The sequence below is a fragment of the Spermophilus citellus genome (genome assembly GCF_964194105.1).
Source record: "Spermophilus citellus genome assembly, chromosome: 15".
Classification (NCBI taxonomy): Eukaryota; Metazoa; Chordata; class Mammalia; order Rodentia; family Sciuridae; genus Spermophilus; species Spermophilus citellus.
In genome coordinates this window covers 56,896,938-56,957,885 of record NC_138195.1, presented here as the reverse complement: position 1 = coordinate 56,957,885, position 60,948 = coordinate 56,896,938, and the positions used below count along the sequence as shown (strand labels likewise).

Genomic DNA, 60,948 nt, shown 5'->3' with positions numbered 1-60,948 from the left:
GGAGGATGTTGTGAGACTACTGCCAAGGGAGTTGTCTTTAGAAGTATTTGAAACATTTTCAGAGCAGTATACAATGAAGGAGAGGGAAGGGAATGTAGTTTTTATATCAAGGTATGATGGTGATTATTAACATTTGATTCTTTCACAACATAAATCTCACAAATGAACTCCAAGGAAGCCAAATATTGTCACCCCAACATCATAGATTCTGCTTTTCACTCAAAACTTTAATATGAAGAACTAAGAATACAAGCAGTTAATAAATATTTACCTTGTAAAAAGGTAAATATAAAGCAGATATACAGGTCAATGTAAAACAGATAAAGAAGACATCACAATCTCCCCTCTTTATTTCCTCCAAACCTTAAATTAAATGTTTAAATCCAAGGGTTCTCATACAGAAAATGTGTTTTCCTCCTGAGATAGCTGGATGTGGGACAGAATGTTTGGAATGTAGCTTTCCTCATTCATTTGATTAATTGTACCATCCACTTATAATATGTGTTCTGTATAGAAAAGCACACCAGCACCAGGTGTATACCAGACCTTTATTACCATGAGGACAGACATGAGGGATGGGTGCTGGATGGCAATTTCGTGGAAAGAGTCATAATTATTCTGGAAAAGTCTCAAATAGCAATCTCTTTTGACCTGAAGTGAGGTTCCCTTTATTTTTTATCTTCCTAGAAACTGTTAAATATATTCTTGTCAAAATTCCCACACAGTCAGAATTCAATGAAAGCAATAGATCACTAGGATATTATATGTCATCACAATTTTATTACAAGGATTTGACTTTACACACTTTTTGAAAGGTCGTCACCTACTTTCTAGAGGCTGTTATCTTCATCTCTGATACTGAAGCTTGTATTCCTCAGGGCAGGTCGGGACGGGAAAGGAAGGGAAGGGAAGAGGAGAGAGGATGGATGTACATCAGAGGAGAACAAGGACATGCTGGATCCTGGGGGTGACTTGGAATGTACACAGAGGGCCTGGACCCTATGATACCATACCACGGCCTAGAACTTTGAGTACGTGGTGTCCTGGAAACACTGGTGCACTTCTTCATGGAGCTAAGCATACACCTGACCCATGAGCATTAAGCTGAAGTCAGATTCAAGAAAGGATGGAGAACATGTGCAGGCCTGGTTGGTGTTCCATGCCAACAAGGTGACCCATAAATGACCAAGTGTACCAACTGCCGGGTGTCCTGCACAGACCTTCTAAGTGCCAGAGAACTATGGCTATTATTTTGTTCCTGCTCTCCAAATGCCTTGCAAATTGTCTCTGGTGGCCCATCCTGGCTGAAGATGAACAGGGAAGGGGTGCCGGGAACATACGGATGCACGGCTAAGTTGACACATTACAAAGCTGTCACACCACTCACAGGCTGATGCATTAGATTCCTGGTCTGCAGTCTTGCTTTTCATCCTGTCAGCTAACCATAACTGATGATTTCAGGATCCACTCTCCAGGATCCTCATTTTTTTGATTTCCTGTTATCAATGAACTTCTTGTCCACTCCACTTCATCCATGATTCTCACGGTCATTCTTGACCTTTCTTCCCCTCTGAACTGTCCATCTGCATAGTCTCTAATTAAAGCATCTTTCTCTCAACTGCTCCTCCCCATCCAGCCTGAGTTCTTACAAACCACACTGTGATCTTTGACCTCAGTAAGACTGTTAGTCAGTTGGCTCCTTTGCTTTCACCTAAAGCATCGCCCTCTTTTTCTTTGTTATCTCTGGACCATCATGGCCCTAAACCTCCTTACATTTCTGTCTTTTTCTCAGTGTCATCAATGAAACCCTCAGTGGATGGATACAACTAGCTTCCCTCTCAGGGCCTCCTCTGGGCACATGTGCTGCTAGAGCAAGTTAAACAACAGGTCTAAGATTGCTGATCTCATTGAGTCTTCACTGCTGTCCCAACTCCACCCCCTCTGTCTCCAGTCTGGATAGATAGACATAGCAACATGTATTCTATAATGTTATCAATTTATATAGGTAAATAGTAGATAGATACATTAAAGTATAGATTCACATACAGTTCTTAGAAATCATACAGAAGTCTTTCCTGTACTTTGACCAGTTTCCTCCAATGGTGGTATTTTGCGGAATGATAGCATAACATCACAAGTATATTAACAGTGATGTAATTCAGATTTTAAAATTTACTTCTCCTCGTGTGTGTGGAGGGCTGGGCATCCCCCAGTACTGTCAAGATGCTAAACAGTTCTAACACCACACAGACATCACCAGGAGCCTTCCGGTTGTCCTTTCGTATCACCCCCTCCTTCTTCCTGCTCCCAGTCCTCATCCTTAACTCTTGACAACTAGTAATCTGTCCTGCATCTCTAAAATTTTGTCATTTGAAAGATGTTATGGAAGTGGGGTCAAATATTATGTAACTCTTTGTGACAGGGATTTTGCACTTGGCAGAATACTCTGAAGATTTATCCAGGTAGTATCAATAGTTCATTCTTCTATTTTTAAAATTACATTACTGAACAGTATTCTTTGGATGCATGTGCCACAGTTTTTTAAACCATTATCCTATTGAAAGATAGTTGTAGGGATTCCACCTTGAGACTAATTTAAGAAAAGTCACCTGTGAATATTTGTGTATAGGTTTGTGTATGTGTTTGTGTGTGTGTGCGCGCGTGCATATGAACAGTTCTCTGAGATAAATGCTTAGGATGTAGTTTCTGCTGGTTGCAGGTTCAGTATTTTTTTTAGTTGTCAATGGATCTTTATTTTATTTATTTATATGTGGTGAATCAAACTCAGTGCCTCACACATGCTTAGCAATTACTCTGCCACTGAGCCACAAACCCAGTATATTTTTAATGACTTGGAGGTCTCACTATGTTGCCCAGGCTAGTCTTGAACTCACAATCTTCTCACCTCAGCCTCCTGAGTAGCTGAGATAACAAGCATTTGCCACCATGACTGGCACATATTCATTTTTTAAAGGAATTTCCAGGCTGTTTTCCAGAGTGGCAGTACCATTTACATATACTGCTTATAGGTAAATACAGTTGACATTCCCACTAGCAATGTGTGAGTGATGAAGTTTATTTGCATCTTCACCAGCATTTAGTGTTGTCTTTTTTTTTTAAAGAGAGAGTGATAGAGGGAGAGAGAGAGAGAGAGAATTTTTTTTTTAAGAGAGAGTGAGAGAGGAGAGAGAGTGAGAGAGAATTTTTAATATTTATTTTTTAGTTTTCGGCTGACACAACATCTTTGTATGTGGTGCTGAGGATCGAACCCGGGCCGCACGCATGCCAGACGAGCGCGCTACCGCTTGAGCCACATCCCCAGCCCTTAGTGTTGTCTCTATTTTTAATTTTAGTCATTTTAGTAGCTATGTGGGACTATCTCTTTATTGTTTTCATTAGCATTTTGTTTTTTAAAAAATGTTTGCATTTGTAGATGAACAGCATGCCTTAATTTTGTTTGTTTATATGTGGTGCTAAGGATTGAACCCAGTGCCGCATGCATTGATAGGCAGTGCTCTGTCACTGAGCTATAGCCCCAGCCTCTAATTAGCATTTTCTTAATGGTTAATGAAGTCAAACATCTTTTCATGTGCTTATTTGCCATCTGTGTATTCTATTCAATAAAATGTGTTCCCTTATTTGCCCACTTTCTAGTTGCATGTGTTTTTGTTTGTTGGCTTCCATTCTGGATCTTTTCCTTTCATCTCTTAACAAGCTTTTTTTTTTTACAGAGCAACAGATCTTAACCTGATGAAGTTCAATTTCTTAGGTTTTCCTTTTATTTTGCTATCAAGTCCAAAAACACTTTGTATGGCCTTGTATCCATTGATTTTCTCCTAAGTTTTTTTTAAAGATTTTATAGTTTTACATTTTATATTTATATCCACAATCCATTTTGAGTTTATTTTTCTCTAACATGAGACAGGTCAAGATTCATTTTTATTTGTTTGTTTATTTATTGTGCTTATGGGAATTCATACATCATTTGTTCAAAAGACTATCCTTCTTCCACTGAGTTTTCTCTACACATTTGTCCAAAAATTCAGTGGAATAAATCCTTCTAATTTATTTTTTCTTTCTTTTTTTTAATTTAAAAAGATATTCTAGCTCCTTTGCCTTTTTGTATAAATTTGAGAATAATCTAAAATTTCTAGGACTTTAACAGCCATTGTGTTACACTTGTATATCAATTTGGGGGAAATTGACATCTCTGCCATGTTGGCTCTTCTGATCCATGAACCCAATGTGTCTCCTATTTCTTTAGCGTTCTCCCAGCAGCATTGAATACTGTTCAGCATACAAGTCCTGTATGTGTTTTGTTTTCAAATTTATACCTAAGTATTTATTTTTCTGAGAAATTATAAATGGCGTTGCATTTCAACTTTATTTCCACATGCCGGTTGCTTATAGAAGTGCAATTGCTTGTATGTATCATGCATTGATACTGAGCTGTCGTTATTTATACAAGTTTATTTCAGATTACTTGAGATTTGCTATGTAAACAACCATGTCAGCTGCACACAGAGTCAGTGTATTCCTTCCTTCTCCATCTGTATGACTTTCATTTACTTTTCTTACCTTAATTGTACAAGTTAGAATTTCTAGGACGTCCAGTAAGATGGGTGAGAGACGAAATCGTTTCTCCCTCCTGAGCTTAGAAGGAAACCATTCAACTGGCAACTGAATGATTTTTCTTACTGCCAGGAAGAGGTAGAAGCCCAGACTCCCCACCTGATGACAGTCTTAGGTGGGCTCCTTACTGGCTGTTGAGGAGTGTCTCAGGTTCCTGCCATCTCAGCAGGGTCTTGGGTGTCTTGCTACCACCTTGCAAGAGTAGGAATCTAGGATCCTTCCACACTCGATGATGCTGCTATGGGTGGGGATGGGAATCACAGTCTTTTTCGTGATGTTTGGCTGGGGTGGGGGAAGTTGTTCTCCTGCTTTTCTGGACTTTCTTTTTTTTCTATTCATTTAACTAAAGATTTGAGGCTTTTTCTTGGGGATGCTCTTTCTTTCTTTCTTTCTTTCTTTCTTTCTTTCTTTCTTTCTTTGTTTAACATCAAGTGTCTTTATGTGGCTACTGGATTATTTGATTTCAAATTTGGGATGTATAAGGCAGAAAGAAATCCCGAGGAATTTACCACTACGTCATTCCTCCTTGCCACTACGTCATTCCTCCATCCTGAGGTCTCCAGGCAATTCCCCTTCTCTCATCTTTCCCTCTTCCTATGTTTTATAAGATAAAACATGTAGAGATTTTAGTTGTGCTCAGCAGGAGGAATGGAGAAACGTACACCTATTCCATTTTCTTGAAAGCAGTTCTCTCATTGTGGTTTTGGCTTGTACTTCCCTAATGCCTAAGAATGTTGAACACCTTTTCATGTTCTCCTATGCCACTCTTCAGTGGAACCCAACTATTATTTAAATTCTTCTCAACTTTCTGATGATCGTATGTCCTCCCTTATTAACTACAGATTTCTTCCTTCTCTACAAAAATTGAAGTCATCACATGGAAATTCCCACCAATTTCTGCCGCCAATTCCATAAACTCATCCCAAACAGCCCCCTTCTACCTGTCCTCCTGCACGGGTCCTATCTCTTTCTCAGAGCTCTGCACAACTAATTATTGCTTATCTTTTTCACTAATTACTCCTTCTCAGTCAATTTTTTGCATTAACATTTAAACTTGTTCAATTGTTTCCTTGCTAAACAAAAGCACACAAAACTCCCACTCTCCTTCATCTTACCTTATTTCTTTCTTCTATCTCTTCTAAAATTCTTAAAATAATCATCTTTTTTTCCAGTCTGCCTTCTTTTCTCTTCCTCTCACTCAAACAGCTCTTGCTCAGATCAACAGTTACCAAATGCAGTGGACATGTGGACATTTTTTTAGTCCTTGCCTTTATCTGACCATTCTTTCCTTCTGGAAATCCCCTCCTCCCACACTCCTGAGCACCCTGACTCCAGGTTTTCCTCCTACTATTTTGGATCCCCATTCTGTCTCCTCTGCAGATACTTCCTCTCTTAACAGGCTGTTAAATATATTGGAGTTATTCAAGATTTGGTCCAGTCTCCTTTCTGTTCAGTTATAATCACTCTAAAAAGTCTCACACAGAACCACAGCTTTGGTTATCAACCTTAGAGCAAAGACTTAAGCATCTATATTCTATACAGACTTCATTGAGTTCCAAATTTGTATATTCAATTGCTTTCTCTACTTCCCCGTTCGCCGTCACCATGGCACATCAAACACAGCAAAAACAGGCTGAACGCGTGATCTTTCCCCATAAATCTAGTCATCTTCCAGTATTCTTTTTTCCTTTTCCACTGACACTATCACAGTCCAAGTGATCAACATCTACCACCTGGATGTCCATCAGTAGTTTTTAACTGGTCTCTCTGCATCCACTCTTTCCACTAAAGACTGTTCTTTATGCCAGAATGCTGAAGCATATGGTGGATTATACTAGCCTTTGCTTATACTCCTTCAGTGCCTTTCAATTGCACAAGGCCCCAAATCCTTTATGAGGCATATAAGGGATTATATGGTCAGATCTCTTCTTCCTGTCCAGCCTCCTCCCATATCCCTCCTTTCTTTTCATTTATGGCTGGATGTGGTAGCACATACCTGTAATCCCAGTAACTTGAGAGATCCAGGCAGGAGGATTTGAGGCCAGCCCCAGCAACTCAAGGAAACTCTGTCTAAAAATAAAAAAAAATAATAAAAAGGGCTGAGTATGTAACTTGGTGGCAGAGCGTCCCTGGGTTCAATTTCCAGTGATCGTCAATTAGTGCCTCTCTCATCAAAGACCTAGGAATTAGACCGGAAACCCTGCATCTGTAGAAGAAAATGTAGGCCCAACACTCGTATGGATCAGCTCATGAACTGACTTCCTTAACAAGACTCCTAAGATGCAAGAGGTAAAATAAAAAAATCAGTAAATGGGATGGCATCAAATTAAAAAGCTTCTTCACAGGAAAGAAACAAAATATATCAATTAGAAAGGTGTGATTTTCTTCAACCTCAGCAATACTAAGGAGCAGAGAACTGGAGGAAAGGCTACCTCCTACTCTAAAGATGAACATGCCCTGCTCCAGGACCTGGAGTTAGAGTTAGGATACCATTCTGTCCATAACTCTCATTTCCAAATCTATCCTTCATCCAAGGTGCTCCTACTACTACTGCTTGTCTGATGATTCTGTCCTCTGTCTCCTATTCAGATCAATGAGCAACCTAATGGGCCCTGGTATTAGGCCATGAATTCCTTATCAGCATTGCTTCTATGGCACAATCACACTGAAGCATACTGCTTGGTGAATGCAAGACACAAGTCACATGATAATGTCCCTCTACACCCTGACACTCAGCCCCTAGAATTTCCTCTTCTCCTGCCTCCCCATAGGTCAATGGTAGTGTTCCCCACCTTTCTATTATTTAGTTGGTTTATGGTTTTGTCAAAATAACCATTTCATTGATATTTTCTATTTTTGTATTCAATGTTAAATTGTCTATTTCTTTTTTCAATTCTGTCAGTGTTTGCTGCATCGGCTTTGGGGTTGTGTTGTTAGGTGTATGTATGTTTACAATGAGTATATCTTCTTGATGGATTGATGCTCTTATCACTACATGATTCTCTTTGTGTCTGGTAAGACTTTTTAAATTATTATTTGTTCTTTTTAGATATATACATAACAGTGGAGTGTATTTTGACATATTATGCATACATGGACTATAACTTCCCACTCTTGTGGTTATGCGTGATGTAGATTTACACAGGTCATGTATTCATATATAAACATAGGAAAGTTAAATCCAATTTATTCTACTATTTATTTTTGCCACCAAGTCTAGTTTATCTGATATTAGTATAGCCATTCCAATTCTTTTTTGGTTACTGTTTTTATGATACATCTTTTCCCATATTTTTAAACTTCAACCCTCAACTTAAAATATGTCTCTTTTAGATATATATGGTTGTATCATGTTTTAAAGTCCATTCTAGAAATCTCTGCTTTATATTGAGAGTATGTGATTCATTTACATTTAATATAATTACTGTTAATATAGGATTCACGCCTTCTATTTTGCTAAAGTGTTCTCTATATGTTCTGTGTCTTTTTTGTTTCTCTATTCCCCCATTACTGATTTTCTTTTATACAAAGTATATACTTTCTGATGTACCATTTTAATTTCCTTATCATTTCTTTTACTATGCTTTTTCTTTGGGGTTGCCCTAGCCATTACAATTGACATCTAATTTATAACAAGTACTTCAGATAATACCAACTTAATTTTAACACTTTACAAAATCTTTGTCTTTTTAGATCTCCAATTACCCCTTCCCTATCCACACTTTTGTGGTATTATCGCTGTACAAATTGCACACTTAGGATACCCACCAATGTAGGTTTATTATGGCTTTATCAGTTGCTTTTGAAATCAACTAGAGTAAAAAGTTACATAGAAAATATACATGGAACACTGTCTTTTATATTTATCTATGTAGTTTCCTTTGCTTGTTTTTATGGACTGAATTATATATCTCCCCTGCTCCCCAAATTCATATATTAAAACTGTAATCCCCAATATAATTATATTTGGAGAATATTATGAATTCTATCACATAATTAAGGTTAAGTGATGTCATAACTCTGAAGTCTTAGTCTGATAGAATTGGTGGCCTTATGAGAAGATTTGGGGGGGGGGGCGGATGTTATTCTTTGTTTCTGTTAGGTGAGGACACAGCAAGAAAGCAACCATTTGTAGGCTAAAAAGAGAGTTTTAACCCAAAACCACTCTAACTATGTTGGCACCCTGAAATGTCTACATTCCAGAACTGTAAAAAAAACATTAATTTCCATTGTTTAAGCACCCACTATGTGATAGTTTGTTTGCAGCCCAAGTTAGATACAAACTTAGATACCCAAGTTTGTTCCTGGAGATTCTAGTTAATACACAGATGACCCTTCATTTCTGCCTTGGAGAACTCCTTTAATATTTCTTGTAGAGAACTGGCAATGACTTCTCTGGTATTTTTGTTATTTGTTTTGCTGTTGTTGTTAACTTCTTTCTAATTTTGGAATGTCTTAATTTCTCTTTTGGTTTTGAAGGATAATTTATCTTTTTATCTTTCATCATGTTGAATATGTTATTTCATTGATTCCTGCTTCCATGACTTTTGTTGAAAAATTAACTATTAATCTAACTGAGGATACTATTTATGTGATGAGTTGCTTCTTTAAAGAGTCTCTCTTTTTCTTTATCTTTTAACAGGTTGATTGTGATTTAATCTCTCAGATTTTCCTACTTGAAGTTCATTGGGGTTTTTGGATGTGCAGATTAATTTTTTATCAAAGTTGTCAAAATTTTGACCATCATTTATTCAAATATTCTTTATTCCCTTCCTCTCTCTTCTCTCTTTTTGGAAGCCTCATTATGTTCATGTTGGTATCCTCAATGGTGTATCAGATCAAAATCTTTCTTCTTTCTGTTCATTACACCAAAATTATCCGATGACCTATCTTCAGGTTCCTTTATCCATCCTGTTCAAGTATTCCATTGAGCTACAGCTTTCATTTCTGCTATTGCATTTTTTAACTTTACAATTTCTATTTTTAAAAAAATAATTTCTCTTTATTGATATTCTTTTTTTTAAGAGAGAGTGAGAGAGGAGAGAGACAGAGAGAGAGAGAGAGAGAATTTTTAATATTTACTTTTTAGTTCTCGGCGGACACAACATCTTTGTTGGTATGTGGTGCTGAGGATCGAACCCGGGCCGCAAGCATGCCAGGCGAGCGCGCTACCGCTTGAGCCACATCCCCAGCCCTTTATTGATATTCTATACTTGTTTAGTCATTAGTCCTCTAGTTTTCTTTAGTTATTTGGATGATTTCCTTTAGTTATTTGAATATTATTAAATGACTGATTTAAAGTCTCTGTTTAGTACCTTTAGTTATTTGAATATTATTAAATGACTGATTTAAAGTCTCTGTTTAGCAAACCAATGTGTGAGGCTGTTATTATCTCCTCCTCCTTCTCTTCTTCTCCTCCTCCTCTTTATTCTCCTCCTCATTATTACTATTATTATTATTATTTTGGACTGTGGATTGAACCCAGGAGGCACTTTACCATTGAGCTACATCCACAGGTTTTTTTTTTAATACAAGCTATCACTAAATTGCTGAGACTAGCCTTGAACTTGTGATTCAGCCTCCCAAGTAGGATTATAGTTGTCTGAAGCTTCTTAAAGCACAGTTTCTGTTGACTATGCTTTTCTTATGTATGAGACATATTTTTTTCTTTCTTCTTTGCACATATCATAGTTTTTTATTTAAAATGAGATTCAGCAATTGTCTCTTTTCTTTTTTCCTTTATTCTATCTATCTATCTATCTATCTATCTACCTATCTACCTATCTATCTATCTATCACTGGGCATTGAACCCACAGCTTCATGCATGTTCGGCAAGTACTCTATCACTAACTATATCACAAGCTGTTTTTATTTTTATTTTTGACACAGAGTCTCTCTAAGTTGCTCAGACTAGCCTAGAACTAGATCCTCCTGCCTTAGCCTTCCAAGTATCTGGGATTACAAGCATGCATAACCATGCCTGACAGCAATTTTCTTGAATAAATACTTCCCAGATAGTTGCAGAATTTTGACAGGGTTATGAAAACATTTATTTTTGTTTATTTTTTGCCAACATTATCATGATTTTGTGGAACAGAAGATTTTCAGAGGTTCTTACTCCAAATCATCTCTGCTGACACCACATGGTAGTTTGAACTAACTTCCACCATAGCACTTGTCACAAGTGGCAATGCATGACCTACATTATTCCCCTACTAGGCTATGAGCTCCTCTAGGGTAGGGACTGCATCTTGTTTACTCCTTATCCACCCCTCTAGTACAAAGAACTGTGCTTGAAAAACAGCAAGATGCTGTTGGAAGAAGGAATAATTGAACCTTCAAAGAAGGTAATCATTGAGCAGTTTGTGTGTGGTGGAGAATCCTAGAAAAGCTATTCTTGCATTTCTATCTAGATTGTTCTGGGCACTTCTATTCTGTTGTGTCACTTATAATAGGGTGCCTTGAGGCAGTTTTCATAATCATTTGGAGCCTCGGATTTTTTATATATGCAATGCAGATAATAAAACTGAAGATCATAATATTGTGATCCTAGTATTTCTCAGAGGATCAGATGTGTTGACACATGTAAAACCCATAACAAAGTGTCAGCCACTGCTGCTTTATAATTATGAGTGTTTCATCTTCTTGATTTTCCTAACTTCAGGGAATCCTTTAGTCACTTTCTGTTTAACTTGAGCAAGGGTTTGGAAATGCACCTGCCAATAACAACTGGTGAGCAATGGTTTCTGTAGCTTACTAATGAGTGGGAGATTCCATGAAGGCCTTTTGTAAAACTCAGGCGGACTGAACATCCGAGGTTTTCCATCCCTGGGGCTCATGCTTAGATAGTTCTATGAACAGAAAACACCTGCTCTCTAGTGATACTGGCCACGTGTAAAGAGAGGGGTTGGAAGGTGATTTTCCCATGGTAATTGGGGCATTAGAACTAAGGGAAAGGGTGCAATCCCAAGATTTATCTAGAGAGAAGCAACCCACAGATTTATAAAGCAAAGCAGAGGGGATCTGAGACCTTCTGGGATGGGAATTCTGGGGAGAGAGGCTTATCTCCATGTCCTACTTTAAACATTTAATAGGGAAAATTCTGCTGGGATCTCTCTAATTTATACCTTTTGGTATGGTTTTTCTCAAAGAAAATTCTTCAGGATTTTTTTTTAAGTTTAAAAGCAACTTATCTAATTCAATTCATAATTAGATAAATGAAAATGCAGCCCAGAAAATTTTGCTGATGTACCCACAGTCACACAGAAAGGGAATAGCAAAGCTAGGGCTCACTCCACAGTAGGTGTCTGTTGTGACTGGGAGTCCAGGGTTCTCTCCACCTCATCTGCCACCTCCCTGCTAAGCCACCTCCCATAGCACCTGAAAAAAAAAAATCACTGATTTGAATCATAGGATATCCTCACTTTGTAGATATGTTGTTTCCAAGAATAGACTTATCTGCCATATGCAGGATAAAGAGGGTATATTTCCAACTCAGGCTCTGGGGTGAACCGAGGCACCACTTAACCTGTGCATGTCTGTTTTTCCATCTGAAAAATGAGACCCTGAATCCACTTTCTCCTTGCCTCCTTTGGTTTTTCTGGGGATGACTACAACAAAGGGTGTGAAGAAATTTTCATTGTAATTTTCCTCAGTTCACATGTCCATTAAGATCCTTGTCAATTGCTGATGTTCATGGACTTATTTGGTTTAGATAACCACAGCCCTAACTCTCTGGTCAGAGGTTTATCCTCATTCTGATTCTTGAACTGACAAAAAAAAAAAAAAAAAAAAGATTGTGCTGGAGTCACAGGAAGTTTGTCACTCGCTTCCACTCCTAGAGGATAGACATCATGTGATGTGGACGTCTCCACCTAGGATAACTCTCTTCATCTCCTGCCAATGTTTCCAAATACTCACTGGATTCAGAAATCTAAGAGGCATCTATAATAACTCCTACCAAAGACTGGCTTGTCTTCCTCATCTTAGCATATGGTAATTCCAAAAACCTAGATGCCATTCTTATGGTCTTCCATGCCTTCAAACCTCATGCAGTTTACAGGTAGAAATTGTATTATTCTCAATATCCATATTGCCCTCTTCCACTATTAAGCACCTATGCCATTTGGTGGTTAAGATTGACCATGTCTCTACCTTCATTTGCCCATGCAAATTACAGTCTTCAGGTTGCCTGGTTCAAATTGCTCCTGAAACCTTTCTGACATTTGCACATGTAGGCTTCTTATAGAGACTATATGCAGGGGTATGGAAAACAAGAATCTGAACATGATTCTTAAAAGCTTTGTCATCCACAATACTCTTCCAATGAGTGTAATTCAGTAAAATTGATGAGATTAGGAAGCTTTCATCTTTGTCTCTGTGTGATTGTTCCAGTAACTTCCATTTAAGCTAATGAATCCATCAGCAACTGGGGATTAATGAGGGTACGGAGACAACAATCAGATCCACTTTCCGGGCATCAGGAATTTGTCTAGACATCATCCAATAAAGTCCAAGCTCAAGATTTTTGTGTTATGACAAAATGGGAATGATGCTTGTTCTCCTTTAATTAAGAAATTAAACTCACAGTCATATCTATACCTTGTTCTTGAAGTTATCTGGTAGTCATTAACAAAGTCAGCATTAGGATAAACTGGTACCTAGAAGGTGGAAGAGACAAGGGCCAGGAGCTAGAATCATAGAAAAGAAGCCTAGAGTCCTGATCGAACCTCACCTGAAGCCTGGATTCCACCATACTTCTCATTTGAGTGAGTCTGTTTATTTCCTTTATTTAAAAAGACAATTAAAACATTGGTTTTTTGTGAACTAAAAAAAAGAAGCATACAAAATGACAAATTATTTAAACCATTAGCTAGTCATGTAATGTTTCCAAAATCATATAATTAAATCTGTTAGCATCTCACCATTCCCATCACTGCCAGCTAGTCCAAGGCAGCTGTGTATCTGGTCTGGACTATGGTACAGCCCCCATTTTACCTTCTTACCTCTGCTGTTGGGCCCTTTAATGTCCCTCCACACAGCAGCCCATTGATAGTTAAAAACAGAAACCAGTTCTGGGTACTTTCCTGGCGGAACTTTTCTAAGTCTTTTGCTTGCTCTTAAAATGAACCCAGTTTCCCTTCTCTGTTCTCCCTGTCCCTGCTCTGGCCCTGGTGGTTAGACATGGCACCTGTGTCTCCTGTGGCTTCCTTTATTCTCTCTTCCCCAGCCTCATGCCTCCTTACGTTCCCTGAGCAGCAAAGGTCTTTTCCCCTTGCTGTTCCTGCTGACTGGAACACTGTCCCTCTCACCCTTCACCCAACTACTTTATTTCAGCCTTTAAGTCACAGCTCAAAGTCACCTTCTCAAGGAAATCTTTCCTGACCCCTCTCCCAGTTACTCTTTGTCCTCTGCAGTGCTTATCTCAATTTGTTAGGACATTTCTTATGCATTGACTTGTTTATTGTCAGTATGTAAGCCCAGAGGCCCTTGGCTGTCCTGTTTAAACTGTGTCCCTAACTTAGAGCTAGGCTTAACAAATACTTGTTGCACAATGTTGTTGGACACCTGTAGCAAGGTGCTCCCAGAGCAACACCCAGTGATGGGACGAGGCTTGACGTGGAGATCTGCTGGTCTGAGTCCAGTGATAAAGCTGGAAACCTGGGTGTGAGTCATCTGGGAGGTGAGTCAGGTGCTGGGGAGTGCAGGACAGCAGCTAGCAGTTGCTTTGGCCAAACAGACCATGACTTCAGCAGCATCAGCTTCACTGGGGAGCTTTTACAACTGCAGACTCTTGGTTCCTGCCCCAGACCCAAGCAACCAGAGTCTGCATTGAGCAAGAACTCCCAAGCAGTTTTGGTTTGTGAAGTGCTGCTCTTTACGCCCTCGGACATGTACGGCCAGCACTGTTATCTGAAAATCCCTGGGCCAGGAGTCAGGAGCCATGCTTTCACATTTACTGTATGACCTTGAGCAGTACTTTTATTCTCTTTCTGTTTTAATCCCTCTATTACAAGACCTGGACCTATTATTTTGTAAATGATGTCATGGTGATAAAGTAGGATGCCTTGGGCTGAGGCTCTCCTGCTGGTCTGTGGCCTTTGGAATTGGGACAAAGCCAGAGGACAAATGAGGGTGATTGAAGAAGAAATTAATGTGTGTGTGGGTGTGGGTGTGTGTATGTATGTATATACATACATAGCCTCAGAGATGACTCAGAGTAAATCTCAGCTAACTTACCTTAATGAAATGGAAGTGTTTGTAATACCCCCCAAATGGAATGGTTTTCGATTCTAGCTGTTCCCCAGGAGTTTAAAAAATTCCTACACCCAGTCAGTCCTCCATACCTGCTATAACAGAATCTCTGTGGGAGGGACCTGGACACTTGTCATCTACATCTTTGTGCTGCTCAAGTTTTAAGGACCACACAAACTACCTGGGGAGGGGGATCCTTAAAATGCAAATTCAGATTCAGGTCTAGAAGAGTCCTCTTTTTTTGTGTGAGTGGAACAAACTCAGAGATAAGAAATTTGCTCAAAAACACATTTGCTAAAGAATAAGTTATTCAATGACACTTTTGAAATCAAGTAAGGAATGTTAGGAAGATGTAACTTAGGACCATTGCTGTAAATATAAGTAAAGGTTCTCCCACCTTCTAATAGTACCACAGACTGGGAATCATACTTTTAACACAAGTGCCTTTGGAAGATATTCCAGATCCAAAAGATTTCACTGATCTAACAGGATTTTCACTGAAGACAGACCAGGGTGATGGGACATTGCCTGGGGGATGGTGGAGGATGAGGAATCCTATCAGATAGTGAGGGAGGGGACAGGGGTTATGCGGAACTAACTTGGTAGCATTTTGTAAAATGTTTACAAGGAAGTACACTGAGGGGCCTAGGAAAAGGTCCAGGAGCCCGACTACAGTTTGGCAAATCAGAAACTTGTCATATAGAGTAAGTGGCAAATCTTGGACTCATGCCCAGGTTTTTCCCGGCACCAGAACCTAAGTGCTTCCCAAGCTGCCTCCTCTTACCAAGAAGGGCAAGGGAGTTGCGGGTGTTCAACAGCTGCAGAGGGAAGGGCAGCTGAGCCCAGGCTGCTGCTGGGGAACACAATGGAGGCCATTGTCAGAGAGCTGGATGAACAGAGGGGAGAACAGGTGTGTGGTGTTGGAGTCAGGGAGCAGCTTCAGAGGGGAGCAGCCAGGTTCTCACAATGAAGGGGAGAGGGAAGATTTAGGAATTGTGTCTTTGGCCTTCACTCAGGGCATTTCCAGCACTCGTTGCCTTAGAAATGTTGCTCACCATCACTAAGTGCCATTTATTGTACTTCTGCCCAAGGCACAGACTGCTTCTCCTGGCACAGTACCTGAAATGACCTCCAGCCCCACAAACCATAGTTTAAAGTATGGTTCCCACATGTAACCTCAGCATAGGGCATAATCATTCCTAGTTTCCTGATAATTAATCCAAGGTCAGAGAAATGCAGGGAGTGTGCCCACGTCTCACATTTAAAAAACTCTGACCCAGATCTCCCAAACAAATCCTGGGGTGTGTGGGGAGGCTTTGGAGGTTTGCACTGGCTCGACTTTCAATGGCTGTTTCATAGACAGAGAAAAGGGCACTCGATAGGTACCTGTCTGGGACCCTTCTGGAAACTGGGCTTGCAATGTTGTTTCTTTCAAGGAGAGATGCAGAATTCTGTCTTCGCTTGAGGTAGAAAAAGCTAGACGTGAGGCTTCCTCACTAAGAGCAGACAAGATCCCGCAGGAATCAACAGCCCCACCCGCGGCGCCAGCCAGCAGCTCTGCCAGCAGGCTCTTCTGAGTGCTGGGAGTTTCTCTTGTAGGCACCTCCAGGGCTGGTGACTCAGGATGAATCTATCCTTGAGAGGGCACTGCCACCTTGTGGTATCCATTAAGCACTGCACTTCCTTGACCTGCCAGGGGAGTATACATAGGTCTCAGATCTTTGCTTTCCTCCTCTCCAATTCTTCTAATTTGACAGGACAGATAGTAACAATATTTACTCTGATTGGGAACATCAGAAGCGAGGCACTTGTGGTGAGAAGGAGAGCAAGCTTGTATTTGAGCAAAATCTCATCACTTTTGTGACAACCAAAATATATAAATAAATTAGGTCAATCTTCTTGCTGTTGAATTTATTTATATATGTGGAAAATTTTCAGAATCTCTTTTACCTTTAAGAAGGAATATAGATATGGTTTAGACAGTATCTGATATTTATTTTTTTGCTACCCAATTAGATGTATAGCCCCTTTCCTCCTAGGGAAAAATGTCCCAGCAAGAAGATGAGGTGTCTTGGGGGATATTAGTCTACTGTATTTATATTTCTTTGATAAAACACTTAAATACATTCTAGAATCAACTACTTAGAACATGAGAAAGTCTTAGGAGTCTAATTTCACACCTTTTAAGTGGGAGTTTGTACAACCCTGCTGGTCTGGGGTGAACCCCCTGGAATACCAGTGCCACTTGTGCAGAACAAGTGGCACTGGTGTTCCAGGGGTTGAAGGGCACCCGCCATGCTCTTGCCTCTCCCCCCCCCCCCGCCCATGGTCAACTGTTTTAAACAATGAGCTTTAACAGAACGTTGCATTAATTTCCTAGCATTGCTATAAGAAAATACAATAGACGGGGGGAGGGGCGGTTAAACAACAAAAAAGTATTTTTTCCACAATCTTAGAGGATGAAAGGGTGAGGTGAAGGGGCTGCTGACAAGGTTGGTGTCAAGGAGGCTCCCTCCTGGGGTTTCATTCCGCAGCCTTTTCACTGTCTACTTATGAGGTCTTTGGGAAAGAGGGAGGAAGAGAGTTCCCTTCTGTGTCTCTTAAGGACACTTTCCTATAAGATCAGGGCTCCACCCTTTGACCCCCTTTAACTTTACTCGTTAGAAACCTCAAACCAGCATACAGCTACACTGGGGATCAGGGCTTCCACTGGTGAATTCTGGGGGCATATAAATATTCTAGTCATAACAAACCCTTGTTCAAAAAAGACAATTTTGATATTTTAGAACCTTTTGTCCTTGTCGGAGCCCACTGAGACTGGGGAGACAGGATGGGTCAAAGAGGGTCCTCAGCTCCCAAAGCCACCCAGCCAGGGGACAGCAGGGCCAGAGCTTGGTTACAACAGGAGAGTGCATGTATGTGGCCTTTTTTTTTTTTTTTTTTTTTTGGTGGGAAAAAGAATTTAGGAAAAAAATTGTTCTTAGAAATAATGGTGGTATTGAAGCCAGCCTCAGCAAAAGCAATAAGCAACTCAGTGAGACCCTATCTTTAAATAAAATACAAAAAAAAAAAAGAAAGAAAAGAAAAGAAATAATGGTGGTATTTACGTTCTCAGGTCAAATCCCAGAATTATTATTATTGTTGTTATTTGTGGTGCTGCGGATTGAATCCAGGGGTGCTCTACAACTAAACTATATTTCCAGCCCTTTTAAAATTTTTTTATCTTGAGACTGGGTCTCACTAAGTTGCCCAAACTAACCTTGACCTCAGATTTCTCAGCTGACTTCTCCCACTCCCCAAATAGCTGGGATTACAGGTGTGCACAACTGAGCCCTGATCAAAATCTCAATTTTTTTTTTGCACTGTGGATTGAATCCAGGGGTGCTTTACCTCTGAGCTACGTCTCCAGCTCTTTTTATTTATTTTAAGACAAGTTCTCACTAAATTGCCAAGGCTGGCCTCAAACTTGGGATCCTCCTGCTTCAGCCTCCTGACTCTCCAGCATTGCAGGCATGTGCCACTATGCCCAGTCAAACCCCAGAAAATTTTAAAAATCCAGAATGGGCCTGAAATGGGCTATGCATTTAAAGTCGGGACAATTCTATTGCGAACCAAGTACACAGTGAAGCTCAGTGTTCATGTTTCATTTATCTGGAAAGAAGGGGAAAAGTTTAGTTTTGAGGTAAAGACTTGCAGAGATTCTGAAAGAAACTTTGGATTATCTTGAAGGCCCTTATTATTATGCCTGATTTCACTTCTTTGGACACAATTGCACCATAATTAATATTTTTTACTTCCTACTCATTTAGCACTTTTTTTTTTTTAATTTGCAGATGCCATGACAAGGTAGAGAGGTGATGGATGTTTTCCTGAGGTAACTGGCAAGGATCTTCACAGGGTCTCATCCTATCGCCCACTGTGTCAGGCTAACAGCAGCTGTTCACTAAATAGGTATTGGATGAATCCATGAACAAGAGCTAAGTGACAGAGACAGGGATAATGGGGTCACATGGATGCTGGTTTACAAATGAGGAAGTGATTGCTGACGGTGGCATTTGCTGGAGCCTGGCTTGCCTGGTTCGGGTAACCCACCTCTTCCTGTGGCCTATTCCAAAAGCATTCTGGAGGTCTGTGGATAAGCACTTTCTTTCCGTAGAGCAGGATGGGCTGAGCCAATGGGCCTGGAGTGTGGTGAGGCCTCAGGGGGCGAGTCTGGAACGGCTCCTCAGGGCTCTGTGATGATGCCCGGAGCCCTCAGGTTCTGATGATGAGGCTCCAGCACAGCCTCTGTTGCTTTCATCCTTCCTGACTTCTCGGGGCTCAGGTCTCTGTCCTCTTCCTTGTTCTCCTTTCCATGATGTGGCCGCAGCTCTCCTGGGGTGCAGGGACTTGGGGCAAACACAGTGGTGCCAGTGGCTGATAGTGTGTGTTGGGGGGACCATGCTGGTATGCTCCCTCCAAACCCAATGTGTCTGTGTATAGGGACAGGACACCCTGATAGCAGGTGGCATTAAGGAGACACATGAGTGAAAGGAGGAAAGAGACTTAGGGGTTCCCAAGAAAGGATCCTTAATTGCTTCACAGGAGCCTGAGAGGGAGACAAGAAAGCAAAGGAAATGGTGGTGGGCTTTCTTCAAATCAGATGCAGGCAAGTGGCCAGGAAACACTCCACAGAGGGAGTAATGCATTTTTTTTCTGTATGCTTTTCTGATTGTTGAAGTGATTTATGTTCATTAAAAAAAAAAAAAAAAAAAAAAAACAATAACAGAGTCTGAGGGCTGTGAATCTGCCCTGGGGGTTGGTAGAATACAGTGGGCCTGAGGAGGTTCTAGGTCTTTGGAGGCTGTGGCCTAATATCTATCAGGTCCTGGCCAAGTGCCAGCCATGGGCAGGAGGCTTTGATTCTGTCCAAGCTCAGCATCTGTGCCAAGGGCCTGCAGGGAGGTGGACATCCGGTGGGACTCAGCCACTTCCTTTGTCCCACTTGCCTCAGAGGGAGCTGAGTTCTGCAGGCACAGCAGGGTGGGGTGCTAGAGGTGGCAGGAAGGAGGGCACAGGAGAGGCCCTACATGCAGTGCCTGGTCCACGGAGAACTCAAGATCCCCCAAAATGCTTTGGGACCAGCTCTAGAGGTATCAAGCTTCCCTAAAGTCATTTCATGCCCGAGGTTTGGAGTTGTGGGCAGACTCAGGGCTTTGAAAGTAAAAAGCTTCAGTAGGGCTTTGGTCATCTCCATGGGCTGCTGCTAAGCCCTTCCCATCTCCTCCAACCCAGGCCAGGGTACAGAGAGGCCTCAGCCCACCCTTCCTCTTCCAGCAAGCCCCCAGGGGGGCATGGCTTGAGTTGAAAGTGTCCCTGGCTTCAGCCTGGCCAACCTGCCTTCCTCCCCACTTCTTCTCTGAGCACAGGTGAGGATTTTGACCTGTTTGGCTCTCTTCCCTTCTCTTGGGGACCCAGGCCTGGCCTTTGAAAAACGCTGACACTGTCTACTTTAGCTGTGTCTTCAGCATCCTCTTGTCTACACTCCTTCTCTGGAAAGGGTCATCTCACCGTCTTCTCTCATCCATACTGTGGAGGTTAGTGTCTCCAGAGGTGGAATGAATGGCAGGTCCCCAACAAAGACTGATGGGCTGTGGGAGGTGGGTCAACATCTCAGGCCCTGGACCCCATCACTTTCCTGGGAATCTGTTCAGCCAGTGTAAGTTCAACTCTGGTTTAGATACTGGGAGTTTCCTTTCCTGCCATCATTCCAGAGCCTAGGACAAAAATGCTTTGGGGATCCTGGAGTGTGCTAGGGACATTTTGTCTCCATAGCACCTGGAACAGGGCATGGTGGAAGAATCAGTGCTTTGGAGAGGCTGCCACTTCTCCCCTCCCCACCTGTTTTTGCAAAATAAAAGGATGATCCCCTGTTTTGTGAAAACTTCCTTTCCGTTATGGATATGTGGTTTAATTTGCTGAATGTGCAAAGCTGAGAGGCGATCTTGGTCCACAGGGACCCCGAATGCTGTTCACATGACCACTCCCATCCCATCCCTGGACACTTATCTATTTGTCCTCTCCTTTTGATGGGATGGGGCTTTCTTCTTGCTTCCATGGGGCCTGGACCACCTGCCCTTCCACCCTTAGGCTCCTCATATGGCCCTTCATCGCCCTGCTAATCATCACCATCTTCCTCTAGAGCAATGGGTCCACCCAGGACTGGGCTCTTGCCACACCTTTCCCCTGAAGTGCTAACTCTGTGGGAGATGCATCCAGAGCATACATCCAGAGATAAATGGGGACCCCTGTATTAGTGTCACAACCCACAGACACCTGCGCTCTACAGACAACGCATGAGCTGCCACTAACTGGAGAGTCTGTGTACTGGGCAAAGGGAAGAACCACCCTGAGCTCTGAACCCTGTCATTATGGAGGAAGGCAAACTCGTGAGGCCTCATCTTCTGACATCTGGAGCTTTACATAAATTATTCAGATTTTAAAATATTGGCAACTAATCCCCATTTTTAAGTAGTATGCAGGCCAAGCCCCATAGATCCGGGAGCTGGCTCTGACTGATGTGTGCTGGTGGCTAACTCCCAGGGAGTACTTGACATGCAGATAATTTTCTGGCTCTATCTGTGCAGACAGGTCACCATTACTGTCATCTCATTTCACCAGCTGAGACACAGATGCAGGGACAGGGTAAGTCACTGGTGGCACATCAGGATTTAAGAAGTGGTGTTGAAATGCTGGAAGCCTGAGTCCAGCTCCCATAAGCAAACCTCAGGGGTTTTCTCCTTTTCATGTAAGACTCAGAGTCCCAAAGGGCCTGGTCAAAGCTTATACCAATAGCTGTGTTTTAATGGGCATTTTCTATGAGCGAGGTGAATACATGTTATGTTGTTCAAGCTTCATACAACCCTGCACGGCCATATTTATATCTTTATGCTAGGGATCAGGTAACTCATGGGACAGAGAGTGACTTTCTCAAGGTCTCTTAGCCTTGGTGTGGGGGATATGATGACCATCTTTCCATGCAGCTTGGGGTCTCTGTATCCCGGTGTTCAACCTAGGGTCAGGCTCAATGGGGCCATTGGGGTTGGTAGATGAGTGTCTGGGGCTTGGCTTCTGAGGCTGATGGACAGGATTCTGGGACAGGCTTTTGGCAGGGTCTCGGTCCAGGGTGTCAGGAATGGGCCTGGGTCTCAGCAGTCCCTCGAGAGATTCACTGGGCTCTGTCTTGCTTGCTCCTCTGTGGTGACAGGCACTGCCATATTCCCCCGGAGAACATCTCGCCACGCAGGGCATAGTTGATGGCATTGATTGTGGGCATCATTTTGGCAATGAGGGCAGGCACCTGTTGTCACAGAAAAATCCAGGAAAGATGCTTTGAAGCCTCTGCTTCTCCCCCTGGTCCAACTTAGATGCTCTAGTCCCCCCCCCCCGCCCCCCGTCCCCCCGCAACTGCTAATCATTTGTCTTTGGTTTGATTCTGCAGTCTTGGAGCTCTCCCTGACTAGCTGGCAGATGATGCATGATTCATAGAACCCCATAGGAATACACTTCCACTCAAAACCTGAGTGTCACCTTCTGACTATCTGTCCCTATCATCTCAGTCTCCTGTGGCCCAGGAGATGTGCATTACAAACACTCAAAGGAAGTGGCAAAGAGAGAGACTGATACAGAGACCAGAAAGCCAATAGGAGATATGGGTGACACAAAGAAACAAAAAAAACAATGGAGTGGGTTCTAGCTTTGGGTCTTGGAAGTGACCTTACCATTCGAAGTTTGGGGGAGAGGGAGCTCACATCCATGATGGCTGCAAATATATACAGGAGGGCATAGGGGCCCCAGCCGAGCAGCAGCAGCCTGACTGGCAGAGTGGTGTTCACCTGGGAAAAATTGTCACAGGAGGTGTCATTTCACTTAGGGTGGCCACAACTCTGGGTAGGCAGGGAGACCAGGTCTGTACTCAGGGGCTCTGAGCAGCCTGGACCAGGTTTCAGGAAGAAGCTAAGCCTGAAGAGGAACTTGGGACCTGATGGGCCTCTCTGCCATTTAAGGCTGGGTGACCCTAAGCCTGTTGTTTAAGCTTACTTAACCTCAGTTGCCTTGTCTGTAAAATGTGCTAATAATACTTCACTTGCCTAGAGGCAGGCACTGGGGGTCAGGGAAAGATAATAAGTTTCCTTCTAGGTCTCTGCTCTTTAAGAGGAATCCTGGGACTGTGGATGTAGCTCAGTAGTATATTGCTTGCCTAGCATGCCTGAAGCCCTTGGTTCAATTCACAGCACTGTGGTGGGAGGAATCCTGGACTCTTAGGACTATGTGCATAAGGGTCCCAGGCTGAGCTGCCTTCAAACTTTAAGACCAGAACCAGCTTGCCATCAGCAGCTGTAGCCACTTGGTAGTACTGACCTGTCTGTATCAAAGATTTCACAGTATGAGAAACAACCAGAGAACAGGGCTGGTCTGGAAAGTGGGTGATGTTTAAGGACCACCTGGTGGCCACAAAGGGATTATAATATGATACCACCTATGGCCACAAGGGGGCGCACAAATCAAGATCAAATTTCAGGATGTATTTGCCCTGTCATTGCTACCTGGCATATATTCAGATGCTAAAAATTTGATGCAAAATATCGCTGCCTGTTTTCTCATTGACGTGTGTTTTTAACAGAGAAGACAATTTAAATTGGAAGAGGACACATTTTCTTCAATGTTAGATTTTGAAAATATGTTGACCAGGAGACATTTCTTTATCTCTTGAATTGTCCCTCATTCTGCAGGGGGTGGGGAGGACGGGTGATTAGGACTGATGGATTCTTCTGGGGAGAAGTTGAGGCTGAAGGAGAAATTGGAACTTCCGTGGGAGACCATGTCATCTACAGGAACCACTTAGCTTAGGCTGAGGTCCCTGGGCTCATGCATGGCGACTATAGCTGATGCTACCAGAGCTGGGAATTTAAAGTCAGTGGGGAAAATGACAAAGTCACAATGATAGTCTTATCTCTTGGCTGATAAAAACTTCAAGAAATTTGGTGACTTTGCATATTCAGACAGGTTGGGGAGAGCAGAATGGAGTACAGCCTGGGAGGGAGAGGACACCAGTCCAGAAGTGAGCTGCGAGCCAGGGATTTGGATTCTGGTCCCAGTGCAACCCCCATCCTCCTCCTGTGAGCTCAGAGGTATGTGAATGTCCAGCTAAAATCAATTTTTAGAATCCCTTTCTAATTCACAGGAAAAATAATGAAGTAGCAGATTAAGTGTCTTAATAAAATCGAGTATTTCTTTTAAGACTATAATTGAGCAATTGGGTGGCAGAGCCTAAAACCTGGGTCTGGATCTATCTCTGCTCTTTCTAGGTGTGTGGCTTTGGGTGAGTTGCTTAGCTAACCTCCCTCTGCCTCTAACCTCAATCCAGTCGGTGACACAGGGAGAATAAAGCCTTCCTTTCTCAGAGAGTGATCACAAAGATGAGCTGACAATGCATATAAAATAGTGCTAATACTTTTTTAAAAAACCTTGGCTGCTTGTTATGACTCATTTGCTAAATTGTCCAGGTAACAAACTACGAAAAATGAACATTAATGCAGGCATTCAGAAATGGCCAGAAGGGTTTATATTGAAGCATCATTTTTCTTGGACAAATGTACTTGCAGGTGTGACTTTATGTTGTGGGTAACAGCCTGTGACTGTGATTAAATTAAACATCTCAAAGCAATTTAAAAGTAACATTTAAAGAGTCTGCAATTTTGTGCTAAGCCTCAAATCCTCTGGAAGAATTGAATGTAACAGCATGGATGGCATCCTGCAGGGAGAGCTGGGCTTTCAGTGGAAGAGGGTCTGAGTAAATACGAGCCATTCTGGTCTTTGCTCCCCAGGCCTTGGCAAGGGGAGGGTGGTTTGGGGCCTTAACAGTTTATTGTTATACAAACTGAATTTTCTCCTGATCATTGCAAACACAGGAAACCCTGGAAACAACCACCATGTCATGCATATCCCTGAGTATCCCTGAAAAGAACTGAGGGATTTCTGGGCTGGGTCCTTACCTGGAGATGGCCACTCCTTGCCAATTTCTGCTCCATGAGCCGGTAAGATGTGAGGGTGATGAAGAGAGGCACGAAAAAATTGAAAAAGGCCATGGTGAAGAGGAAACTGATGAAGTTTCTACAGGTGGAAGGGTGGAGGAATGGAAGTCAGCCACCAGGAATGGTTAGCCACCTCTGGACCAGAGAGTCAGAGGTGGGGAACCGCTCCCATCAGATAAATGCTCAGGTGCCATCACTGCTGGTCCCAGCTGAACTCTCCTCAGAAACCAGGGAGCTGAGATGAGGAAGAAGCCTCCTTCAAGTTCAACTGCTCAGCCCCACTCACCTGGCTATTCCCCAAGCATGAAGAATGGGACACTTTAGCTTGGGAGATGCCAGTGGACCACGAGGAAGGAACATTCAAGGGGTGTTCTAGGTATAGGGATTTGAAAGGAGCCCGTGAATGACAAAGAGACTGGACACTGTGTCACTGAGGAGATCAGAGAAGCCTGGGGTCTCAGGTAGTGGTCAGAGGGAGGTGGAAGGGATGACCAGGAACAGGTGGGACTCACTCATTTTTCATTTCATGAAGGGAAGACCATCCCAGGAACACTTTGGAGATGGCCACTAAGGAGGGGTGGGAGGAAGGGCTGCCAGAAGCAGTGGACCCCAGCTGAAGAATACCCTACAGGTTTGGCACTCAGCTCCTCAGGTAGATTTCACCTGGGAAGGCTGTCATCAGGTGCAGACACTTTGTGTGTAAAACATCTCTTGGAAAGCAGGGAATTCAACACAGCTTTGGTGGTAACAAAAAGGGAGAGTGGAGCCGTGTGACCAACTCCCCGAGGTAGCCTCTAAAGGTAGCCACATGGATGGGACAGTACTAGAAAACAGCATCTGTGGCTCTGGTCCATGATGGTGGGGAGCATTCAGTTTCTCTCTCTCTCTCTCTCTCCTCCCTCCCCCCCCCCTCTCTCTCTCTCTCTCTCTCTCCCCTAGCTCACAGAACACTCAGGGAATTCCTAGAATTGATCTCCATGTAGGGGGGTCCTTCCCACTACAAAAACCTCAACATTCTTTGGATCTACTGAAGTAAGGTCATGGATCCCTCTAGAAATCTATGAAGTCTGAGCCAGGAAAACTGTGCTGAAAATGGCCAAGGGGTGGCAGGGCTTCACCACTGTTCTGATGGATAGAAGCCGATGATGCACTGTATGATGCCCCCTCTCGGGCTCCACTCTGGGCCCCAGTTTGTATAACATTCCCATCCCTTGGTCAGTCTTCAGGATGGGCTTCCCTCAGTCCCAATGTCAGCCTGTATAAGCGGACATCATGACTACAGAGTTGAGATTTTTCTGATAAATATTGGCATTTCCCAATTTGGATTTTTCAGCTGGGACAACCTTGTCACAGGAACTCAAAGCCAACATTCCCATGGAAGGAAGCCTGGAAGCTGCTCCTCCTGCCTCACCTGTCCCCTCTGGAGTAGTCCAGGGTGCAGCATGTTCCCAGGGGCTCATAGTCATAGTGGCCCCATCCCAGGAGGGGGAGTGCTGCCCAGAAGGTAGAAGACAGCCACACAAAGAGCACCAGGGGGATGGCCGTGTTCCATGCCAGCTGGCTGCCTGTGTGAGACAGGAGGAAGAGGGGTCGTGAGGAGGAGACGTCTTGACCAAGAGAAAAACAATGGACTTCGTGGTCACACAGAACCTTGCTAACTCTCAGTTCTGATTCTAAATAGCTGGTGCCTCCGGCAAGTTGAGGGTGGGACTGGGGATATAGCTCAGTTTTCTTTTCCCCACATGCACAAGACCCAGGGTTCAATTCCCAGTATCATAAAAAAGAAAATAAATTTTGCTGGACTCGGTGGTGCACACCTGTAATCCCAGTGGATCGTGAGTTCAAAACCAGCCTCAGCAAAAGCAAGGTTCTAGCAACTCAGTGAGACCCCATGTCTAAATAAAATACAAAATAGGGCTGGGGATGTGGCTCAGTGGTCGAGTGCCCCTGAGTTCAATCCCCAGTACCTCCCCCTCAAAAAAGGCTTCTCTGAACCTCAGTTTTCTCCTCCACAATGGGAATGATAATTCCTCTGAGGATCCTTAAGAAGAACAAGAGAGACATTGGATGGTGAAGGTCTCCCCGTAGACAATTGGTACCATCTTCTTCAGAGAACAGAGAGAAGCAGGGAGTAGGGAAGGAACAGAGGTGTTTCTCAGAGCCAAGGTTAGGAATGAACCATGGGCAGTGGTTCAGGTGGGAGCAGTGGACGGGAGACGTGGAAGTCTGGATTCTCCACCGTCCTCAGCTCTTGCTCAGAACCAGATGGTCTCTGCTTCTAGGAAACTCTCTGAGAACTTTTGACTCAGAGCCTGGGGTTCCATCTCAGGGCCATTAGCAGAGGCCAGGTCCCAACAGCATCTGTGGCTCTGGTCCAGCCCCACTGAACAGACAGCCTGCTGTTCCCTCCACATAGGCTCCATTCCTTTCCCTGGACCTGGCTCAGACTGCCTTTCCTGAGCCCCTCCTCTGTTGGGGGTTTATTGGTCATGCTTCTTTGTAGACAAGAATCCAGATGGGGTTTGGTAGGGGAGAAGAGCCTATCTGAAACCTCCCACAGCCAACACGTTGCTTTTACAGATATGGCCCCAGATGGAGTTGGCTTGGATGTACTCCCTGGCTATGGACTGAATGTTTGTCTCCCCCACTCCCACTTCATGTGCTGAAGCCCTAGTTCCCGGTGTGATGGCACTGAAGGTAGGGAGGGCCTTTGGGAAGTAATGAGTCATGAGGGTGGAGTCCCAATGGAAAGATTGGTGTTCTTATAAGAAGGGACATGATTGCAGAATCACATCGGTTACACATCCACATTTTTACATAATACCATAATAGTAACTGTTGTATTCTGAATAACCAATAAAAAATATTAAATCTACAAAAAAAAAAAAAAAAAGAAGAAGGGACATGAGGGAGATGATCTTGCTTTTCTCCCTGTGACTATGTAGCAAGAAGGCGACTCTCTACAAACCCAGAAGGGGGACCTTGCCAGAGCCTGGCCATGCTGGCACCCCGATCTCGAACTTCCAGGCTCCAGAACTCTGAGAAATAAATCTCTGTTATTAGAGCCACCCATTCTGGTAAGTTTTGTTGTAGCAGCCCAGGCTGACGAAGACGCCCTCCACCCCAAGTGGGGGCACAATCGTCAATGTCCATCTTGACCCACGTGTGGCAACAAGATCTTCAGCATCAGAAACAGAGGCTCCATGACATGGTGCAGGTGAGTTTCAGACCTCCTCCCTCCTCCACTCCCATCTTCACCCTGCTGTATCAAACCCTCCATGTCAGAAAGGGCTCTGAATTGAGGTCTGGTATAGGAATGAGGCAGAGAAGCCTGTTCCAGTCTGAGAAGGAAGTGTGTATGTGTGTGCCTGAGAGAAGGGTGGGGTGAGGGTAAGGAATGGTTCAAGGGACTTTTGGGGAAAGTGCTGGGGTGTAAGTAGTGGGAGAGGTGCCTCATGGCCATGCAGGCAGGAGAGGTTAACTTACTGCCATGGAAAACCATAAGGACAAAGGCAGTGTTTTGATCTGGAGAGAGACATGTGATAGGGGACACCCACGAGGGTCAGTGATATTGCTGCCAGGTGTGTGTCTGCCACAAGGGGAAGATCTGAAAATTCCAAAGGGGCCATGCTCAGGGACCAAGGCTGTACTGGCTGTGGACCCCACAGGGGCCTCCATTCTGGGCAGATCCATAGCTCAGGACTTGGAGCTAGGCTAACAAAGAAAGCAGGTTCCTATGGATGCATCTGGTCCACAGTCAATTCTAGCTCTTGTCTACTATTGTGTGACACTTAGCAAGCTGCTTAACTTCTCTGTGCCTCTGTTTCTTAGGCTGCAAGCTGGAAGGTTAGCTGATGCACAGCTTCTCAAAGCACGTTTTTATACCTCTGGCAGTGAAAGCTTTTTATTCTAATGTTTGTTAAAACTATAAGAACATTAAACTTGTGATTTCACAGATATTGTTTAGAAAAGACTAAGTGGTTTTTTAAAGGTTTAAGAGTAGGGTTTGTTGGTGCACATTTGTAATCCCAGCTACTCAGGAGGTAGAGGAAGGAGGACTACAAGTGGGAGGCCAGCTTGGGCAATTTAGTGAGACCCTGTCCATCAAAAAAAAAAAATTAAAAGAGCTAGGTGTTAAAGTGTCCCTGGGTCAATCCTTTGTGAGAAAGAAAGAAAGGGAGGAAGGAAGAAAGGAAGGAAGGAAGAAAGAAAGAAGTAAATCAATTAAGAGTTAGGTGAAATGTTTGTTTGAAAAAAATCAGATAAAATCAGAACAGGTGAACAGGTAGCACACTGTGATGGCTAATTATGGTGATGGCATTTGACAATGCAACTTGGGAAATATAGAACTGCAACTAGTCTTCATGAAACTTTGGCATGGCAGAGGCCCTGTGTAAGAGTGAGTTTCTAGGTCACATGCCGAGCTACACACACACACACACACACACACACACACACACATCCATACACAGGTGCACACTCATGCACTGCTTCTCTCTCTTCATCTCCTTCTACCTCTAACACTGCCCAACTGCAAGGACGTTTTGTGTATCCATGATCTCATCTGATTTTCAAAATAAAACTGTGAGATTAGTTATTAAAATTATCTTGTAGAGGAGAAGACTAAGGCTCAGAGAGGATCCCTGACTTGCCTTAGGCTGCAGCAAAGGCAGAGGCAATCTTTCCAACTCATGCCTCAAAACAGGTCTGTTGCACACTCTCTCACCCTCCCTCCTTCGCTGAAATGCTTGTTCACATCTTATGCACGGTACACCTCCACCCACCCACACTCCCTGCGCTGGGAAACACATCACTAAGTTCCTGGGCGAATTTAGTTCTATTCACCCCTCCCTGCCTCTTATCCTCCCGCACTGCAGATAGTCCGTTGACATACGGGTGCAGTAGTGGTGGTAGCGCCCCCAGGCGATGGCTGCGCTGCCGCAGATGCTGGACAACGCTGTCACAAAGCCCTGGAAGCCGTGAGCCTGGCAGCCATCGGAGCCATAGGGCCAGCGCCTGTGGGAGACACACGACACAAGTTACTCCACCCCTCCATCTCTCCTACCCCCATGCCTGCCCGGCTTGGAAGATTCCTGAATGTTAGTCCTACTCCTCCAAAGAGGGCCTTATTATCTTTGTTTATTCTGGGAAGGTACTGGGGTCTTTGAGCTTAAGAATCCCGGTGGAAGAGGTGGAGCTCTATGCAAACTGTGGCTTTTCCTGCACCGCGATTAGACCAAAGGATCTTTCTGTGTGATCACACGCCTCCACCATAGGAGAACTCAAGCCACTTTTTTCTATAAGCGGGGAACTGAGGCATGGGAGGAAAAGATACTGAGCCACGATCCACAGTGAAGGCAAAGCCAGAGCTTAGATCTCGGGCCTCCCTATCCTCTGCCCCATGGATAAGCAAAGGAAGAAACATCAGTGCTTTGTGGGAGGAGAGATCGTTACCAATTCAGACCCCACAGACTGGTCAATCCTGAGTATTCATACCCGGGTGGGTTCAGCCTCCCTTCATAGTGCCCCAAACCTGACAGAATGTTCCCTTTGCTTAAGAAAACAATCTTACAAACACATCTTTTGAAATTATGCGGGACCCAGGTTTGCCCATGTGGATGTATTGGACACTAGTCAAAATCCTGTTTGCTTTCACAAACAATTATTTAGGGCTTCCTAGGTGGCAAGCATTGTTTAAAGTTGGTTGAAAATAATTAAAGTCAACACTTCTAACCACCCATATGAATTAGGGAATAATATACAATTTACAGAAATAGCCCAGAAAAGGAAATGATAGAACCAGGATTCAAACCTAGGCTACCTGGCTACAGGGCTCGTGCTCTTAATCCTGAGAGTCTGTTATCCCTTTGGTTGAGTTTGAATAACCCCTGTGTTCCAGAAATCAGCTGTGGCTCTGCAGGGATAATCTGGAATTTGGATTTAGCCCAGTTCACCCTGCCCACCCTCTGCCCTTGGGTTAGTTTTTTATAGGTAAGAAAAAAAAAGGTTCTGGTCTGGCTACCCAGTACCCCTAAGTCAGGCCCCAAGCACGGCCCCAGAGCCAGTGGAGTGCAGAGGGGCCTGGTACCGGAGGAGGCTGGATATGGCTGCAATGAGGGCATTCAGGCTGATTCCACTGTCCGCCACGGCCAAACTCAGCAGCAGCAGGTGGTTGGGAGTCCGCAGCTCCGGGGTCTTGCAGAAAGAGAAGATGGTCAGGCCATTGAGGCTGAGACCAGAGAGAGCTGAAAGGAAGGGCAGGGGCTGGCATCTGGGCTAGAGAGGCCCACCTTGGGTCAGAACCAGGGTCCAGAGGTGGATGGACCTTCAGCAACTTTCTCCCTTCATGCTCAGCAGTTCTCTCGGTGCAGTTCATCAAATGCTCCTGAGGCAGACTGTCCCTCAAACACTGAAAGCCATTAAGTCTCACGCCCTCCCCTCTGCCAACACAGCCCCATGGGAAGACAGACAAAGAAGATGGCCCAGTACAGCATGGTTCCTGCTAGAACCTTCACAACCTCCGACAAGCACTGAGCACCTAGGAGGTGCCAGGCACCCTGATAAGCATGTCATTCAGACTTCCCTTGCGTACTCTCCTATCCATTTACGGTTAAGAAATAGCCTCAGAGATGCTAGCTATCATGCCCTAAGTACACAGTTAGCTAGGACTCCAGTTGGAGTCTTTCGGATTCCAAAATGCCTCCCCCAAGGTCGGTGGAGCAACATCAAGGAGAATCTTGGAGAGGAGGAACCGACGTTAGAGCCGGGAGCTGCACCCAGAACATTAGTCAGTGAGGTGAACTTGAGGTGTTTTCTGAGAGCAGAGAGACCTGGCCTTGAATGGCATCTAGGTTACTTACTTGCCGTCCCTTGAAATTTCTAAACCTCACCTTCTTCCCCTGTCAACATTGAGGAACGAGAAAGATCCTGACTTGAAAACTGTGGGAGCATTTACCCAAAGGATGGTGCATGAAAGAACATTCCAGAATGAGGGAACAGCACATGCAAAGACATAAAGGGTAAAGTTTCCCAGCATGTTTGAGGTCATAGAGGAAGTCTAGAATGTAACATTCCTAGAAAAAGGGGAAATGAAATGGGGCCACCAGACAACAGTGTTCAGAGCCTCTAGGACCAGTTTTATGTCACTTCCTCTCCACTGTCGTTTCTCACTGGGTGAGCAAATGTGCTGCTTACCTCTCTGGATGTGCTTTGAACATGGACTGTATACCCTGTCAGCCTAGTTCTAGTGTGAACCCAATCTCTAGCTCTGGCCCCACGAGTATTTTAAAGATTCTGAGTGAAGGTAGGCTTCTGAAGGACCCAGGTGGTCCCTATGTGGGACATACCTAGGGCTGTGGGAGGAGACTTGGTAGAAGGAATGGTGGGCAGGAGGGGACAGAAGTTAATGAACTCCCTCGTGCCTTCCCTGGGTTTCTGTCTAGACAAACATTTCATACTTGTGATCCCATTTAACCTTCACAACCACCCATTTGGAATGTCAAGTCACTGAGAGTCAGAGAGCTGAAGTGACTTGGTATCAGTCACATAGGCAGCAGGTGGCAGAGCTATCTGTCTCCAGAGTCTTCTTGGAGGCTAATCTTTCATGGGATTCTTAGCAGGATTTCCAGGGACTGGATTAAATTTTCTCCTGCCTGGAGGGACATAAAGTCTGAAGGTTGGTTCTTGGTCATTTCTGGGTAGCTATACACTCCTGACACTGCTGCAAAGTCTGTCCCTTCTTGATCCCTACCTGGCTTTTTACTCTTGACTCCTCACTGGTGCTCTGCATCCTACAGGGAAGCCACCAGGAGACCTTGTAGGTCTAGACACATAGGAATAAGCAATCAGAATGACATGATAACTCAGTTAGGTTAGGGGAACTCTTCTTGCCAGCACCATAGCTGTGATTGGGTTTTGAGATCCTGCTGGGCCCCTGCTCCACCCCAGGTCCTGCCTGGCTCACCTTCCACCAGCAGCACCGTCCCCACAGCCAGCACCTCCAGTTCCCCGAAGCCTGCGGGCAGGGCTGCAGTCTCTGCCATCCTTGCTCTTTTTCTGGCTCCCCAAAGCCATGCCCCTCCCTTTTAAAGGACCGTTCCCCGTGCTGGCACATGCAGGTTATTATGCTAGACCTTGAACTCCTTCTTTCTGCCTCCCCCGTCTAATTCGTCTAATTCATCCTCTTGGCCCAAGTAAAAGAAAACCATTCACCAGCTGGACAGTGCAGCCTTTGTGAAGCCAGAATGGGGCCCTGTCTCATTCATTTCAGCCCCACTGGGCAGGATTAAGGTCTGGGAATCCAAATGGTGTGTGGCTGAGAGCTGAATTGGAAAGGAGTTACATAATCAAGGGAGGGGTGGAAGGAGGGATTGGAGCCGCAGCTGTTCCTGAGAATCGGATAGGAGCCAGGCTTTTCTGTGTTCATCATTGCTGACAATCTGAGTGCCTGTGTGTTTGTATGTGTGCATGCATGCGTGTATGTCCACAGGATCACGTGCCTGTAGAAAGATTGAGGTTTGAAAGTCACCTGCTGTCATAGAAAGAACCTCTTTTGGGACTAGAGCCTGGGTTCTGGCTCTGAATCTTCCACTAGTTGCATTCCCTGAAGTGGGACCAATAGTGTCATCTCAGTTTCCTCCTTTGCAACATAAGCATCTTTTGTCCATGGCCTGTCCTAATTCCTTAGTAAAAGAGCACATCATAGATGCAGATTTCAGGGTTGCATTTCTTGTCATACAGTCTTTGAGCTACAAAAGCACAAAAAAAACCTAGCAGGTCTCTGGTTTGGAATGATGAGCTGCTGTCTTCTTGTAAGTGCCCCCATGGCTCACTGAGAGATTGGGCTTCTAACAAATGAGGTTCTTAGTACAAGTTATGTAATAGCTCATGGTGACATTTACATCAGGAAACATTGATCTAGTGCAACCTAACTCATTTTCAGATAATAGTAATACAGCTAATGTTTATTGAGGTCAGCCACCATAGTAAAGAATCTTCTGATGATTCCTTAAAAAAGAAAAAAACTCTCCATGAATTAGATACTATTATCTTTTCCATTTCAGATGAGGGAACTGAAGCCAACAGCAGTTAATAATCAGCTGGAGGTCATGCTGTGATTTGAGGATGAAACTGGTACAAAAGCCAGATCTCCTATTCATGTAGTTCAGGGACTTTTCATTGATATCATCTGATTTCCTTTGGCCACACAACTCATCTTGTTCTGAGAATGTCCATTTCCTAGACTTTTCCTTTCATGAGTCCCCACTGATGTCTGAGCCTTATCACCCCTCAAGGCTGAGCCCGAGGTCACATCCTCTAGAGTCTTCCCTGCTCTGTCTAAACTTCTTGCTATTTAACCCTTATGTCCCTCTTCTTTCTATATCTGCAAGATCTCAAGTAACTTCATGAGAGAAAATAAAGAAGCATGAGGCTGGGGATAATGGATAGAGTTCTGCCAAATAAGAGACGGAAGGAAGGCATCCCAGACACAAAAAGGGAAGGACGGAGAAGAAACAGTAGGCGGGGCTGGTCTTTTGGTCTGGGGAGGACCCAGGTAGGGCATGCTGACCAAAGAGCAAAAAAACCCTCATGTTTGGAGTCAAACATGAGGAATGAGTGAATGAATCACCAATGTATCTACTACTTGGAATCACCCATGGCTTGGTCCCCATTGGCATCTTAAATAGATTTGTTAAGATGAAGTTAGGGGAAGGGAAAACAGATAAAATAGAATGTGCATTCTCCAAAAACTCTGTGAGATGCTGTTCTGGGCCCCTCCTGAGAGTATGGTGCTTTGAGTAGAGGGGAGAGATCTTTCCTCTTATCTCTTGCCTTTGGCATTGGTGGTTATGTCCAGAAGAGCCCAGCTAAGCTGACAATGTTCTGAGCATCCATTGGGCTCTCATGGGAAGCAGCTATTTGCCCAACAGTCTGCCATAGTTCCTGAGGCCATGGAAGACATCTGAGGTCTTCCTAAAATATTGGTCTTTCCAGCTCCTTCTTGAACAGGTGCCAGAAAAACTTAATATTTACTACTTGTGAGAGAACTTTTGTAACCCAGGAACTTTTGTTACCTGGGAAACTTGGATTGTTGAATTTGGGTGGATTAACTTGACTTACTTTTGTCTGTTGTGAACACAGAAACCAAGAGAGATGATGTATCTCACCCAAAGTCATGGCCTTTAAATGGAAGAGTTAGGATTTGAACCTGGAGAGCCTTGTCCCTGAGCTCCAGCTCTTTCTAATGCCTCATCACCTCCAGGGAGGCCAGAGTTCTCTGTCCATCTTCCCTGAGCTCATGTACCTCAGGGAGGTCTGTGTTACCCACAGCCTGGTTGGCATAGGGAACTTTACAGGTGACCAACCTCGTAGTTGCTTGCTTCTGGCAGCTGCTCACCTGCCTTGCCTTGCTGTGCCCCCACCTGTCTGGGCCTAGGGCCGGTGCTATAGAAAGGATTCTCCTTCCCCACCCTCAGGTCTGAGCGATTCAGGAAGCAGTAAGCTGCTGAGAGCTCTGGCTGGGGCCCCCTCCCTAATCCCCAGACTGTCTGTGTTTATCCGATGGCCTGGGGTTGGGAGGAGAGGATGAGCAAGTGGGAAGCTGCTGGGCTGGCTGGCCCCTGGCCGGCCTCCTCAGAGAGGAGCCAGGAGTCATGTGGGTGGCAGTGGGCATGCTCTGGATCCTGGCCCTTGGGGGGTCCCACCAGGCCCGGGGCTCTTGTCCCTCTCAGTGCACCTGTGGCCTCCACATCCTGGGTGATGGCAGCAAGGCCAGGTATGGCACCAGGGGTACGGGATGGTGGCTCGCCCTCATAACTTTACCAGTTAGACTGGGTGGGGAGGGGTTGGATACCAGCAGCTGTCCCCTTGCTTGACAGTCCCACACATCCCTACCTGAGGCCCCTGGATAATCATGGGTATGCAGGATGCGGGGTTTTCAAATCATGACTAGGTGAGACCCCCATGTCCCTGGCCCCTGAAACCCAGGAGTCCTATGGGGGTGGTCTGCAATGTATTTTCTTCCAGTAAGTAGGGGGTTTGCTCTGTCCACAGGTACTCAGTATGCTTACAAGTGGGGGTGGGGTAGGGACAAGTGTGCTGGTTTCAGAAACTCCCTCCTGAGCCTTCCTTTAGGCTCCTGGTGGAGCCTGAAGGAGCTCTTTAAAGGCCCAGGGAGTTTCCTCCTTACCTCTTTTTTTTCCTCTCCTGCTACCTCCCATCCCATCTTTCTGTCTGTATCTCCAAGCCCCATCTTTCCAAGCCTCTTCTATTCTTGTGCCTAATCTCCCTGGAATAACCAGTCACATCCAAGTGCTTCTTGTCACTCTACCCATGAAGGGACCACCTGCCTCTTCATGCTCTTCCCACTTTGGGTCTCCTCTGGCAGTCCCTAAGAGATCAGGCTTGACCCCTTTCTATGGAGAGTCAGAAGTATTGTGAGTGTCCATTCCATTGCAAGCTTGCTCCCTCCATCTCTCGCTTCTGGCAGCTGCTCAGCCTGCATCAGCCTCCTCCTTGACTTTCCCCATCCTCCCTCTGGTCCCTTAGAATACCCCCATTCTCTCCGTCTCCTTTCCATGGCACCTTCCCAAGTCTACTCTGGTTTGTGGACCCTTGCTTTTCCTCTAGAGCTTGTTTTTAAAAAAATTTTTTTAGTTGTAGATGGGCACAATATCTTTATTTATTTACTTATTTGTTTTTATGTGGTGCTGAGGATCAAACCCAGGGTCTCGCACCTGCGAGGCAAGTGCTCTACCGCTGAGCTACAGCCCCAGCCCTGAGCTCATTTTTGTCTTCTCTCCAGCAGTCTTTATACCATCTTCTCTCCAATTTCCTCGGCTTATCCATTAATGACCTGTGCATTTTCTAACTTAAGGATTTCAGCGTCTGGCTTATGGCCTTTGTGATCAACTTTATAACCTTATGGAATTCCATCCTCCTTTTCCCCCTTGTCTTAGATGGGCACTAGGGAGCCACTGGTGGTGATCAGAGAACAATGTTACTACAGTTATCCTTTCAGGCAATGGGCATCATGTTGCCTGGGGTTGAGGGGTGGCAGAGAATGGAGAGGCACCCCCCCCCAAAAAAAGGACATCCTGTATGATCTGAGGAATAGGAAAATTTCCACTTTCTGTATAAGTGTCTGATGCTGTAACTCACATGGAAGGTAAGCTTCCTTTCACTAAAGAAGACTTAGACCTAAGCAGGCTGGGAAATAGCCCATGGCCAAGGACAGTGTGATCAGAGTGACAAGAAGTCTCCTTTATCACTCACAGGGAGCACAGGCCTCAAAGTCCCAGAGCTTCAGTGATGGGATTGGTCCCAGAACCTAGGACTTCTGATTTTATTTCCAGAACTCTTCTTGTCTGGGTTTCTGCCATGAATAAGATGAGAACTACAGACAACAGAGTTAGACTTTGGATGGAAACTAAAATTACAAGAGCAATTTCTAGGGGTCCTAATGTCAACCAGTGGTCATGCTCTCCTGAAGCCAGAGCTCTTACAGTTGGTTCTACCTGCCTGACAGTAGTAGGATTGATGTGTGCCCATGCATTTATATGGAAGGTCTTATGAGAGGAATGAGGCCATAAAGGGCTGCAGAGGCCCCCAGAGATCCTCAATGCCCAGAGGCACAGAGGGCACTTAGACCAAGGCTCCTTCAGCCCCATAGATGCCTTCTTCAGACCCACCTCTACCAGGGTCTCTCAGAGAGCCCTCCCCTGGCAACCTGCCCTGACCCACACTCTTGAATTGTGAGCAAAGTATATGTCCCTGCAGATATGGGGGTTTCTAGGATGCCCCATCTGGGTACCTGGACAGATGTGTCTCATGCTTTTTGTGCCCAGGTTGTCCCATCAAAAGTTGTGCTGTTGGCTTGTGTTGGGCTCTTATTGGGGTCCTTTAAGGCCTCCTTTCACCATTTTCTCCCCCATTCAGGACATGTTTTCCTATCCATCCTTTTCCTCCCACTTACATCCAGACCTTCCTCCTTGCTATCACCTCAACCTGTATTATTACCTGAAAATATTATGGCCTTCAATGCTCTCTTTCCCTTAAATAGACTATAAGCTGCAGAGGACAGGGACTTTGACTTTGATTCTCTTCTGAATGGCCGGCCCATCACTTAGTAGGGGTTCCAATTTTTCTTTGAGGAATATGAGTGGGTGGAAATACCTTCTGTGATGCCATTTACAAGAGAAAACAAGCCAAGTTGGGCCATTTTTTTAGTATCATGCATATGTTAAGATGGTAGACACTTAGGAAGGCCTGATTTGGGCAATGCATGATGGCAATCATTAAAAGAGAATAACTTCTTTTATCAAAGCAAAACATGACACCTTTCTCATAGTGCTTGCAGAGCAGCGCTTGGGATGAAACTGGCTCTATACAAGGATTGGGTCCCTGATGCCCAGCCTCCACATTTTACTGTCTTTTTGAGAATCGCTCCCTTTTCATCTTACCTTATGTGAGTGTGCTACTCTCATTGATGGTATAAAACACAATCCCTGCATTGTAGGTTACTTGAGGTCAGGGATTGCTTCCTGTTCTCTCTTTATCTTCAGCTTTAGATTCAAACTAAGAAGGCCTAGGAAGTCACTGTTGGCGCAGGAGTATTGAAAGTTGTAAGACTGCCCTGCTCTACCTGCAGTGCTCAGATGCAGATACAGTAATCAATATCATGAGTACAGGGTGATAGGCAGCATGCTGAATTTGTGTGTTATCTCACTTAACACTATAACTGCACTATGAGGTAGACTTTACTTTGGGGAAAGGGGGGGGGTGTTATTTGATGTACTTAAGGATACACAGCCAGCAAGCAGAGAGCCCAAATGTGAATCCACTGGTGGGGCTGCCACATCCCAGCTCTCAGACTAAATTTTGATCATCTCATGGCCCCTGAAGCACTTCCAGTTTTTGATACCGTTGGCATATATTTTTTTAAAAAAATATGTAAGCCCACACCAAAAAGCCAAAACAGTTATAAAAATTGAGGTCTAACTTAACAGATGAACACATTTAACATATATATATATATATATATATATATATATATATATATATATATATGCAATGATCACGGGATTTATTAATGCTGTTCTTTCTTGGTGCAAGGTGGGTGCTGTGGGCTGTAACAGGACATAGTTAAGTAGGAAGTCTTTCAGGCCAGTGAAGACCAAATGGCTCTCCTGGGACCCTTATGAAAGGCTCTGCTCTCCAATCAAGAGCACCTCAAAGGGAAAATGTGAGGCTGCTTGTTCTAGGATCCCTTCTCCAGAGCCTGACCTAGTTTGGACCCTGAAATTGGTGCCCTGTGTTAACAAGCAGATCCGGAGGCTAAGGGAAGGGAGTTATCTCTGAATTGACAGGACCCTTGCTCAAATATCCCCCACTTTTGTGACCAGGGCCGTGGTGTGCAGTGATCCGGACATGACCCTGCCCCCAGCGTCTATTCCTCCGGACACCTGCAGACTGCGCGTGGAGAGGACCGCCATACGCAGAGTTCCTGGAGAGGCCTTCAGGGCATTGGGCCGCCTGGAGCAGCTGTGGTTGCCCTACAACGCCCTCGCGGAGCTCAGTGTCCTCATGCTGAGGGGACTGCGACGCCTGCGCGAACTGCGGCTCCCAGGGAACCGCCTGGCCGCCTTCCCCTGGGCCGCGCTCAGGGACGCCCCCCAGCTGCGGCTGCTGGACTTGCAGGCCAACCGCCTCTCGGTCTTGCCGCCCGAGGCCGCGCGCTTCCTGGGAAATCTGACCTTCCTGGACCTCTCTAGCAATCAGCTGATGAGGCTCCCGCAGGAGCTGCTGCTCACCTGGGCTCAACTGAAGTCTGGGCCCTTTCTTCCTGGTCACCACGCCAGGCTTGTCCTAGGTAAGAGATGGCACCACCCTGCTGAGCCTGGGGGTCTTGGGCAAGATACCAGACTTCTGTGAATCTGGATTCTCTGTCTGAAAATATAAATTGTATCTACCTTCTACGTTCAAGTGAAGATGGATTAAGATATACAAGAGTCCCAGGCTTAGGAGCTCAAGCTCCAGGCTAGACTACAGCAGTTCAAATTCCATTGTTATAAATAAGGAAACCTAGATGTATGGAATCTCCCAGTTCATATACCCAGCTTGTGGCCTCCTGAGACTTAGTTTCCCAGCGCAAGGGGCTAGGTTGAATGGGTTGACACAATATACTGGCTAGTTCCTCAGTATGCTCTATTCCTTCCCTTTTCTGTCTAAGACACCTGCCTGATTCCCAGGAGAAGAGGTATGGCATAACTGGAAAATTGATTCGGATTATCTAACTCATATGTGAATATATGTAAATATTAAAAACATAACAGAAAAGGCTAGAGACCCATTTGTCCCAGCTTCTTGTTCTGATCTCCTTTGCCTTTCCCAGATAGCTGCTATTATCATGTTTATTTGTTTATTTGCAAGTTCCTTTTTACAATTCATTTGCATATGCATACAAATATATACAAACATGCCAAAATAAAAGTTATGTGAGTGCTTTATAACAGTTTTTATTATATATACTAATGAATACTATTTTTTTTTCATCCAACAATCTCTCTTGGAGATCTTTTGGTATTATTACAAATGGAATAAATTCATTTTTGAAAGCTACTGCATATATTCTATAATATAGGGGTTTTTTGGAGGAGGGGTACTGGGGATTGAACTCAGGGACACTCAACCACTGAGCCACATCCCCAGCCCTATCTTGTATTTTATGTAGAGACAGGGTCTCACTGAGTTGCTTAGTGCCTCACTGTTGCTGAAGTTGGCTTTGAACTTCTGGGATTATAGGCATGTGCCACCGTGCCCGGATTGTAATATAATTTTGCTATAGTTTATGTGGCCATTTCCCATTCAGTGGACCTTTAGATTGTTTCCATATTTTGTTAACACCTACTATGCCACTGAGAATGTTCTGGGCAGTGCATTCTGATATGTGTGTACAGCTGTTTCTGAGGATAGGTGCTCAGAATTAGAATTCCTAGGTCATGCAGTATGCCCATTAAACATTTTGGAGTCAATCTGATAACTTGTGAAGTGGCCAGTACTGTTCTCACTCCTCACCAGTAGTGCTTGAGACCACCCATTCACATGGTCATTTAGTAAATATATTTGAGTTCTTTCCAATTCTAGATGCGGGGATATAGCAGTGAATCACAGAGACAGAAAATGTAATCCTTCATGGAATTAACAGTTAAAATGGCCAAAATATTAAACTTTTGCCAATCTGATAGGTGAAAGTTTCACTGTTGTTTAACTTTGTCTTTTATATTAATTCCTTGGGACCCTTTTGTAACAGGCGAAAACCAGATTAACTCATTATGAGTGCTAGAACAGTGATGGACCTTGAATTACTAGTGTATCAAAAAACACACTTAAGCAGTGACACAAGGCAGCAGCCACTGTGGGAGGGAGAGGGGGAAGGGGGAGAAAAAAGTGACATCTTCAGCTAGTGCTCATAGGTACCTGAAAGTCATGGACGCGCAATCAGGTCTGATTTGACATGTTCCTTTCCAAATATATAAACTGTAGGGATGCAATTGTATGATATATTAGGATTATTAAACTCACTATCAAATCTAATATCAATCTTTGGGGGAGTGAAAACGATATTATATTAAATGCCTTCATCTTGTATTTCAGAAATGCAGGCATATAAAAAGGAATTGTGCCTTAGAATTGAAGACACATGGTACCCCTTTTTGACCAAGTGGGTGCAAAGACTTGCTTTCAGTTCTTTCAAAATGTTCAACAAGGAGTAAAGAGGAATGGGGACATCTCATAGGGTTTGATTTTAAGCCTTCTTACCCCACGTTTTACTTCTTCTGAGCCTACCTCAAAGAGACCCATTGTTCAGAGCAGCCATTCTTATTGCTGGGTTGATGCTGAAAGTGCCACTCACACTGAAAAGACTAGGATCAAAGGTCAGGAGTCAGTGAGTAGTTTTAGGAATGATTTGAGGATACTGTAATTATTGAAACATTTCTTCCTTGCCAGTGACTTGAAAAGATTAGTGTAAGAATGACAGCAATAGTTGGCAATTTTGTCAGTGTGCTGTATGGCCTACTTAGCGCTTGATGATATATCTTTATTTATGTTTATACCAACCTTAAAGGGAAATAATGCTATCATTTAAGATGAAAAAACAGGTGTATACAGCTAGCAAGGTATACAGGTATACCGCTAGCAAGGCTAAGAGCTGGAAGTCAGTTCTGTTGACTCTGACCTGAGGACCTGCTTCATCCTCTCTGAAGGGAAAGGGAGCTGGGCCTGGGCACCTGAGTATCTAGGGCTCACCTCTTGCCTTCTCTCTCACTGCTACAGGGCTGCAGGACAACCCTTGGGTTTGTGACTGCCAACTCTATGACCTGGTCCATCTCCTGGATGGTTGGATCCCAAACTTGGTCTTCATCGAGGCCAAACTGAGGTGTGACACCCCACGTAATCTGGCTGGAGTGGCCTTTAGCCAGCTGGAGTTGAGGAAGTGCCAGGGCCCAGAGCTCCGTCCAGGGGTGACCAGCATCAAGTCCCCTTTGGGAAGTGCGGTATTGCTGCGTTGTGGAGCCACTGGGGTCCCTGGACCTGAGATGAGCTGGAGGAGAGCCAACGGGCACCCACTCAATGGCACAGGTATGTGAGCTGTGGGGATTCTTGTGCTGAGCACCTGAACTGGGGTGAGTGGATCAACATCCAAACAGGGAGTGGGCAGGGTCAGGGGAAAGTAATCTAAGCTAGGTTGGGCCCCCATATCTCCAATGGAGTTAGATAAGATCTTCCCAGAAACAGTATGGGGACATTGGATTTAATGATGACAACAGCTCTTGAAATGTCCTGTTATATATCCTACCAGCTACTGTTATAGAGACTTAAGGATTTTATTGGGAGGAATAAAAGGCTGGATTTTTGGTAGAACTTAGTGTATTAAATACTTATAGTAAGTTTTACAGTTGAAATATTAAACCAGGAATAATGATATGGATTGCTATCTATTGAGCTCCTCATGTGGGGTTATCACTGTGCTAAGTGAATTATGCCCATAATGTTGTTGAATTTTAAAGAGCAACTGATATCCTTATTTTTCATACAAGTGCATGCAGGCTCTGAGAAGCTAAATGCTTGGCTTACATCACACAGCCCTATAAGAAGGAGCTGGGATTCCAATATAGTCAAGGTGACTTCACAGTGTATACTATTTTGGCTAGGCTGAATAAGCAGAAATGACTCATCTTTGTCATGGTGGTAGCAAGGATGGGGGCCAATGGTGGGAGTCACAGCCATCCACAGAACAGAGAGGGGATTAAGGAGAAATGACTTCTTAGCAGCTAATCAGAAAATCTTGCAACCCTCCCCCAGCTTTCTTCTATGTCTCCCTCAACTAGATTGGTAAGCATTGCTCTAGAAGAGTGGGTTTGAATTAAACTTACAAACAAAATGGTACAACAGGTTCCACAATGTAAAACAGAAAGGTGAAGATGATCCAACTGAAGCAGCCATGGAGGTGAACAGGGTGGCAGGGCACTTCCAGATGGCTCTCTGACTCATGATTACTCCCTGACTGCCACTCTGCAACGTACTTGCCTACATACTTGCATCACCTCTGCAAAAACTTCACAGAGCATCTCAGATTTGAACATCTCAGATTTAGAAGGCAGTTTATTCTTAGGCTCTGCTTCAACCTGGAGTTCTAGGGACTCACCCAGATTTGAGCCTAGGTAATCCTGATCTTGGTTCATCTCAGCCAAGGTTATACAGCTACAAGGCAAGGAACTGGGCCTTGAGTGACCCAGTGAGCTGGCCTTTGAATAACTTGAAAGTTGAATGCCTGCCAGCAATTTCTCAGGATGACAGGATATTTAGTACAGCATGTGTAGCCCAGGGGCTGTGGAACTTGGCTCTGGGAGGAAGTTAGGGGCAGAGGGGCCCATTCATTTTTCTCAAATGTGCTTCTTCTTCCCCCAGTGCACCAGGAAGTCTCCAGTGATGGTGTAAGCTGGACTCTGTTGGACTTGCCTGCAGTGTCTAACCTGGACTCTGGAGATTACATCTGCCAGGCCAAGAACTTCCTGGGAGCCTCTGAGACTCTTATCTCCCTTATTGTCACAGAACCCCAGACATCCACAGAACACACTGGGATCCCAGGGGCGCTATGGCCAAGGACAGGGGAAGGGGCGGAAGCTGCTGCTTACAACAACAAGCTGGTGGCCCGGCAGGTCTCGCATATTCCTGAGCCTGCTGTCCTGGCCATTGGGACCTCTATGCCCAGCCTGAAGGAGAAGCTGGCCCTCCAGCACTTCCAGATGGGTGCCCCAGGAGAGCTCTGGGAAGGGCAGGTTGAACCCCAGGAGGCACGGATGGTGAAGTCTCTCAAAGTGGTGGGGGACAGTTACCACAGAGTGTCCTTGGTATGGAAGGCCCCCCAGGCTGGGAACACAACTGCCTTCAGTGTCCTTTACACCGTCTTTGGGCAGCATGACATGCGTAGATTGATTGTGCCGCCGGGGAAGACCAGTGTCACCATTGACGGACTGGCACCCAAGACCAAGTACGTGGCATGTGTCTGTGTGCGGGGCCTGGTGCCCCGGAAGGAGCAATGCCTCATCTTCTCCACCGACCAGATGGTGGACGCCGAGGGCACCCAGCGGCTCATCAACGTGGTGGTGATCAGCGTGGCTGCCATCATCGCCCTGCCACCCACGCTGTTCGTCTGCTGTGGTGCTCTTCATAGGCGCTGCCGCAAGTGCCGCACCCGGGGCACCACCGAGGCCACGGGAGCCTATGTCAACCTGGAGAGGCTGGGCCACAGCGACGATGGCTCCGAAGAGCTCTCTCGGCACAGCCTTAGTGAGGCAGACAGGCTCCTTTCCGGCCGGTCCAGCCTAGACTCTCAGGCTTTGGGGACCAGCGGGGGCAGAAGGATGAATGAGTACTTCTGCTGAGGGCAGCTCCCCCACTCACACCTGCCTATCTGCTTTCCCTCTTCAACTCTTACACACTCACTCTGAAGCCTGACTGCATGCCCAGTCACTCTTACAGCTTGGGTACCTGCTCACTCATATATTTATGTCAACAACAGCCATGGCAGTTAATTCTTATTAAGCATTTACTGTGTGCCAGGAAGTGTTCTAAATACTCTGTAAGAATTAACTCACTTAAATGTTCTAACAACCGTTTATAGCAGGTACCACCCTCCTCTCCATTTTCCTGGAGAAGAATTAGGGAAGTTAAGTATTTTGTCTGTATCCACCAGTTTGGGGTATATAACAAATAAAACAAAAACTCAGTGGTGTATGGTTAAAAAAAAAAACACTTATTTTTACATTCATGGTCTGTATATTGATGGGCATTCTGCTCTGTGTCCCTGATATGGGGCCTGGACTGGAGAGTAATAGTGGCTACCTGGGACAGGCTATTCCCATGGTAAGGTCAGATGACATCAGAGGAATGAGCAAAGTCATGTGATACCTCTTAAGTTCTTAGTTCAGGATTGGCATACTGCCACTTATGCCCATATTCTATCTGCCAAAGAAGTCTCATGGCCAAACCCAACTTTAACAGGGTAAGTAAGGACACTTCTCCCACAGAGGTGATAGTGGACCAGGAAATATTTGCTGAACAGCGATTTAATTTTCTATATTGCCCACGATTACACAACCAGGCTGTGGAAGCTATGGAATTGGACACAGCATTTGGTCTCCACTGGCAACAATCCCTACCAATCTTCTATTCCACATTTTGGTTACATTTATGGTAACTCATAGGTACTCACACATACAGTCACCTGTATGGCTAATGTACACACACACACACACACACACACACACACACAAACCCACATCACTCATCCACACTGTGCTCTAGGCAAAAATTCAGTGAATTCTAACATTTATTCCCTGGGTGTCATTTTTGCCTAGAGACAATCATTTGATTTTCAACAGATTGTAGAGGTTTGGATGATTCCTAAGAGACCACTGCTTATTTGCTCTCAGCATGTCAGGATGGAGAGATCAAAGAGACCCTCTGTGGCAGAGGGCACTTCACACCCAATACTGTCTGGCACTCAGCACTTGCCCCCAGGTCACAACACTTGTGATTCTTACTAAATCTTACTGGGGCTTCTCAAAGTGTCTGGGAGATTTCCTTCCTTCCTGGTCCTTCAGCAGGCTATTCCAGAGATCTTATTTGGTTTTGCCTGAAGGTGGGAAACCACTCAGATACTGACTCTGTGCATAGGACAATGTGAGTATGCCCAGGAGAAGGCTTAATTTGTTCCCTGTCTACAGAGTTGGACTCTAGTGAGGGGAGCATCCATGGTGCCTGTTGTCAAGTCTTTGGGGTAACAACTGGGGAAATTTGTAGACAGTAAATGGTCCAAGGAAATTATTTTGTTAGTATCATGCAAGAGACCCCACATAATGTGAACACTCACTAGATAAAAACCAGAGTAATACAATGATTCCTAAAGTCATTTTCCCCTCATATTTGCAAAGACCTTATTACACATTTCGCTCAGTTTTCTTGCATTTGATGCTCACAACAATAGTGGTTGAATTCTTTGATTTTACAGATGAGAAACCTGAGAATTAAAGAGATGAGGGACTTATAGAGAGGAGTGATAGATTCTCTTTTGGACTCCAGGTCTTTGACAACCTCTTGACCGAGCTGAGGGTCTTTATTCAGTACTGATCTCTGGAATGTAATCCACAGCAGGTTCACTATAAAAAAGGAATTTTTCTGGAACCACTGAAACCTGGGATCTGAACCATGAGAACAACTAGGCATATAAGCTTGGAGTTTCCATACTTGGGTATTTTTTTTTTGCCATCATTTGCAGTGCGTTTTATTATAACTTGTGAGCTACAGGCATTGGTATGAGAAATTATTTGATTGGACAATGTCCACATTGGGGTCTGCAAGGCTTTTCTGTGAAGTGAACCAGACAGTAAATATTATAGGCTGTGTTACTCAGCCCTGCTGATGGAATGCAAAAGCAGTTACAGACAATAAGTTGGTTAGTGGGCATTGTTGTGTTCCAATAAGTTTATTTATAAAAACAAGTGTCAAACTTGATTTGGCCCACAGGCCGTTGTTTGCCAACCCCTCATCTAGATTTTTATTAGTAGTTTTACTGTGTCTTTGGAGACTCAAGACTCATTCTGACTGCTTGATACATGAGCATGACAGACACCCCACAAATTAGAATAAAAGTGCAACAGATGAGGAAGCACCAGGCGAAATGATTAAGATATTGTCTTTAAGTGTCTGTCTAAATCAATCAATATTGAACAATTATTGGCCTAAAGACAACTAATATCTACCCAGTTTTATTGGAAGAAAAAAATCAGAAACTGAAAGCAAGATTTGTTCATATACCTAATTAAGAGAGGAAAGGTTTGGATTTTCCAGTGATTAATTAATGCCAGTCTTCATGGTCTGCATGGTCATGGTCTCCAAGATGGTTAGCCTCCCAGTGCTCAGCTGTCAGTCTTCATTTATATGTTCTGTCTTTTCTCATTTGCTCTTGTAGGAAAGAATCATTCTTAATTGTGCTCATGAATGTTTAAGTCACTCAAAAAGGAAAACAACAAATTCCCATGGTAAAAAAATAAATGGTGTCTGGTTTATATATTAATCTTTTAGTATATGAGTCTGGTTGCTATGAGTCAGTCCTTGAAAACTGAACGAACTCTGAATGTCTTGGAAAAAAGTTTCTGGTCTGCCAATGTTAAAGACCAGTCTGAACTATAGTGGTCCTACAGCATGCTGCCCCTGGAAAATGAGTTCAGAGGTTGGTTGGAATCATGGCATCTCCATCATGTCTTTTCCTGACTATAACATGGCTATATTCCCTTTGATTAGGCAGAGGGTGTGTCAAATGTCACTTACCTGCAGTTGTCTAAGTTGTAGGACACAAAAATCCAGAAATTGTGTTTTGGAAATTAGTTATGTGCTACCAAAACTAGGTCATCAACCAGGTGGGGTGGCTCACACCTGTAATCTCAGAGACTTGGTAGGCTGGGGCAGGAAGATAGCAAGTTGAAAGCCAACCTCAGCAACTTAGCAAGTCTCTAAACAACTTAGTGAGACCTTGTCTCAAAATAAAAAAAATAAATAAAGAGCTGGGATTGTGGTTCAGTGGTTAGGAGCCTCTGAGTTCAATCTCCAGTACAAAAACAAAAAACAAAACAAAAAAAAAACAAAACAATAACAACAAAAAGCTAGGCTATCAATTAAGGGACTCAGTGAGAAATTCTTTCAAAGGATTAGAGCTAGAAATTTTGATTTTAACCATGGTATAATCTAGTAAAGACAAACATTGATTTAAAAGTACTCAAGCACATTTTATTTAGTTGTAAGTAGGTGTAGGCAGGATAGGTTAGGTATCTACTGTGGAAATAATTCCTCCATTTCAGTGTCTTTCACATCATAATTCACTTTTGCTCTTACAGAGTCTACTGGAGTGAGTGGGAAATGTGAGAAATGTGAATGGAGGGAGGGTTCTTCTTCACTCACTCACACAAGGATCCAGGTGGAGGGAGGCGCCACCATCTGGAATGTCCATGGAAAAAGTGACACAAGGGGATCATGGGACTTCTCAAACATCATTTACTCTAACATTTCATTAGCCAGAATATGAGTCACATGTCTCATGTATTTCAAGGGGCCTTGGAAATGTGGTCTTCTGTTCACCACAGACATATCACAGAGTGTGGGTGGTCAAAGGAAACATCTAAACATACTGGAAGCAGATGGAGGGGGCAGGAAGCAGCTTAAGCTAGAAAAAAACGGGAACATAGCATGTCTGCTCTCTGATAGATTGTTCAATTCTCTGTCTGGGCTGTTTCAGAGTTTGGCTAATACTGAGGAATGAGCGGCATCTTCCAATTGAACAGATAGGATACTCTCTTACCAAGATTCTATTAAGACAAGCCAGTGAGATGCCTCCCAGGAGTCATTTATATCTAATAGTTTCATAAGCAGAGTAAGTCCTCTTCCACGACTGTGTCTCCACCAAGAACTCTTAAGAACCAAGTTTCTAAAATCAACATGCAGGAGGGGAGATGTAGTAGAAATATTCTCATACTTCCTTCTCTTTGTTGACAGGGTCTCTTGAGTCTAGGGGTTACATTTAGCCACATGTTATTTTAAGCCAAATGACATTACCCAAGGTAGTTTAATTGTCCTAGCCCCCTGCCTTAACTCCCAACATAGCAATTCTCTATTCCAAATAAGGAAACAAGAGGCTGAGGGGATCAGGAAAGGAGAAGGGGCAGAGGAAAGTGGCCTACGTGATTACAGAGATGGCACATGCCAGCTGGTGTTCTTTCTTCACAGTCTAGCAGCAAATCACTTCTGGTAAGTTGGGTGGAGCTGGATTTATTTGACAATTTTTTTTTTATTTGACAATGACAATGCTGTCCACAAGCATGGAGTGGACAGAAAAATTGTAGATAAAGAAGAAGATTGTTTCAGTTTTTATATTTTGGAGTAAGAGGAATGAAAGGAATTCACTGATGATTATGCATACCTGTAGGTTGAATCACACATAGGAAGCAAGCTTAATGAGGTTTTGGCATTCTTGGCAGAGGACTCTAGAATGAGAATGGCCTATAGGAAGTGTTCCCCCCATCAGGCTAACCTGGCCAGGCTCTGATCCCTCACTGCCACCAGTCACTGGATGTAGGCTGCCTTCGAACAGATCTGAACTCACACAAGCACTTTTTTTGCATCTGGGAATAAGCTCATCTCTTGAAAGGAGATCTAGGCATCTCCATGTTCACCACAAACTTTGTACCCACAGCACCCTCCTTGTTTTGGATTTTCATTTTGAGAGGAACTCCAGAGATCTACCCAGATTTCACAGTTAAACTGAATGGGAACTCCTGCAAATATATCTGTCATGAGTGGAAAGCCTGGAGTGTAATCAGCTTAGTTGTGACCCATTTCCCTCCTACTGGTTAGCTTCTAAGCGGATTTTTTCCACTGAAGCCTTTTGTAGGGTATAATGTGTATCATAAGTCTTACAGGAACTCACAAAATTTCAGTGTTCATCTGGAAGTACCCCCAATTAATACAGATGTAGGTATTTCTGCTCTTCAGAAATCTATTGTTATAGGAAGTGAATTATTGGACACCTATTATATGTGGGGGCCTTTATTTACATAATCTTAAAGTTTCCTTGGAACACTATGAGGTGCTTATTAATATTCTCACTCTGAAAATGAAAAATTGAGATTCAAAAAATCTCAAGACAGATGCATAAGCAAGAAAGAAGACTTCATGGGGGCAGGGTCTATAAGAGTTTGGCTTGCCACAGCATTCCTTGTAGTGTGTGGCTTAGAGAATATGATAAAGAAATATTTGGTAAATGAACATAGAGTGGCAGAGCAAGTCCCAAGTCATATAAGTCTCATTTTAAAATGTAGCTCTTTCACTTTTAATGTGAAATACATAGCATTCAGGAGAAGTCCAGAAAAAAGAAAAAATGCTTTGTTTTTATAAGAAAATATAATATTTTTGAATATGGTGGCATGTGCCTGTACTTCCAGCTACTTGAGAAACTGAGGCAGGAGGATCATGAGTTTGAGCCCAGCCTTGGAAACTTAGTGAGATCCTGTCTTAAAACAAAACAAAACAAAAACCTCACCACACCACCAACAACAATAAAATACCATCTTGTGTTTGAAACAACATCATGATGCTTCTCTGACTCTGGTCTGCCTATGGTCAAGCTGCAGATGCAGTAGTCTTAATGCATTGGAAGCATGTCTAACTACACCACCAACGTATGGGGGAGAGAACAAATGATTGGAATCATCAAAGAACTACTTTATTTCTTGTCTGCTTTCACTTGGAGAAAATGGTTGAAAATGCTGGGATTCAGGAGCCAATTGTGAATAGTGAACTATGAAATGGACCCTGGCCATGAATGAATCCTGATGCTCAGAATAGCATTACCTGCTGGTTTCTCAGACTTTTTTGAAAGAAGCTGAAGGAAGGTAGAACCAGGATGTAATTGGATATCTGGCTTAAGTTTCCAGAACCAGAAACCAGAAAAATGGTGAATTTTCATGCCTTAGTCAAGAGCATAACTCCCTCTGCATGGACTCTGCCTGAGCCTATGATCTGGGCCATAACAGACTTCAGAGCATCCAGGGGCTTTGCTGTTGCTGTGCTGACCTACATCACCATGGATTACCAGTAATAGGATTTGCCACTCGGAAACTGGGACTACGCTTATTCAAAACACACAGCAGTTTCTTACAGAGAAATATGGCTTTGGTTTTCCACTACTTTCTGCTGATTCTGGTCTTTCAGGATACACACGCAGTTCAGCCTTTCTGTCTGCAAGGATGCACCTGCTCAGAGGAGAGTTTTGGCAGGTGCGCTGTCCTGGCAGGATGCCAGAGGGTTATAGGGGATGGACTTTTGTTGGGAATGATATGGAGTGGATACATGCCCAGAATTGGCAGGAAATCAGCAAAATTCCTATGAGATTCACCTTAGTTAGTGTTGGACTTTGTGAGCTGAGTATTTTTACGAATATAGATCTCTATTATTTTAAGTGAATAACATATTTTCATATAATTCACATGTACAATGCAAGGATACACCTGACATCCCTTCCAACTTTCCTGATGTTCATTTTAAAGCTTTTCTGGTTTCTTGTACAGGACTCTGCAATGCATGTCTATCTCTTTGGGAAATATTCCAGAGAACCTTCCTGAAGAGCTCAAGCAAGTAAGAATTGAACACTCACCCATATTTGAACTTTCCCGAGGGCCTTTCGTCAACATGAGCACCTTGGAATACCTTTGGCTCAACTTTAACAATATCACTGTGATCCACTTAGGAGCCCTGGAGCATCTGCCAGAACTGAGAGAGTTGAGACTGCAGGGGAACAAACTCCGTTCAGTACCATGGACAGCGTTCCGTGCCACCCCTTTCCTGAGGGTCTTGGATCTCAAAGGCAACAGGATTGATATACTCCCTGAGCTGGCTCTTCAGTTCCTAGCCAACCTGACCTACCTTGACCTATCCTCCAATAGGCTTACAGTCGTATCCAAAAATGTCTTCTTGAACTGGCCGTCCTACCAGAAATGCCAGCAGCTTCACTGTGGGGCTAAGATTCTCTCCAGCATGGTGCTGGCACTGGACAACAACCCCTGGGTATGTGACTGTCGTCTAAGAGGACTTGTCCAGTTTGTCAAGTCCAATAGCCTTCCAGTCATCCTGGTGAATTCCTACTTGATATGCCAGGACCCTGTCTACAAGGCAGGGCAGCTACTTCATGAGATTAAGCTCAGTGTTTGCATGAAGCCACAGGTCTCAACCCCTAGTGCCAATATTACTGTTCAGGTAGGACAGAATGTGACTCTGCAATGCTTGGCACAGGCCAGCCCCTCACCAACCATCTCATGGAATTATCCCCTGAGCATTTGGAGAAAATTTAATGGTAAGCTACATGGGGTATCTAGGGAGAATGGAAAGGTCTGTAGCAATCCTACATCAATAAAAGAGGTTCTAAAATGTGTTAGTCATGAAGGATGGGTATAGGTAAAATTGGAATAGATCTGAATTACACTCACCAAAATAGAAAAGATTCCAAGACAGTGCTTCATTACCACCATTATTTTATTTCACTTTACTTTTGCAGAGCTGGGGATCAGAGCCAAGGCCTGTACGCTAGGAAACATTGTAGCATTGAGGTACACCCCAGTCTATTGGCAGTGTTTTAAATGGTTGCATACAGATCTCTCCAGGACATACAGGCATATGGACATAAATAAACATGTTATTGCTGATTTATCATATTGTATACATGTTTGAGAATTGTATATGAATAAATACATTTTTAAGAGCCCTCTAGATGGAAAACAGTATACTGCAAATTTTACAATCCTAGAATTTTCAACTAGAATTGATTTTATTACTTATTTACTAAACTTGCCTGAAAGGAATCATTTGAGATGCTTGTTTGGAATGAGATTTTTCAATCCCCATGCCCTGGAGATATGAGTTCAGTGAGTCCAGGACAGAATATATATTTCAGCAATTGATCTTTCACCCCCTTACCTCTCAGTTAATTGGAAAAGCTGGAAATTCCTAGATACTAACTTAATTTTCACTTCTTACTACTGTGTTGGTCAGATTTTATAGCTTAAAATTATAATACTGGGGTATAGGGAGATAAAGTGAATTCCATGGCCCCCAGAACTGGGATTTGAACCTGTCTTTCTTTATTGAAGCTCTAAGCTCTGTTTTCACACTTCAGGTGGAATTCTCTGTAGGGTTGTCCATGCCACAAAGCCAGACATGGCTTCCTCAAGGGTATCTTGAAGGTAAAAGGAAATTTGTTGATTTTTGCATATTTTTAGGTCTAGGTCTAGAAGACTACTTGAAGTATCAAGGTAAAACTTGGGAAATGCAGTTAGTCACCCAGACAGTTGTCATAACATGGTTATATTCTCTAGATGATTTAAAAAATTAACTGAGTTTTTCAGTTTTCCTTATCATTTTGGTCACATCCTGTTAGTTGATGGTTAAATGCTAATGGAGGAGAAATACAGGATTTATCATTCAGACTTTTTGAAAACCAGTGAAATGCATTCAGAACTTATCTTTTGTTATTCTGTAAATCACTCTTGGCACTATGCTCTGCCTAGTCTTCTAGAAATAACAACAGCTAAGACTTATTGAACCCTTATCTTCAAACTTGTGGTGTGCATGCTATTATCATCCCATTTTATTGACAAGTAAGTTGAAGCCAAGAGAATTTAAGCACCTTGCCCAGGACCATACAATTAGCAAGGAATAGGGACCCAGAAATTTAACTCCAAACTCTGAGGCACTGCACATTTGGGAGGTAAGAAAGCATTTCTTGGAGCTCACAGTATTGGTCAGTCACACAATTACAAGAAATCTCCTGAAAGCTGTTAAGCTCAGCAAGACTACTGTGGTTATTGGGGGCAGTTACTGATGTTGAAAGTGTGTGGGCTTCATAGATAGAACTGGGTTTCAATTTAATTGCTGCTTCTGAACAGCAGCAATCGCTCTCACTATGGGTAAGTTGGTAGATTGATCCAGTCCTCAACATTCTATATGTAAGATTAGGTACCTACAGGGTTTCTGAGAAGTGAACATCTGGCACCAGGTACACACTTAATAAATGATTAGCATCATCTTTTAACAACAACAACAACAAAAAAAAAAAACCAGCATTGCTAGAACTTTCCAACTATTTATCAGAAAAATGCACAGCTACTTTTCTCTTTTCTCCACCCAGTGTTGACTTCTTCGACTGCAGAAGATGCTGTTCTGTCCCAGTTGATCATCCCTGCTGCTCACCTGGTAGACAGTGGCAATTACACCTGTGTAGCCTCCAATTTCATTGGCAGGAGCACCCTGGTCATCTCCCTTCATGTCCAGCCTGCCCAGGTCCTGCCTGCATCCCATTCTCTTTCCATCTCCCGGGAGGGTAATTCCTACATTGACTTGCGGGTGGTGAAGCAGACCGTGCATGGGATCTTGCTGGAGTGGTTTGCAGTAGCCAACATCTCTGAGGAGTGGTTTACCCTCTATATTACTTCGGATGAAGCCCTCAGAAAAGAAGTGGTCCACATTGGCCCTGGAATCAACACATATGCTGTAAATAACCTCCTCCCCAGCACAAAATATGAGGCATGTCTCAGTCTGGGGAGCCGGCCCCCACACGAGGGCCGGTGTGTCGTCTTTGTGACAGGCAGAGATGGTGGCAGGCTGGAGGACCGCGAACGTCTCCTACACATCTCGGTGGTCCTGTGTGTTTTGCTGCTGGCAGTGCCTGTAGGGGCTTATGTCTGGACAGCCGAGGGTCCCTGCAGCTGCAGAAAGTGGGGCCCGCACTGCTGTCCTCATCACAGGCATGCTCTCAGGCCTCCCCCTGCAGTTCCACAGTGCAAAGACAGATCCTTTAGAGACCATCCAGCTGTCTGTGAGGATGGCGAGGGCCACAGACACACGAAGGGGAATGAGGAGAAAGAAGATGACAGTGGCTAACAACCCAGGTCAAGGGGTGGGAAATAATGTGGACAAAATTCAACCAAGACTGTAAACAAATTCTGATACTGGATGGGCACAGTAACCACAGCAAGGAAGGCCAGTGTCTGCCTATTTGAGGAAACTGGGATCAGTCCTTTTTTGGTAGTTCTTTGATGCCTGCCAAGGGGTGATGTGGGGCTAATCCAATCCCTAAAACCAACCCTCCATGGCAGCTCAGCTGAGCTCCATCCATTTATTCAAGTATTGTTGAGCACCTACAGTGTTCCAGGAACGGAAATTGACAGAGTGGGTTCAACAGTGAAAATGAGGACACAGTCTTTATCTTCAAGGAGCTAAGGCCATGTTTACATGTAATATTTACATGTAACATTTTGCATATGTTATTCTGTAAAGGTAGGTAGTTATCCCTTTTTATAGGGAAAGAAACTTAAACCTGGAAATTTCAATGATTTATGAGGCTGACTCTCTTACATAGGCCACTGGGTTCACCCAATATCAGAATTTTCTGATAAAAAAATAGTGTTGGTTGAAATAATTAAAAACATTTTTTTGTGGTGCTGAAGATTGTACCCACAGCCTTATATATGTTAGGCTGTGGAACTATATAACCAGTCCTTTTTACTTTGTATTTTGAGACAGGGTCTCACTAAGTTGCTCAGACTGACCTTGAACTTGTGATCCTCCTGCCTCAAGCTCCTAAGTACCTGGGTGTGCACCACTGTGCCCAGCTTGAAATAAATTTAAAACCAAGACAACACTCATATTCAGATCAATTGTTCATCATTCCTTCAGGTCCTTCTGACTTATTCTTTTAGACACTAGAAGAAAAAACAATTTTTAATGGGAATTTACAGTCACATCAAAAGTAGAGAGAATCTCATTCCTTCCCATCTGTCAGCTTCAACAAGTTTTAACATTTTCTGGTCTTATTTCATCTGGTCCTCACCCTCAACCTTTTTTTAATTTTATTTTTGGGGGGATTTTAAAATATTTTAAAGTAAATGCAAGCTTCCCACCTACTTATATGTAAATATTTTAGTTTTGTTCTCTAATAAATTAAGTTCTAAAAAAACACAAGACAACACTATTATTGTTCCTTAGAATGTATATTTTTTTAAAAAATGCATATACACTTAGATATGTGCATGTGCACAATAACACACATATATATATAAAAGAGAATTTCTTTATAATAAATTTCATATGGTAATTTTTATAGGACTTTTTCTTTTCTCTGAGTATATATAAATTAAAATTCTATTTCCAAAAAATTATAATTTAGTGCATTATAACTACGTGTAAGAGTGAGATTCATTATGCCATATTTGTACATGTGTATAACATAATTTGATCAATCTCATTCTCCAGCACCTTTCCTTTCCCTCCTTTCTTCCATACCAGATCCACTTGCTCTACTCTACTGATATCCCTACTACTATTATTATTATTATTTCAATTAGTGCATTATAATTTTATATATATATAATTTTATATATATATACACACACACACACACATATATCAATGAGATTCATTGGAGTATATTCATACATGGACATATTATACTTTGATAGATTTTGTTTCTCAGTAGTTTGTCATGCCCCCTCATTCCCTTCCTCTACACTATTGGTCTCCCTTCTATGGTCTCCCTTCTATTTTCCTGAGACTCCTGTGGTATAGTTCAAAGGTAAGTGGCTGAAGTGAGGCAGGAACTTGTATTTGTATTGGCCTCTGAGTATTTCCTTCCACAGGACCGAGGATTCAGCCATCATGAAATAGCTTGGTGCAACCATGAAGGCGAGAATGGACGCTCTGATTTTCCTCTGCCAAAGGATGCTTGGAGGTGGGCATGGAACCGGGTGGGCAGGAGGAAGGAAGGGGCACGGAAGAGGAATAAACCTGGAAGTGGGTCGGAAGCATGTTGGTCAGAAGCTGTGTTCAGCTGCTCCTGTGAATATGGACATTTAGGGAACAGGAATCTGGTCTAGAGTGGATTTCTGGGAATACCATCCTTTTGAAGATCTGTGGGGAGCCTCTTAAAAAGTTCTAGAATGAATTGGGTGTGGGGTACACACCTGTAATCCCAGCAGCTCAGCAGGCTGAGGCAGGAAGATTGCAAATTCAAAGCCAGCCTCAGCAACTTAGCAAGGTCCTAAGCAACTTAGTGAGACCCTGTCTCAAAATAAAAAAATAAAAAGGGCTGGGAATGTGGCTCAGTAGTCAAACCTCTAGGTTTAATCCTAGTACAAAAAAAAAAAAAAAAAGAATCCTAAAGATTCACATTATTGACAGTCCCAGATGGTTCAATTTAGGATTTTTCTACTTAGCAATGATGCAAAAGTGATATGCATTCAGTAAAAATCAAACTTCAGTTGGGAATTTTTATCTTTTTCTGGATTAGCAATATACAGCATGGAGATGTTACAGCAAGACACAGCTCTCAGCCCATTAGGTGATCAGAAGGGATCAACCACTGATACTCTACTGTACAGTGATGCAAAGCTACGATGTTCAGTAAGTTAGGTGTGTTAAATGCATTTTTGGCTTACAATGATTTCAACTTAACATGGATTTATTTGGATAAAACTCCATAGGTCAAGGAGTATCCGTACATGTAACGTCATGATACCTATGCTGATATCCCTCACCTTTTCTGTACGATTAATGTTTGAAGGATGATATAGTTTTAGATCCATTTGTCATGCTCTTGGGGGAGATTATGCATTTAGAGTTTAGATCATGTAATTTTAAGACAGGAGGCATTTATAAGTAGGGCTACTGGTTTTTAGAATAGAGCTATCTCTAGTCCCAGGGTTCTGCTATCAGCAACTTGCAGAAGGAATTTTATTCTTTTCCTCTTTTCTTCTGTCTTATTAGAACCTTTCCACCTTACACCTAGATTAGGGCCCAGCATAGATGATAAGACCAAGAGCATGTGTTTCCACAGGAATGATTGAGTGAATTACTAAGTACTGGATAAGTGACAGGACCTCATTTAGCAAAAGAAGTGCACTGGCATGATTTCATGTCACATGAATGTTCCCAGCATCACCCTGTTGCTAATCCACTTTATTAATCATATTATGGTGGCTCATGCCACAACCACCTCATTCTGGAATCCAGACCTTTCAGAACACCTCTGTCTCCTAAAAGAACCTCTTTGTGTCCACATGCCAATCTGCCTGCCGTGGTCCTCATGCAACATCATCTTCATTATCCCTGTTAACCCATCCTCATCTAGAAACCCTGAAGACTGTCATAGAAGTGTTGCTGCCTGTTAGTAGCCAGCACTCTGGATTCTTTGAAGCCTCTGTTGTGTTGTGTGTGATGGCATGGATCTATAGTCTCAGCTGTTCAGGAATCCTTGAACACATGAGTTCAAGAGAAGCTTGGTCAATATAGCTAGGCCCCATCTTTTTAAAGAAAGAAAGAAAGAAGGAAAGAAAGAAAGAGAGAGAGAGAAGAAAGAAAGAAAGAAAGAAAGAAGAAGAAGAAGAAGAAGAAAAAGAAGAAGAAGAAGAAGAAAGAAAGAAAGAAAGAAAGAAAGAAAGAAAGAAAGAAAGAAAGAAAGAAAGAAAGAAAGAAAGAAAATATTCTGTTCTCAAAGAGATACAGAATCCCTGACGTCCTTGGAGAAGCAGGGGCAGAAGATTTACCACACTTTTCCAGCTGGGTTCTGCACTGGGACAGAGTACCAAAGTTATCTTAGGGACAGCTCATCAGTTCTGTCCTCCCTTGGAATGAGGAGGCCCAAATGCAAGCTGCAAGTTGCAGCTTACAGAGGCCCAGCTCTCTTCTACTTCCATCTTCTGTCTTCTCTTCTCCCAGTACATAGGGGAGGATTCCAGGCCTATTAATGGGTAGAAACACGCTCAGGAAGGTCTGCTTGGAGAAGCCCTCTCCCCCAGGAAATGTGCCCTCCTAGGTGGGCCACAGTGAGCTATCCTCAAATATTCTCTTCTACAACTAAAAATAGCAACTGTCCACTGAGCTGTGACAGTAGCTACAAAGCTGGTGCCAGGTCCTTTGAATATATTAGTTCTTGTCATTATCACAGCAATAAGCTTATGTTGTCACATTTAAGTGGCAGAATCTGAATTCAGACCAAGGGCTGTCAAACTGTAAAAGCACTTTATTTTTCATATAACGAGAAAGGCTGAGCTCAGCCACAGGGAAGGAAAAATAACTACAGATTTCTTTAGGTAGTGTCTATTGATTGTTCATGGAGCTAATGCTTCATTCTTATAGTCCAAGAGTGGAAGGCCCTCCCCAGATGCTGTACCTGCCCTCTCAGCTCTTTCCCTACAGACCTAGCATTGTACCAGCTTGTAGATCTGGGCCTTTCTTGATGTGACTGAGCAAGGAGCCCCTCACCCTGCTGTTCCTTAAATCAGTGGGACTTGGTTAGCTCTACCTCAGTGGCAGGGTCTACCTTAGTGCTGAATATATTCACTGGTCTCTTCAGTTAAACTGTCCCCTCCTTCTCTGTCCCAATGTGGCTCATGCTGGCTACTTGGCCCTTTCTCCTTCCATGGCCAGTTCCAAAATCGACTCTGCTTTGGTTCAAGTTTCTGGGCTTGTCTTGGAGCCCGACTCCCTTCCAGAACCCATCTGCTATCCTGAGCTCCCAGTTCAGAGGTCTTAGCAACCATCATTCCAGAGATTAACTGTTTTCCCAGCTTTCCCACCCATGCCAAACATCCCAATTCCTGCCCTTGGTGGACTACACTGAGGTAGTTACTTCTAGCCCCAGATCTCCTTCTTTCCCAAGCAACCCTGCCTGAGTGTGTCTTACTTAGGGAAAAAGCCCAATCCAAGTCCTGGATGAGGGATCAGGTAGACAAGTCTGCAAAGGTGCTGCTATTTGAGGTGCATGCAGGCAATTTGGACAAAAATTTGAAGCCTCCCTCAGTTGGGGGTCAGGTTGGCTATACCCACTGAAGGAGCCAGGAGGCAGGCTGAGCTTGTCTGTGAGTCAGGAAGACTGGTCTCCACAAGTCCATGAACACAAATGTAAGCAGGGGCAGGAGGTCAGATTGCGTAGAGTTATTAGACTTTTATTTACCATTTACAAAAGAGAGTGACCGCATGCATGTTGTAAGGATGCTGTATTCCCTGCGATGAGCAGACATGATCCAACCCAGCCCTCTCCTGAAAAGTCTGGAAAGACCTGTGTAGTCTGGGCTCCTGCCATGCTAGAGCCTACCCCTCATTAATACTGTTTGGGTTAGGAACTGAAGACACCCTGGCAAGAACTCTGTACACTGGCACATCTGAGTTATACCTCAAAACACAGATTCAGACATCACACAAGCATAAAATCTCTTCTCATAAAATCACGACATATTCTAGAGGGCTTGTGTGCAAGTGGAGCAAAATGTAAAGAACAATTCTATTTTTCTATCTGTGTATAAATCTAGATTTTCTTACGGCAGGTTCCTTAAAGCAGGGAAGAACCTCTGTATATTAACCACAGCAGGTTTGTAGGGTTTCTCTCTTGGGAACACTGTCATATACTAACAATGTATGCCTAGACTACAGGAAAATGCTTTCAGACAAGATCCCAGCTACCAACCCACTGTGCAACATCAGACAAATCATGCCTTTCTTGGGAACTAATTTTCCCTTATCTTGGCAAAATGGAGACTCAGACTAGACATTGCTGCCCAGCTCTGGTGCTCCCTGAGAGTGGAATTGGTGAGGGGAGAACAGAAAGAGAAAGCCGTCATCTGGTTCTGGCTTCTGGGGACCAGTGGTAGCCAGCACAACACCACCAGTGTATCTGAGAGATTCTGATATTTTCTAGAAGAACCGTACTCAGAGAACTGGCTTGCATAAAAAAAAAAAAAACTTTGCATTTGTGCCACTTTGCACTTGGTTGAAGGCTTCATCACAGCTTTGGGGCTGAGGTTCTTCATTTTACTGATGAGGAAGAAGATA

At 43.8% G+C, this 60,948-nt stretch overlaps 3 protein-coding genes across 3 annotated transcripts; 2 read left to right on the top strand and 1 right to left on the bottom strand.

Annotated features, from left to right (window-relative positions):
• Positions 1-21,962: 21,962 nt before the first annotated feature.
• On the bottom strand, positions 21,963-33,002 carry RGR (retinal G protein coupled receptor; the record flags this gene model as incomplete). The annotated part of the gene is made up of 7 exons (XM_081268648.1): positions 21,963-22,226; positions 22,648-22,761; positions 24,922-25,039; positions 26,372-26,525; positions 29,855-29,976; positions 31,049-31,205; positions 32,924-33,002. 7 exons carry the CDS (start codon positions 33,000-33,002, stop codon positions 22,095-22,097), a joined length of 876 nt encoding a protein of 291 aa, XP_081124774.1. The 3' UTR covers positions 21,963-22,094.
• A 2,610-nt stretch (positions 33,003-35,612) lies between these two features.
• Positions 35,613-44,906, top strand: LRIT1 (leucine rich repeat, Ig-like and transmembrane domains 1; the record flags this gene model as incomplete). Its single annotated transcript, XM_081268637.1, has 4 exons — positions 35,613-35,734; positions 39,363-39,829; positions 42,295-42,600; positions 43,930-44,906. 4 exons carry the CDS (start codon positions 35,613-35,615, stop codon positions 44,904-44,906), a joined length of 1,872 nt encoding a protein of 623 aa, XP_081124763.1.
• Positions 44,907-51,240: 6,334 nt separating this feature from the next.
• On the top strand, positions 51,241-55,005 carry LRIT2 (leucine rich repeat, Ig-like and transmembrane domains 2; the record flags this gene model as incomplete). Its single annotated transcript, XM_081268231.1, has 3 exons — positions 51,241-51,350; positions 51,642-52,423; positions 54,254-55,005. The coding sequence occupies 3 exons, from the start codon at positions 51,241-51,243 to the stop codon at positions 55,003-55,005; spliced, it is 1,644 nt and encodes a 547-aa protein (XP_081124357.1).
• Between the last annotated feature and the right edge of the window lie 5,943 nt (positions 55,006-60,948).